Genomic DNA, 72089 nt, shown 5'->3' with positions numbered 1-72089 from the left:
TCAGAAGCTTGTATATGGGATTTATATGACCACAAAGAAGGTTGCTCACTACTTCTCTGATCATTCCATTACAGTCGTCAGCGACGCTCCATTGTCAGAGATCCTGCATAACAGAGATGCAACTGGTCGAGTGGCAAAATGGGCGATTGAACTCCTTCCTCTAGATATCAAGTTTCAGTCAAAGAAAGCTATCAAGTCCCAAGCAATAGCAGATTTCGTCGCCGAGTGGATTGAACAGCAACTGCCGACTCAGGTTCACTCGGAGCATTGGACCATGTTCTTCGACGTTTCCAAAATGCTCAATGGTTCCGGTGCCGGGGTGGTATTGGTCTCCCCCCGAGGAGACAAGCTCAGATATGTTCTTCAAATCCACTTTGATTCCTCCAATAACGAGGCAGAATATGAAGCACTTTTATATGGGTTGCGCATGGCCATTTCACTCGGCGTCCGTCGCCTCATGGTCTATGGCGACTCAGATTTGGTGGTTAATCAGGTGATGAAGGAGTGGGACATCAGAAGTCCAGCCATGACTGGTTATTGCAATGTAGTGAGAAAGCTGGAGAAGAAATTCAAGGGGTTAGAACTTCATCACATACCCCGACTGAAAAATCAAGCAGCTGATGATTTGGCAAAAATAGGTTCCAAAAGAGAAGCCATTCCCAGCAATGTGTTTTTGGAACACATCCACACACCATCAGTTCAGGAGGATCCCTTCACTGAAGAGGCCCCGTAGCCAAAAAGTGCCATGGATCCGACTGAAGTTGAAGTTCCAGCTGTGGTCGACCTGATCATGGAAGTCTTGGTCATCACTCCTGACTAGACCATACCGTACATCACGTACATCCTAAGGAAAGAACTCCCAGAGGAAGAAGAAGAGGCTCGACAGATCGTCCGTCGATCCAAGGCCTTTACAGTCATAAAAGGACAGTTGTATAGAGAAAGCGCGACTGGAGTCAGAAAGAAGTGTATAACACCAGAAGAAGGTCAGATGATCCTTGATGATATCCACTCGGGGACCTGTGGTCATCATGCGTCCTCTCGGACCATTGTGGCTAAAGCATACCAAGCGGGATTCTACTGGCCAAGAGCGAATGAAATGGCGAAAGAGATAGTCAACAAGTGTGAAGGATGTCAGTTTTACTCCAATATGTCGCACAAGCCCGCGTCAGCCCTGAAAACCATTCCACTCGTCTAGCCCTTCGCCGTTTGGGGACTGGACATGGTTGGACCGCGGAGAACGGGCAGGAGCGGCTTCACTCATGTGCTAGTAGCAGTCGACAAGTTCACCAAATGGATTGAAGCTAAGCCTATCAAGAATCTTGATGCTTGCACTTCTATCAGTTTCATCAGAGATTTGATATTCAGATATGGAGTTCCGCACAGCATCATCACTGACAATGGGTCAAACTTCGACTCCGACAAATTCAGATCCTTTTGCGCCTCTCAGGGCACACGAGTCGACTACGCTTCGGTCGCTGACCCCCAGTCGAATGGACAAGCGGAAAGAGCAAACGGCTTAATTCTCAAAGGACTGAAACCTCGATTGATGCGCGATCTCAAGCACGCAACAGGTGCATGGGTCGACGAGCTTCCATCAGTTCTTTGGGGATTGAGGACAACCCCGAACCGATCGACCGGAAGAACCCCATTCTTTCTGGTCTACGGGGCCGAAGCAGTTTTGTCGAGTGACCTGCTTCACAACGCTCCTCGAGTCGAGCTCTACTCTGAAGATGAAGCAGAACAAGCCCGGCAGGACGCAGTCGACCTCCTGGAAGAAGAAAGAGAAATGGCCATGATCCGATCGACCATATATCAGCAAGACTTGCGTCGATTCCATGCCAGAAATGTGAAGAGTCGAGCCTTCCAAGAAGGAGACTTGGTCCTCCGAGTGGATCAACAGAAACCACACAAACTCGCTCCTACTTGGGAAGGTCCCTTCATAGTCACCAGAGTCCTCCACAATGGAGCGTACCACCTTTATAATGTCGATCGCCAGATTGATGAGCCTCGAGCCTGGAATGCGGAGCTGCTCCGCCCCTTTTATACTTGAATTCTCACTCGGATGAGATGTAATAAGAAAAACTTCTGTAGTTTATTTATCAAAGACAAGAGCGTTATAAGTTTCCCAGTGATTGTTATTGTTTTTGTTTGTGTGGGAAATCCCCCAGCGGGTGGCTTAGCTACGAATCCGTTTCGCCTAAGTTTGTAAAAATAATTTCCTACCGAGTGGTGAGCTAGCCTTCCACTCGGGGGCTTAGCTGCGAACCCGTTTCGCCTAAGTATTCGAAAATCCTACCGAGTGGTGAGCTAGCCTCCCACTCGGGGGCTTAGCTGCAGTCCAGTACTCGCCTAAGTATTTGAAAATCCTACCGAGTGGTGAGCGACCCTCCCACTCGGGGGCTTAGCTGCAGTCCAGTACTCGCCTAAGTATTTGAAAATCCTACCGAGTGGTGAGCGACCCTCCCACTCGGGGGCTTAGCTGCAGTCCAGTACTCGCCTAAGTATTTGAAAATCCTACCGAGTGGTGAGCCAGCCTCCCACTCGGGGGCTTAGCTACAGTCCAGCACTCGCCTAAGTATTTGAAAAATCCTACCGAGTAGTGAGCGACCCTCCCACTCGGGGGCTTAGCTGAAGTCCAGCACTCGCCTAAGTATTTGAAAAATCCTACCGAGTGGTGAGCGACCCTCCCACTCGGGGGCTGAGCTGCAGTCCAGTACTCGCGTAAGTATTTGAAAATCCTACCGAGTGGTGAGCGACCCTCCCACTGGGGGGCTTAGCTGCAGTCCAGTACTCGCCTAAGTATTTGAAAAATCCTACCGAGTGGTGAGCGACCCTCCCACTCGGGGGCTTAGCTGCAGTCCAGCACTCGCCTAAGTATTTGAAAATCCTACCGAGTGGTGAGCCAGCCTCCCACTCGGGGGCTTAGCTGCAGTCCAGTACTCACCTAAGTATTTCAAAAATCCTACCGAGTGGTGAGCGACCCTCCCACTCGGGGGCTTAGCTGCAGTCCAGCACTCGCCTAAGTATTTGAAAATCCTACCGAGTGGTGAGCGACCCTCCCACTCGGGGGCTTAGCTGCAGTCCAGTACTCGCCTAAGTATTCGAAAATCCTACCGAGTAGTGAGCCAGCCTCCCACTCGGGGGCTTAGCTGCAGTCCAGTACTCGCCTAAGTATTTGAAAATCCTACCGAGTGGTGAGCGACCCTCCCACTCGGGGGCTTAGCTGCAGTCCAGTACTCGCCTAAGTATTTGAAAATCCTACCGAGTGCTGAGCCAGCCTCCCACTCGGGGGCTTAGCTACAGTCCAGTACTCGCCTAAGTACGAAACACATCTCAATCCTCAAGGACGACGAGGTGCAGGTCAACTACCACCTTCTCCTTGGGAGCTTCGCCACAAATACAATGTTTGCTCCATCCCACTCTGCAAGGACGACGAGGTGCAGGTCGACTGCCACCTTCTCCTTGGGGGCTTCGCCACAAATACAACGTGCGCTCCATCCCACTCTGCAAGGACGACGAGGTGCAGGTCGACTGCCACCTTCTCCTTGGGAGCTTCGCCACAAATACAACATGCGCTCCATCCCACTCTGCAAGGACGACGAGGTGTAGGTCGACTGCCACCTTCTCCTTGGGAGCTTCGCCACAAATACAACATGCGCTCCATCCCACTCTGCAAGGACGACGAGGTGCAGGTCGACTGCCACCTTCTCCTTGGGAGCGTCGCCACAAATACAACGTGCGCTCCATCGCCGACCCGCAAGGACGACGAGGTGCAGATCGACTGCCACCTTCTCCTTCGGAGCTGTGCCACAAATACAAAAGTTGTCTCGAGTGAAGAACGAGTTCCACTCGACGGAGGATTCATGAAGATATTCAACGATAAACCAAGTTCAGATAAATCCTAAAGGTTCCGGACCACAGATCGAAGTGCTCGGGCATTCAGCCCAAAAGAGTTTAACGGTTACAAAAACCACTCGGCATTCCGAGGCAAATTTAAGGTGGGGCATAAAAGTTTGTTCACTCCGCAGGAGGAGGACTGGCAGGCTCGACGAACTTGTCCAGGTCGACGCCGTCGGTGATCCGAGTGGCTACAACGATGAAAGTCTCCATAAAAGATCGGAAGTCATGCTTCTGGGTGTTGGTGACCTTGATTGCTGCCAGCTTATCTTGTCGCACCTCCTTGCAGTGGACACGAACCAAAGACAGAGCCACGTCAGCACCGCACCGGGCAGAAGATTTCTTCCACTCCTGCACTCGATCAGGGATCTCGTTAAGTCGAGTCATCAGGGACTCAAGATCATTCTGGAGCGTGGCCTCTGGCCAAAGTGCCGGGTCGATCTGTGACGTGGCGACCTTCAGTCGAGCCAAGTAGTCCACAATACCGTCAATGCGGGATTCCAGTCAGAGCAGATTCATCTTTCACGGGAGAATTGATTGGGTCCAAACCTAGCTCAATCCGCCCAGTCTCCTCCTCGAAGTTCTGGCAAAGCTCTGCATTCACGGTCCAGGGATAAGTCAATTTTCGTACGCTGAGTCGACAAAAACATCAGTCGGAACAAAATGTGTACCTTCAAGCTTGATGAACAACTTCTTGGCAAGGCTCCTCAGAAAGCTCTCCAGATCGTCCCTCCTGCGAGCGATGCCTTCCATCTTCTCGTACAGGTTGAGATTGTCCTTCTTCAAGGCATGCACTCCTTGTTGGCTTCATTCAGAGCAAATTTCATCTTGGTGTTCTCTTCTTCCAACTGGCCGACCGAAGCCAGTTTCTGTTCAGCCAGAGCGGTTCTGTCGTCAGCTTCCTTTTGAGCAGCAGCCAAATCCTGATCCTTCTTTGCCAAAGCTTCTCTCAGTTTTTCTGCAAGGAAATGGTGCTTGATTCAGAAAGAGCAGAAGGGTACTCAAGCCTAAGACAAACCAGTCGACAAGCTCGTCTTACCATTGGCGTCGTCCTTGGCCTTTTGCAGCTCTGTCTTGGCCAATTCCAAGTCAAGGTTCAGCTGGATCTGCTGTTTCTCCAAGTCAGCAAAGCAAGCTCCAAGATCACAAGATTTCTGCAATCAGGATGGAGAAGTTATTTTACAGCGAAAAACAACAAAGACAATAAATACTAAGACTACGGTCGACTGCCCACAGTCCACCATAGTCTCGAGGACTACACCCAGTGGGTGCACTTTTGCGTGCCCCCACCGGTTATGATCCCACTCGACCGGCCCGCCGGAGTCGAGTGTAGGGAGTAAAAAAAGGGAGAGAAAGAAGAACTCAGACCATAGAACTCATACCACAGTCGACTGCCAGCAGTCGACCGCGGTCTCGGGGACTACACCCAGTGGGTGCACTTGGCGTGCCCCCACCGGTTCTGATCCCACTCGCCCAGACCGAGCAGAAGAGACTAACTACCAGTTCGGTTTACACTCAACGCGGCCAAACTACATCGAGCGAAAGAATCAAAATACAAAGACTACAGTCGACTGCCAGCAGTCCACCGTAGTCTCGGGGACTACACCCAGTGGGTGCACTCAGCGTGCCCCCACTAGTTCAAAAATTCAATCGACGCACCCAGTGGGTGTACAGAGGCAAAGATTTTCGGAAAGAGAGTCTTCAGATAGCATATCCTAACAGAACAAGCGGCGACCAACTAACCTGAACGTTGCTTTGGAGAGCCGAGCTGGCGTCATAGGCGGCCTGACTGGCGTCCCGCACCGTCTTCATCTTCTCCATCATAATACCCGCCTGGCGTATGGCTTCCTTAGCAGCATTCACTTCGTCCTCTAGGACATGATGGGTCGCAAAAACTGAAGGTGGGTCGACAGGGGCCTGAGCAGTCGACGAAGAAGGCAAGGCACTCGACAATGGCACGGCGAAGGTAACAGAAACCCGATTGGCATCACCAGCATCCTGAACGACTGGTTCCGCCCTCGGCGTCGACTGTGGCACCTTGCTTGCAGGAGCTTGCCTATTTTTCCTCGTCAAAGGCCTCTCGGGCTCTTCATCATCATCATCGGGGAGGTCGATAATGTTGGGAGCTGTTCAAAGTTCAGTCGCCAAAATCACATCACCCAATGGTGCACATTGCAGTTGAGTCGACCAAATAAAGACAGAATGGCAGAAATCATACCTAGATTGGAAGCGACTGCATCCTCCATTACCTCATCCTCGTCCCTGTAAGCTGAGGTCCCGGAAGTAGCAGCGCTGCCAGTTCCAAAGTTCATCTGGTTAAATCAAGAAAAAACAAATAGCACGGGGCGTCGAGTGAATATAAAGGGAGACACTCACGCAGAAGCGACGGGGATGTCAATCTTAATCTTCGGCAACGCCTTCCGAGGCTTCGGCTCTGCAACTTTGGGATGCTTTGACGCTTTTTCGGTCGGGGCTGGTGAAGAGGTCCGAGGACGCTTTGAAGACTGACCAGCCTGAGCAGTCGCCTTTTCACGGGTGCTCGGTCGTTCTTGGTCAAGCTTGGATCGCCTCTCCCTGCGAGGAGGCGACTCGACTTCTTCTTCGTCACTTGAGTCATCGCTTTCTTCGTCCCCTTCACCGTCAGAAGTCCATTCACCACCGTCGCCGCCGCTCGCCTCTCCTTCCAGATCTTGCTCTTGCTCTCCGTTGGGCATTGAATACATTTCGATAAGGGCCTGAAAGAAAGCAGGAAGAATAAAGTCAGTCGACGCAGTATAGACAGCTGCGCAAGTGAATTCAGATTACAAGCAAAGCTCAGAATCGGACCTTCTCTGGTAAATGGGACTGGTCGAATGAAGGAACTCTCCTGGCTCCCCTGGGGTTGTCCTTGTTTCCGGTCATGCCCGACAGCCACTTCTCCAGTGTGTCGTCATCAACCTCCTTTGGGTGAATGGAGTCGTCAAGACCCGAATACATCCACATCGGATGGTCTCGGGCTTGAAGAGGCTGGATGCGCCGCTGAAGGAAAACCTCCAAGAGATCCATACCGGTGACCCCGTCACGGATAAACTGGACCACTCGTTCGACCAGCACCCTAACCTGCGCCTTCTCCTCTGGGAGCACCTTCAAAGAGGAGGGTTTTCTCACTCGGTCCATGGTAAAAGGACGGAGGCCAGTTGACTGTCCTGGCGTCGACTGGTCTTTGCAGTAAAACCAGGTCGACTGCCATCCGTGAACCGAGTCAGGAAGAATCATGGCTGGAAAGGAACTTTTCCCTCTCATCTGAACACCAAGACCCCCACACATCTGAATCACTTGTGTTCTCTCGTCACTCGGATTGGCCTTTTTCACTGTCTGAGAACGATAGGTGAAAATGTGCTTGAAAAGACCCCAGTGAGGCCGACAACCCAGGAAATTCTCACACAAAGACACGAAAGCAGCGAGATACATGATTGTGTTGGGAGTGAAGCGGTGGAGTTGTGCCCCAAAGAAATTCAGAAATCCCCGAAAGAAAGGGTGAGGAGGCAAGGAAAATCCACGGTCGACGTGGGTGGCAAGGAGAACGCGCTCACCCTCCCAAGGTTGCAGCTCGGATTCCTTCCCCGGAAGGCGCGCCGATCCATGGGGGATCAGCCCTCCTTCGGCTAGGTCGTCGAGGTCTTCTTGGGTGATCGTCGAGCAGATCCAGTCGCCCTGGATCCAGCCCTTCGGCAGGCCGGCTCGTGAGGAATATCCACCCCGACTGGTCGCCTTCCCCTTCGCCTTTGTCGTCGCCTTCTTCGCCCGCTCCAGAGCCGTCGTCTTCTCCTTCCCCATCGTCGACGGCGAGACGCGTACGGAGCGGTGGCGCTGGGGCGAGAGCGAGCGTGACGAAGAAGCCTGGAGAGGAGAAGAGAGAATGGGAACGCACTGTTCAAGAGACCCCGGTCCGACGCCTTATATGAGGTCGCTTCCGAGTGGCTGACTGGTAGGCCCGGGCGGTCCTGTCAAATCCCGTAGCAATCCCGCGCGCGATACGTGGAGAAAAAGGTGGCGCGGGGATCGAGGCTACTCCGCCCTATCCCATCCGATTACTGCGGCCTCCCCCGTCCCGCGCGCTTCCCAAAATTCGGATCCCGCAAAATCTGCGGGCAGCAGAACAACTTTTCAGACCGAAGATCTCCTCCACGCCGTCACTCGGAGCCTTTCAAGTAAAGAAACTCACTCGACAGAAAACTAAGAATGGATCAAGGCGACTGAAAAGGAAGTTGCTGTCATCACTCAGGTTCATTGATCCGAAACAAGATATGCTCATGGCATGAAAAATGAGTCGGAGAAGTTCTCAACTCCTTCCCCACTCAAACCTCGATCCATTTGGGGGCTAATGATGAAGCTATGTACCTAGGGTAGGGTCATGGACCTGTCCCAGCTGCCCTACCCAAGGACATCTCAAGAAGAAATCACCTTTCAATCGACTTGGAGGTGTTCCACTTGACAGACTCGAAGACACTCGACCAAGAAGCAATCACTCGACCAAGATCCAACCACTCGACGGCCAGGAGACCTAAAGGCACTCCGCACGCTAACGGTCGGTTATTAAGTAGCTTTTATGGTCATCATAGCACTTTATTAAAGGCGTTACCAGTAACGCCTGACCTTACAACGCGTTTGGTTCGGGACCGGTAACGTATTGATTTTATCATATCGGGAAGCTTCGTTTCTGATTACTTGTATGGAATGCGCACTTCGTTTGGTTGATGGAGATGAGTTTCATTTTCCCAATCAGCTCCGATATGGGTGTTTTCAGTTTCGTGAAGTCCTGTATCAGAAACTACGGCTACCAAAGACAGTGCGGGCGTACCAAACACGACGGTATGGTTTCAGGAAGCATTGAAATCAGAAACCGTTGTTTTTCAGCGAACCAAATGCGTCATTAATGTATTAAAAACCCTGCACAACTGAAGGCCGGAGGGGCCCGGCGAACTCTATATAAGCCACCCCCTCCTCAGTGTAAAGGGTTTGCACCCCTGTAATTCGTACACGCATAATCCAGTCGACCGCCTCCGGGCTCCGAGACGTAGGGCTATTACTTCGTCTGAGAAGGGCCTGAACTCGTAAACCTCGTGTGCTTAAAACTTCTCCATAGCTAAGATCTTGCCTCTCCATACCTACCCCCCTACATTACTGTCAGACTTAGAACCACGACAGACGGCGAGGAGCAGACTAGTAGCGTTTTTTTCTTTTTTGTAAAATATTTTAAATATGAACGAACTCGCCGAAGTTTAGTTTAATTTGCGCCGTGTTCGTGAGTTTTCAAAAAAAACGTGGGCGCCGCGACTGGGGGCATCACGCCCCCAGCACACAGTTTAACGCCGGTGCGCCCCCAGGGGGCGATTTTAGACGCCTTCTGGGGGGCCAACGGCTGGAGATGCTCTTAGTTTGTAGTCCATGCTAGAACATCTCGGTTCACTGTTAAATGTCAGGAATTGAAGAATACAATTTCTCACCTTAGTATATGATACCAAGTATATATGATACAATTTCTCTAGATGCATAAAATTTTAGCAGACCAAAAAAGGTATCGACTTTTAATTTTACTCCACACGTCTTACCATAGATATGGCCACTGCACCATCATCCCTCCGTTGAAATCAACCTGTTGAAACCTCAACCCGAGAAGAAGCTATTCTCCTGACTTCACTCCTAAAAACTGCACGTGCATGAACGACTATTAAGCCATGAGACACTCCTGCGATCACAAAGTTAAACAATCCGAGGATACATTTTAAGGGCCATGAATGAGAAGTACTGCATGCACAGGGCACCCAAGAAGGAAACAAAAATAGCTGAAGGAATCAGGAATTGGACACATATGTCGCCGTGCCCCGCCACGCAACCTGCAAGTCGTGGCAAACGCCGTTGAGGGCGCTGACGTTGTGGATAGCCTTCGTGCCTTGGGCAACAAAAATGGGAAAAATTAGGAATGACGAACCATTTTTTGCACGAACAATAAAACCGTTTCTTGCCCTGTAATCGACACAAGAAAGGTTTCTGACAGCAAAAGAAGAAATACTGCCATCCAATTTTGGCTTCTTGCCCTGTAGTACTACACTACTACGCCATCCAATCCAATCCCAGCGATCAAGAACTCACAACTAAACCTTGACAATGACGCAATCTTGGCTATTGAAATCCAACACTGAAATCCACACAAAGGTCTTGGTACATGGAAGCGAGCGGGGCGCACACATGAACTCACGAACCTGGTACATGGACTTCGGCAAGTTGTTGGACCTGGAACATGAATCGTTGTTGCCGCAGATGACCTCGACGGTCGGGATTTCGGCCACCGAGTGGGCCAGCCCTAACAGGATGGCGCGCGACGCCTCCGTGCCCGCGACGGCCGCTGGCTGCCACGACTTGAAGAAGCGCCACGTTGGGATCGTCTCGTCGGTGGAGAGCATGCCGTGGCGAACGCCGTTGAGGGATTCAACGTCGTTGTCGTAGGAGACGTCCTTCTCGATCTGGGACTAGAGAAATAAAGGGGAGGTACGATTCGGGTGGAACTGATCCACAAATCACGGTGTCGCAGGCGGGACCGCGGGGATCAAAGGATGCGAAGCGCTGGGAGGATTGACAGACCACAATGTCTGCCGGCAGAACATTTGATCTAATGTGTTGATCTAGGTGATAGAATATTGACGTAATATGGACAGTAAGATGTGTTTAAGTTGATTCGATCCAAAGGTTCTAGTTATTCCTTGTATAGTTTGTTGTGTGGTTTTAAAAGAATTTATATTCGTTCTTTTAATAGTAATATAGACTATCTGAAAATAGAATAAGAATGAAGTTTGTGGAGCCTACGTGCAAACTACTCCGAGAAGCCAGCTTCGCAGAGCAAACTACTCTCACAGTAAAAAAACGAGAAGCTAGTCGAACCTTGCTCCAAAAATCGAAGGAAGTATAGTTGGGCATTATTACCCAATATGCCACCGCCAAGGGGCCTCGGGGTACCGTAGTACCCCGAGTGTCTCAAACAAAAAAAACTACGCAGAAACAAATCGATGGAACCACTACGCTACCCCGAGTGTCTCAAAAAAAAAAAACTACGCTACTCCCCGATATGTTCTCTCTCCCATACTGTTCCACCTAAAACCTGGCCTGCATTTCTTTCAAACGGGCCTAAAGTAAGGTTGTTGGGCTATCAGCCCAATTAACCAATTGGATACCTCCCGTGCGGTTTTCCCCGGATCCGTATTTTTGCCGCAGATGACCTCCGAAGCCTGTGGTTAACTGGGCCAACTGGCACGTGAAGCCCATTTCCAAGGAAGTGCCAGATCGCTAGCCTGCCCAAAAGAAAAGCGCTCCCCTTTGCTCTCCGCATGGCTGAGCTTTATCCAGGAAATTCATACGGACATGATTGTGAAAACTGTCGAGGTTTTCTTATTCGAGCAAATATTTCACAATTTTCTTTTCTAACAAAATTAGAAATTTTGTTTTGTGAAAAATCTAACTCTCAACTCACGTTAGTGGCGAGCACATACTGACTGCTTGGCAATGCCGTTTCCACCCTCTCGGGCCAATTTGGAAGAGGTTACATGAGGCGGGTGTGACAAGTGGCAGGTCCAAACCATACCCGACACTAATTTGAGCCCATCTATAAGCCTTTTCACTTTAGTGATAAGAGGGAGTACCTTTCAAAATTGATGCCCGTTCATTCATACGTTCCTATATGAAGTTATGAACAATTTCAAATCCTTTCATACTTTCATATCTACTACCCCTATAAAAGCAAGAGAAGGCGGAGAACCAGATCATCCTATCCATCGAAACCTGCAATCCGATGGTCTACATCACTCCAGCATACTAAACGTGTTTTATGCTTTAATTACCCACCATGTCGTTGCCTTAATTATTTACCCACCATGCCATTGAATTAACATCGTCCCGAACACGTCGCTGCCCTCTCGCGACCACGCCGTCGGGGCAGTTTGGCCACCGCCCCACACCTTGCCCCACCTCTTCCCTACAACCTCCGCACCAGCCACGCCTCGACCGCCGCCGGACAACCTCCACATGTGCCTGTATACAAGCGCCGCTGGACAGCCGCTCCGTCCACGCGCCACGTGCTGCCGCGCCGTCCGCACTCGCGCTGCCCGGACCATCGCGCCGTCCAGCGCCCGCACCACCCACGCGCCGACCGAGCCGCCACGTCCACTCCAAGGATCAGTGTTGAGGACGCCGCCCGCGTCGCCATCTCCCCCTTCGAGGACTCCGTCGACGGCATCAGCGGCAACCTGTTCGACGCCTACGTCAAGCGTAAGTAACCGTCGTCAGTCGATTCTTGAGCTGTTGATTGATTCTTGGTCTGTTCTTGCGTCTTCTTGATCTGTTCATGCGTCTTCTTGAGCTGTTGATTGATTTGTTTTGGCGTGGATGCAGCCTACTTCATGGAGCCGTCGCGGGACGTGAGCTCCTCGGCTGTGACGTCGCCGGGCGACGTGCTGCTTGTCACCTCGATGTCCGCCAGGACGGTGTCGGTCTTGCGGTTGATATCCGCCGGCGGCGGTCCTTAGCCCACACCTTGAACGTGTCTCGCGGCAATGGCGATGCCTCCGCCCTGATGCACACCACGGACGCGGTCGCGCGGGGGCCGAGCACATTGCCGACCAGGCGGAATGCGCGGTCATCCTCCTCCCTGAGTAGCAGCCGCCAGATGGGGCAATGGAGCACGCTTACGTATCTTGACGAAGATCTCCCTCCGCGAACTGCCCTTCGCCACCGTTGCGCCCCTTCTCCGGCCGATTGATGCGCGACGATCTCTTCCTTCGCTAGGGCATGGAGGAGCGACTCAGCAGCCAGCCTCGGCTTATTGGTGCTCTGCTGGTCGAACCTCTCCATCGCCGCCTGTGAGTCCTCCGAACCAGCTGCAACCTGCATCCTCCCCTTCACCTCTGTCTTTCTCCAGTGTCTCTGCTGAGCTGTAACTGATTCCAGCATTTAGGAAATGGCTTTGTAATCTCCATAGAATGTATACCTTCTTACTTCTATCATGAAGTCTCAACTAAGTATGGGCTGATTTTTTACTAGCGTAGGAGCAAGACCACTGACTAGCGGTGTTCTGGATAATTTACTAGCCACTGAAGTCCAACATCTAGACGACATAAGAAGAAAGGTAATAAGTAAGTCTTCTGCTAAATGAAGGGCTTGGGAATGTCACTAATCAGGATTGGCAAGCTCAAAACAAGGAGGTTTTATTTTCATTACGAAAATGGAGTCACAGCATACGAATCAAGTTTCATACAAACTTAACTTCTTTCGATGCCTAACATATGCATCATGAAAAAAAAAACTACTCCTACATCTTGAGGCACTTCATCTGCACCTACAGAATGCTACAACATCTTGAAGCTCATCAACATCTTGGAGCTCATCAACATCTTGAGGTTAGGATGTGATTGCTTAGAAGTTCATATATGTTCTGTTTCAAGTCAGCATTAGTGATTACCAACTTAACAAGAGAATGTGCAGGTTATCAATGGCAAACCACTAGATTCAAATTTCAGGATTACAAATAACAAATGCGCTTGGACACCTTCAGGTTACAATCAGAAACTCTTGTATTTAGGATCATGCGCATATTGAATGTAAAGTAATGTTTTTAATCACCCATGTGTTCATGTTTCAGATTAGAAAGAAAAAAAGATGACCTGAAGAGCTCCATGAAGTCAGCTGTGATGTTGCAATATAAAATAATCAATGACAGAGGTTTCGCTGGTAAGCCATCTGAGCAAGACAAATTGATGCAATCCTAATATGTCATTTTTCTTTAATTTGCTTATGCATGTCCTTATACTGATTTGTTCTGAATGTTTGCAGCAGAATGACTTCTGCAATGAAGCTTCTAACCTTTATGGGGATGAAGCTGCATGTCTCCATTCCAACTGTGCAACACATTTATCGTTTATAAGACAATAAAAAACATAATTCTTCATTGGTGTACATGTGCTTGACTTATCAAAGCTCATATTCAAGTGCTTAATATTCATAACTGTTATATATTTTGGAGGTAAGCAGTCAGGGAACAAACAGACATGTCGTTTAAATAATTCTATTTCACAATGAAATGATCTAATTATCTCGAAAAAATAACTATGCATCTGGCTAAGTTGTTCTTGTGAAGTGTTATTTTTTTTATTAGAACAGGGTAATGAGTTTTGACTGTTACTGCCAGGCGTTTATCATTTCGTGTGCCATATATGTAATTAAGTTTGATTAGAAAACCATTCGGATATGTAGCACATTGACCGACATCCAATATTTTTTTTCTCATATTCAGATATGTCATTAAAGTTACTAAGTAGTACTACTTCATCAATATGTATAGGACACATGAAGCAGCTGTGAACATGAGGCATCAAGTTAGGAGGGTAAGTTCGAAGCCAGTAGTTTCTGTTGTTCGCACTGAGGTTTAACCTCTTGTTTTTTCTTCCTAGTGAGACACTTCTAGGAAACCTTGAAGGGTTCTTCTTAGATCCTGGATGCCAGAGAAAACTATGCAAATCAAGTGACCAGCAATTATGCTCGCAAAAAAAGGGCGGCGGAGATTGCTGCAAAAGGTTTGCATTTTTCATTTGGCCCAAACCATGTTAACTTTCGGCTGGAAAGTATGTTACCATGTCATATGAATTGTTACCTTGGCTGTTTTTCATTGTTGTCATTTTCTTACACCGCCATTAAGAACTATAACTACAGACAAAGTGTTTTGATTGAAAATAGATGTTGTATCTTAACAAAGAGCATTAGTCAAGCCGTGCGTTGCACGTGCAAACTTAGTGGAAGGAAACGCAGCTAATTACCAATCTATACTAGTACACTAATTTTGGCAGGTGGATCATTTCGAAATACTTTCCCCCAAAAAAGAGAGTCTTTTTGAAATGCACGCGCTGTCCATCCACCTTCAAAAGGACCTATTGCCTCCGCCGGTTCGCACCCACTCTGCCTGCGCCGCCGCCCTTTCGTTTCGTCTCCCCACCCCCCCCCCCCCCCCCCCCCCCCCCCCCCAGCACCACCACCCGAGGCGCTCCTGCCCGTGCCCCCGCCGCCTCGGCTCCCTCGGCCATCGCCAGCGTCGCCGCCCGTCGCCGTCGAAGCCAGTCAAGATGGTGGTCGCCGTGGCGAATGTGGCGGCCGCCGCCGCCCCCACCGTCATCACGGCCGCCGCCACCGACGCCGATTCCCCTGTATCGGACGAGGTTATTTCTTCTTCGAAAACTTCCGTCTTTCAATTCCTAGGCCGACTCCATTTCCTTCGGTTGGGCGCGATGTTTGAATTTCGTCCGATTAGGTTTTCGAGCGATTTCGGCCCCTTTTTGTTCCACGAAAAGAAAATTCGATCCTTTACCCTGACACGGTTATTCTTGCGCGAGATCAGAAAATGCCCGAGGCCAAGGACGAGGGAAACGCCGGCGATTCGAAGCGCGAGGCCACTGAAGATCAGTTACTGAACTCCGTCAGAGAGGGGGAGTCTGATGAGTTCCAGGACGGCGTCGCTGGTTTGGTTACGGAGGTGATGGCCAAGGAGGAAGATGAGCTGTGCCAGGCCCGGCTCAAGGCAGAGGAAGAGGAGGAGGCCAGGAAGAGAGAAGCTCGGAAGGCTTTTGATCCGAATGAGCGGTTCAGCAAACTGGACGAACTGCTGACAAAGACACAGCTGTTTTCTGAATTCCTGCTTGAGAGGATGGAGCAGATCACAGATGTATGCTGGCTATATCTCTCACTGTTCGGTTTCTTGATCACTACTACCTGATAGTTATTTTAATTCCTCTTCTTCTTTTGTTGACATTTGTGGTGTTGCAGAAAGCTGTCGAAGTTAAAGACGAAGATGAACCTGTGGAAGAGCAGAAGAAAGGTCGCGGCAGAAAGAGGAAAGCAAAGGCTAAGCCAAAGTACAATGACGTGAGTTCTGATTTCATACATTGTCTTCCTGGATTCGTGAATATGTTACTATATCTGTCTTCCAGATTATGCAAATGTTTGGTTGTCATATACTGTCGATGCGCTGCAGTTCGTCTGTATTACCAGCTCAGAGGATTTTGCTTGAATAATTCTGGGGAGGCCACTTGATCTGTTATTGTACACTAGTAGCATCCTTCTAGTGTATGTGTACTACACACGTCTTAGTTAAAGGTGTTGTTTGACAGTTTGAGTTTTGTTGGAGTATAGCTACTGCTGTCTACACACTAGAATAAGATCAGCGTTACTTTGATTTGTCTGGACTTGTTGATGTCAATGGGATCTAATAGTTCTATAATTGTGAATGTCTTGTTAATTTTTTCCTCAAGATGGATCATTGGTCATTTTCTATGGTCAGACATTACGTTAACCTTCTGTTGCTTCTCACTATGGTATATAAATATTGTTCAGAAGAAGGCTAAGACAGCAGTCACAGCCATGCTTACAAGATCGCGTGAAGACCGTACTGCTGATGATAGTACTCTCACTGAAGAAGAAAGGTGGGAAAAAGAGCAAGCCAATCTTGTTCCATTATTGACTGGAGGAAAGCTGAAATCTTACCAGATAAAGGGTATTAAGTGGTTAATATCGCTGTGGCAAAACGGCCTAAATGGAATTCTAGCTGATCAAATGGGCCTCGGGAAAACAATCCAGACAATTGGATTTCTTGCCCATCTCAAAGGAAATGGTATGGACGGTCCGTACATGGTTATTGCTCCCCTTTCCACTCTGTCAAACTGGTTAAATGAGTTATCAAGGTAAATTATCCATGGTTGTCTTTCACTTTATATGTTCTTAGTTTGCTGTCTTATGTTGAGTTCTTGATTTCAGGTTTGCTCCATCTCTGATTGGTCTGATTTATCATGGAGATAAAGTGGCTCGGGCAGAGCTAAGGAGGAAATTCATGCCCAAAAAAGTTGGCCCTAATTTTCCGATAATAATCACTTCATTTGAGATGGCCATGTTTGATGCAAAACTTCTTGCTAATTACCAGTGGAAGTATGTTGTTGTCGATGAGGTGATGAAATTTCATCTGCTCCGTATTTTTGTCCTTGTATGTTTCTCCCCCATCCCTATGTATTTACATGTCAGTTTGATATTTCTTTTTGCAGGGGCATCGGTTGAAAAATACGAATTGTAAATTATTGAGGGAGCTAAGGCGCATTCCGATGGAGAATAAGCTCCTTTTGACTGGGACACCTCTTCAGAATAACCTAGCAGAGCTGTGGTCGCTACTGAACTTCATTTTGCCTGATATATTCTCATCCCATCAGGAATTTGAGTCATGGTATGATCTGCTGAACTAACACCTGCACTGCTGTCTGCCCCTTTACTTTATGTAGTTTCTGTGCATGCCATTTTTCTCCATAGTCTTCGTATCCTGGGAGCAATTCTTGTGCTTGCCGCCAATCTTGTGGCCTTTTTTATTGGCTTATATTGATTATAATTAGATAAGCTACCTGAATCATCCAATGTAACATTTTTCTAGCATTCAGATAGTTTGCTCTGTCATTGGCTAGATGTTGTATAGATAGTCAAATGATGTATGAATCTAATTGCGGAGATATGTCTGTCTGTTCTAGTCAGGAGTTATGTCATTTGTCAGGATCCGTAAAGTTATAATGCTTGGTCCTTAAGAGTGCATATTGTGGTCAACCAATGCAAACAAATCTGTTGAATTTAATTAAGTGAGTTATCAATTCCCCAGCATATAAACAAATATATGGTGTAATCCTAGTAATTTATTATTCATACAACTCTTGAAACATTTTGGTTTTTGAGTAACCTGGCAGGGGCAGTACCCATTTATTAGAAAGAATTTAGAAATGGTTAACTATAAAGTTGGCAACGCAGCCCTGTTCCAAATGTTACAGGCCAGAAAAATTGCACTCCACATGGGTAACTCCCCAAAAATGAGGGATTACCATTGGCCACAGTGGGCACTGCCAGGGTTCTCTGGCTGATATTATTATGTGCGTGAGCTGCCATCTCACTGTGTATTTGCCACTTGTGGGTATATAGCTCCATGTGCAGATGTTCTTAATTGTAAATTTGGGACATGTAGACTTTAAGAACACCAGTAATAGAAAACAGTTGTTATGACAATTCTTCCTGATTTATGTTGTGTACCAGACACTGATATGCCATGCCTATCAATTTGTCTATTATTCAGATTTATGTTATCTTATTTAGGTTACCTGTTGATATGTTATGTTTGCTTAGTTGTATACCGATGAATTATGAAATATGGACATACTACTTGAACTATTCGGATGGATTTGATACCCTAACATGTTTTTTTTAACTTTTTTGTCGTAAAGATGGTGAAGTTATTGTTGAATATTTCATGGAAATCTGTATCATTTTGCCTCTGTTGATCTGATGGTATTCTTATTCTTACAGGTTTGATTTTTCTGGTAAGGGAGATGGGGAACAACAGGAAGAAACTGATGAGAACAAAAGAGTCCTTGTTGTCTCAAAGCTTCATGCCATTTTGCGTCCATTCCTTCTAAGGCGGATGAAGGAGGATGTAGAACACATGCTTCCACGAAAGAAAGAGATAATCATTTATGCTAACATGACTGAACATCAGAAACAAATCCAGAATCACTTGGTTGAGAGGACATTCGACAACTACTTGCATGAGAACACAGATATTGGTATGTGTGTGTACGCTCATCTCATGCATGTCTTCATGCGTACTTATTGTCCAATCTGCCCATAAGTAAATAACATATGAATGTGACAAGTTTTTGCTATCTTATAGTTTTGCGGAGACCTGGCATCAAGACGAAGCTAAATAATCTACTCATTCAGCTCAGGAAAAATTGTGGCCACCCTGATCTTTTGGATGCTGCATTCGACACAAGCTGTGTGTATCATTGCTCATTGGACATATGCTAGTTTCATTGTTCTGTTTGATTTATTTTCTTTTATCCACATTGTTACTTTTCTGTTTGCAGACTTCTATCCACCTGTTGAAAAGCTTCTCGAACAATGTGGCAAATTTCAGCTGTTGGATAGGTTACTGGATGCTCTACTCAAACGAAATCACAAGGTTGGGCACGTGCAAGCACATGTTCATTATTGTAATTTTCGGACCTGACATATAGTTCCATTGATATGTTTGTAGGTCCTTATATTTTCTCAGTGGACAAAAGTTTTGGACATCCTTGACTATTATTTGGATACAAAAGGTCTGAAGGTTTGCCGAATTGATGGTAATGTTAAGCTGGAAGATAGGAGGAAGCAGGTAATGTGGTAGTCTGCCAATTTATTACTAGTTTACTGGACATCATCGATCGTACATATGCTTGTAGATACTGAGATAACTACCACTAACTATGCTAAGAAAGAAGGCTAAGCTAGCTTAGATTGATTCTTGGCATGGCTATAATAGGCGTGGCAGCCCTGTTTATATAGTTTGGAAACACACCTAACAACAGAGAAACTAAACAATCATATTCTTGTTTCTACAATCCATAGTATGATCCTTGTCCATATATGAAGGATATCCGTATTCCGCAGCCTTATGCTATGAATGCAAGTAACAATCAAGATCTTGAAGAATTGCACGATGCTCGTTTATATTTATGCATTGCTTATGCGCGCACCTTTCCTATTTGCACACATGAGCTGTTTTGGACACGTATGTGGTATCCTATGGGCTTGTGAATTTAACATCCACATTGGGCACATGTGCGGTAGCATAAACATGAGTTTAGGACACAAACCCCTGAATTGGTTCCCAGGTACTGGTATTAATTTGCATGGTTGTTCCTAAATTTATTTAGAAAACTGTAATTAGGGAAAAATTAGCTACAACCATACATACTGCGTTAGAAACCTGTGTTAGGTATCTCATCGGAAGGAAGAAAACTCGGAGTAATTTGGCAGCTTGTCCGTATCACACTGGATGGTGTTTCATTACCCGCATTCTAAAGCGGTTTAGCAAATATGTGTTAGTTAAAAGAATAAAAATAATTAAAAACATATTTGGACATAGCTACTTTAAAACTTGGATTAGATATCTTGTTGAAAGGAAAAATACTTAATTTGCAGCTACTAGGTGTCAAAGCTGGATGGAGTTTAACATCCCTCCCAAACCAGCCAGAACGCAAACTTGTGGGGGAAGATACTGCAGATTCAATGGTTTTATGAACCCTTGTGTTAAATGGGCCTGGCTGGTTATTGTGGAACCAGTGCTCTAAACAATAAGATGTTCCTTTATATTCCTTTTCTGTTACATGCTAATCCTTTTCCCTTAGATAATTGAAGGCTGTCTATAGATGTTGCCATCTCACTATTTGTTTCCCTGCGGCAGATAGCGGAGTTTAATGACTTGAACAGTGGTCTGAACGTCTTCATTCTAAGCACGCGTGCTGGTGGGCTTGGTATCAACCTTACTTCTGCTGATACTTGCATCCTGTATGACAGTGACTGGGTAATTTTCTGTCTATCTGGAGTGTTTGTAGGTGTCGTTGGTACAATGCTTGCCTTCAGTTTAGCTTTCATAGCTGTGGCATGTTGAATTTTTTGCTCTGTTTTGCAGAACCCTCAGATGGATTTACAGGCTATGGATCGATGCCACCGCATTGGTCAAACAAAACCGGTCCATGTTTATCGGCTGGCAACATCGAATTCTGTTGAGGTATGTCTAGGGGATGATCTTCAGACTCTTGCTTGGCTAAGTTTTGTGGCATCAGGGCTCATCTCCTCATTGTCACAGGGTCGGATTATCAAGAGAGCTTTTGGAAAGCTGAAGCTAGAGCATGTGGTGATTGGGAAGGGACAGTTTCAACAAGATGCCGCCAAGCCTAACGCCTTAGATGTAAAAAAATTCTGTCGAATATAGAAGATTGTGTCCGGTGTACCGTGTAAATTGTCTCTTCAGGGATCATCAATTGCTTGCATGATTGCTGATGTGTTCCTTCTTTTTGTCGAGAACTGCAGGAGGCGGAGCTGCTGGCGCTGCTGAGGGACGAGCAGGGCGAGGAAGACAGGATGATCCAGATGGATATCAGCGACGAGGACCTTCTGAAGGTGATGGACCGGAGCGACCTGACCGGCCCTGCTGCGGCTGCCAGTGCCGCCCCTCTTGTCCCCCTGAAAGGGCCTGGCTGGGAGGTGGTGCTGGCCTCGAAGAGTGGTGGCGGCATGCTCTCGGCGCTCACCAGCTGAGCCATCCTAGCAACGGTGACTCGGCGCTGTTTTGATGCGGCTTGTTGGCCGCCTAATGGTCGACAGCGGTTCAAGCTGATGTTTTGGTGGGCTGTTTTCCAAACTTATGCTCGTGCCTTCTTCCAAGATAGTTAGGCAACCTAAGGTAGACTGTCATTGTTCTGCTCCGCAATGCTAGATCGTTCAGGTTTTGGTGTAGGACTGCCGATCTTTATTGGTACATGCAGAAACATGCAGAGATCGTGCGTGATGGTGATGAAATGCAGTTGCTCCCGCTGTGTTGTGCACTTGTGCTTTGTTGCAAGAATCTGGAGAATATGCAGGGAAACTATTTTAATCGTTTTGTATTTATTTTTTCAGTCTTGCCTAATCACTACTCCCTCCATGTCAAAGTATACTGCAGATTAGTTTGCAGTCAAAGTTTATGAACTTTGATGAAGTTTATTGATAAATTATCATTTAATTACCATTTGGTTCGTCATGAAACATACTTTCATATCAAATGGGGATGCAGTTTGGTAAGAGTTGTTGTGACCTGTGATGTAAATACATCACTGAAAGAACCCTATCAATAGGTGATGGTTAATCACACAAACTACAAATTCTAGATGTGTTTTCCATGAGTCAAACATAGATTCTTTTGTAGGGGTCCTTCCTAGTCAGTGGCGACAATGCTATATTTTGTAAAGATCCCTGGCTTTGAGACACGCATCAGTCAGCAATACCCTTCGCTGTACAAAATTGTGCGTCACACATGTTCGGTAGGGTGGCACAAGTGTTACTGTTACCCCATTGAACGTCGCCTTCTGACGGATGGTTAAATCTGGTTCAGAGACTGGTGGAGATTAACATGCCTTAAGAATTAGATGTATTCATATGGAATCTACATATCCATGGTTGTTTTCCGTAAATATCCATGTATGTCGGCATGGTGAACCATAACCGCTCCTTCAGGAGAAATTCATTTGGAACATCGGAGTCCCCTAAGAATAGAAATATTCTTTTGTCACCTCTCTAGAGGAGTTATTTTAGCCATGACAATCAGACCAAACACAACTGGAATGGTAGTAAAATTGTTGTTTCTACGACAAAGGCCCTGTTTGGTTCGGCTGTGGATTTCTAAAAGCAGTTGTGAAAAATCTGCTGTGGAAAAACAGCTGTGGAAAATCTGATATGAAAAAGATGTAGGTCATTTGGCAAACCAGCTGATACAGCTTTTTTAGATTTTGGCCCGCAGCGGAATTAGATTTTGGAAAGCACATCCTGGGCTGCTTCCGCTTTTGGTTCAGATTTTGGCAGCGGATTTCTGAAATCAGATTCTGCTGCGCGGCAGCGGAATCTGTCAATAAAAGCTGAACCAAACAGGGCCAAAGACTATGTGATCCATCATTTGTTTTCGTGATGTGCCTTTTCGTGGATCTGTTATGATGAACAACTATGTGGCTTTTAACCTTCCTCCGCTAACTAGTACTGCAAATATGTTTAGAAACTCATTTGGTGGGGCGAATAGGCAACTTAAGTCTCAAATCCGATCGGGAGTATGTCTCTTATGTTGGAAAATTAGGTACTCTCATGATTATATTGTTTCCAAAGTGATGAAAGTTCTCTAATTTTGTGCAGGTTATCCACATGGCCCCGCACTAGACCTGTATGTGGTACTTCAGTGTGCGAAAGCATATGAGCTTTTAGACTCTTGGTGTAATAAGGTGTAATAATTTGGATGATAGTCTAGCTATAGGGTGAGTAATGCATAAGTGCGTTTAGTTTTAAATATCAATGGAATGTTTTATTACCCTCGGTTCTGCGTCACAGATGCATGCATCCAAACTTATTACAGAGTTTATTACATCATCAAGAAAAATGATCTCGACTAAGAAGGAAGAGGCCAGAACATCCAGAACAAACACAACCAAAAAATATCAGCTTGACAAGAAAGACTACTATGTAAACTAAGAAGTCTATCGCTAGCATGCCGAGATAATCGGGACATAAATTCACTGCTAAAGTGTTAATCTATTTGAGCCGCTTGGCGCCAAGTTTTATCTGTGCCTTATGCTACTCCTTTTGTACAACGCCCGAGACAGCAGCTAACTGGTATATATGCTGAGACCCAAAAATTTGATGAATACTTCGAGTTGATGTGACATTAGAGGCTAAATATATAACAATGCCACACAACAGGAGTAAAAGTACACAAAAAAGATGTTAGATTGTATCACTCTTTCATACAATGTCCAGGCAAAGTTCCGACACATGGTCCGACCAGAAAAATGACCTCATGCACATCAATATGACGAACAAGAGGCCATACTAAGACTAGCATTGCACAATAATGGGTAAGGAGAAGATGGGGGACAACAACGAGCACTCAACAAGTTCCCTGTGTCTCTCAATCCCACGGAATGCTATTGGGCTCCCATCCAAATACCGGATCGGAAACATGGTGATCAACCTGCTTTGTCTCTATTACCTCCTCTCGTCAACTTTGCCACAACTGTAGGTTGCATTGTCATGTTTGCTCTATGCTACTACATCTACCTTTTATAACACGGTTTGGTTAGGTCCACATGTAGGCTCTTTAGACTTTCTTTTGTCCCTCTGGCACTATAATAATGTTCTAATAAATAACGGCTACATATGATTTATTGCATCTGTGAGGGAGCTTGTGGTACTTATCAGCGGCGGAGGACAGAGAAAAGTTAATGTGGGGCAAAGTTAAATAAAGTATCAAAATGAAAGAGTGATACAATTTCAAAATAATCTATACACACTATATTTCTATATGATGCTAAACCGAATCACCAATTTCAATAGGAATATATACATGTTGAGATTGAACTTTTAATAGCAATTTCTCAGATTTTTAATTAAATCCTGCTTAAATTTACTCATCAAGAATTTCACCCACGCAATGGTGATTTACCCTTCCTTTGGCCACCGGCAGCCCGGAAACATCGCCACGCTGCTATGCTCCCAGTGCTCACACAATGCATGCGCGTGTGCGCCATGCGGTCTTGACCCCGCGCGCTGTGTCGTCACATTTTTAGCCTTTGACCGTCGGCCTACCGGCCGCGCTGCTCCATGGGTAATTCATCAGCCGCGCTGCTCCATAGGTAATTCATCAGCCGGCAAACGCTCCGTCACCTCCGACGCGGCGAGCAAGCGCGCGGCCAAGCGCTACACCAAGTATGGGATGCCGGTGCCAGGGTCCCTCCTCCGCCGCGAGATGGAGGAGTACGACCTCCACCATGCGAGGCGCTCCTCCGGCGTGGGGAGCTCTTCCGGCACAGGGAGCACTTCTGGCGCGGGGCCACTGCCGGTGAAGAAGGAGAAGGAGTCCGGCGACCTCCCCGCCGTCAATGTCGAGCCGAGGGAGGAGCGCCCGCGTGACCACGACATCATCAGGCCGGAGGACTACCTCCTTAGGCCCGACACGGGCGCCTTCGAGGCGGCGCTCACCGAGCGCACTGCGCGCGAGCAGCAGGAGGAAGACGCCCATCGCCGGCGGGGGGACGAGCTCAGCGACCTCCTCTTTGAGCAGGCGCTCGCCGCCGACCGCGACCTCCACGAGAAACTGGCCGCATGGCACATGGCGCCTCCGCCATACCCGGAGAGCTCAGGTAAGCTCAAATTTTGCTTAGTTTAGGGTACGGCAGTGTGGCATTGTAGTATAATGCAGTGTTAATCGATCTATGTACCCATGATCAAACTATGAATATGCTATGTGTTCTTCAATTTGGTCCGCCAATGATTTGTTTTGATATTTATAGTTCCAAATACAGTGTCTGTTCGGCCGCAACAGAAATGGCCCCTTAAACCCTTACTTTCACGGTCCTTATACCGCGTTTACAGTTCGCGAGTATACTGGGTCTGCTAAAGTTGCTCTTACCCTTCCTCTGGCCACCAGCAGCCCAGAAACGTCGCCGCGCTACGGTGCACCGTGCGGTCTTGATCCCGCATTTTAGCCTCCGACCCACCGTCTGCCTACCGGCCGCGCTGCTGCATGTTTAATCCATCGACAGTGCCGTTTTTTAGTAGTAGAGTCCATCGTTCATGCGTATGCCATTGATATCATTCTGGTCGCTCGATTGGTTTCGCAGAGAACTGACCAGCGCCTAGCGAGAATGCTTTGGTCCAGTCCTACGCGGGGGCCCAAATAACACGACCCACATGCACTACAACACCAGGCGGCTACCGGCTAGGTCTGTCCTATCTCGTTTTATTCTGCCATACGCTGAACTTCTTATGGCATTTCCTATACGACGCTTAAGGCGCCGCTTAAAGGCCATCCAGCACAGGGCGCATCCCCTCTATTCTAGGTCTTTTTTTTGCGGGTGTTCTATTCTAGGTCTTTTAGCGGGCTGGCCCATTTATTTTCTGTTCGTTTTTTACCGTCGTCCACCTGGGTTCCTATGTTTTTATGGCGTGTTTCTTTTCTCCTTTCTTAAATGTGTGAACCTTTTTCAAATTGATGACTGTTTTTTTCCAAATTGATTATTTTTCTAAAACCATGATTTTTAAAATAAACCAATGAAATTTTTTTCAAACTTTGTTAACATTTTTTTCAAAATATGTTTGCAAATTTGATGAACTTTTTTTCCAAATTCATGATTTTTCCAAAATCAACGAATGTTTTGAATTCAATAACTTATTTGAGTTTTTTGAACTTTTTTAAATACTTGAAATCTTTCCAAATTGATGATTTTTTTTGTCAAATTCATGAACTATTTTCAAATTCGATGAACATTGTTTAAAAATCGTTGATTTTTTTATTCAAATTGGTGATGATTTTTTCGATATTTTTGAACTTTTAAATTCGGTGAATTTTTTAAAAAGCAATGACCTTTTTTCAATTTGGATTATTTTTTTCAAAATCGGTGATTTTTTTCACTTCGCTAACTCTTTTTGATATTCTGCATTTTTTCATTTTTCTTATTTTTTTGCTTATGTTTGTAAAAGTCAATAGTTGAACGATGAACCGCGACAGGTCAAAATGCGATCCAGCGACCAGAAGAGAAACCAGTTAAATCCGACCTAGCAGCATACTTTCTACATGGGCTGGCCCACGGGCGGGCGGGCGCGCGCATGAGCGCCAGTTTCTCCAAATGTCGCTTACATCATCTCCAACAGATGGTATAGAATACATCACCAAAAAATGTTAGATGTAAAATTTACATCATCAAAAATTGATTTTTACATCACCAGAAAACACCCAACGCTAACAGATGAGGTAAAATGCATCAGCCGCGCGGCAGTGCTCCAATAGGTGATGTAAAAACTGTTCTTTCTACACTTAACTTTTAAAACTGAATTTTAATTCGGAATGTGCAAAACAGAAACTAAATTGAACTATATCGAAACGGCTAGTACTCAATCGAAGCCACTTAAACTAAATTAAATCGGAGTGGCCAAAACTGTTTTTACATGCTAGAATTAGAAATATTGTGCAATACTAAATAAGACTAGTAGAATGCCCGTGCGTTGCCACGAGCTCTTGGAATATTTCACACATACAAACAATATAACACAAACACAATTATTTAATAACGGAAGTCCATTATTGCAATGTAATTGGATAACATAAAAGAAAAAATAACGAGATGTCCATGTAACAACTGAGTGATGTTCCAACTGAACATCTATTATAAAACTATTAATATCTAGATGATGCGCTTAAGAAATTCTTTCACAATATCAGGAAAGTTTCCTCTAGCTTCATTCCCACGATGTTTTAGTAAGTATAATAAAAAATGCTTCCTCAATTCATTCCCATCCTATAGAAACAAGACATGTAGTTAGTATGACAATTTCACGCCGAAGGTATTAAAACATGTAACGCACAATACTCACCGCGCAAATCGGCTTCACCAATTCTTTACCCTTCCACCAGAGCATAAAATGAAAAATAAAATAGCCAGACACATTCCTGAAAAAAATTAATTTAATAATATAAAAAATATAGTGATAACAAAAGTAAATACTCTTGTTATGAATTCATTACCCGTCTACACTCGTTGGAACACCAAACGGAAATAAACGTTGCCATTTAGATATATCATAATTCCAACCAGGCATCTTTATTTCGAGTGCTTCTTTGAAATCCCTTGCATAACTTTTTAATTTCAGTGAATGCCTCAAGTTTTTATCCTCTGACGATTGTGATGTTTGAATAGGATCCATAATATATAGACGACGTGCCTCTTTGTCGATGACGCACAATATGTATCGGCCAATGGATGCATAGGGAAGATAAATCTACAAGTGGAGTTATTAGAAACAACAACAAACCATCATAACGATGGACAAAATATTTTATTTACCTTATTGCAAGATGAGATGTCGTTCTCCATTCCAGGCCAGCTATCAAATAATGTTGCCAATGTCTGGATAGTTTCCTTCTCACAAAACTTCTGACCTCGTGTTGACTCTAGCATCATGGACTAAGTAAAAAAAGAAATATTGTTTAAACATGTTGATACTAATGGCACATAGAATGAAGAGTTACGATAACTTACACAAAATCGTAGATCCATGTAGTGTATAGGAGGGTCTGTGAACAATACTCCCTCATCACATGCCAGCATACGCACGACAGTGTTGAAGCAATCATTGTCCATAGGCTGCTCCATCTTAAGTATGCACTGAAGTTTTTTAAGACTTAAGCTCATTGGATCGGGTGTGCAGCTCCGGACCCATACCTTCCTGTAATTTGGATGGTAAGAAGAACAATAATATACATTCGCACATTAAATATTGATACATGATGCTTACTCCAAACACCCGGCATCACCGATCGACATGATGTACTTGCAGAGGTCGGCAAGTATTTGACGTTGGTCCGTGGGAATAATAGTGACTGGGGCAGGACATTTTTGTTCGACTATGTCAGGAGGATTATCCAGGATCTCGAAATCAGAATTAGCTAAATTTTCTTCGCTGACAGGTTTATGGTATATGGGACATCCTTTTAGCAAATTAAGCTGTGAATCAAGCAAAATGACTGCTAATGTTTGACGAAAATGTTTCATATCCTCCTAAAAAAATTTATACAAAAAAGTTATATAATATTTTCAGATAAAATAATGAAATAATGTATAAAAATGAAATACCTGGGTGAACTGGTCTGACAGTCCATGTGATGTCCAATATTCCATGTAATTTAGCATAAACAACCCACATGATACGCTATAATATTTGGTAAGTGTGCTTTAGAATATCACACAGATGAATCAAATAAACAAACATTTTAACAATTGCTTACCCATCGGTTTGTATTGCCTCCTGAATTTGCTCTTCAACCGTCCATTCTGTAACATTGAGATCGGGCCACTTATCACCTCTGATAAACTCCGGACTCTGCTCTGCAAGTTTCAGCCATTTCTCGAGCCCCCGTAACTATCATATGAGAAATGTTAGGGATGAAGTCAAACAAAACATATGTTAAGATGAGTAAAAAAATAGATAGTTACCGTAGTAGCAAGGTCATTGCATTTGACATTCTCACCAAGTGAGTCCAATACTTGGATCTCTCGTTTTTTGGCATTAGGGACTGCTAGATACCAATGGTAGCACAACATGTTTATCGGAATGAATAACTGATGTAAATATCATACAAATCACAATCACAATTAGACATAATTATTAATAAATCATTAGACATAAGAACTAAATAAAAAATCCATAAATATATGCATGGATATGAAGACAACAACTAACCATATCTTGCTGTAGATAATTATTAACATGACGCACAATGCGATGATATTTTGATGGGTCGATGTCTCTTTCACCGTCTTCTTTTATCTGGCCAGATACAAACGTGCTAATAATGTGTACCTTTTCACCCGCTCTGTCTTGTAGATGGTCGTGAGCAAGGATGCAATATATGTAAGCATTTATCACCTATAAACAACATTTAGGATATATTTATATTTTATGATATTATATATTGTTCATATTATTGATTACAAAGTTTGTGCAATTGGTTTTACACCGTCATGTAAGAACATATCATTTTTTATAAGGCATTTCAAATCGTCGGTTGCTAACAAGGCATCTCCAATGTCCACGAACTGGGTATCCTTGCGGGCACACTTTATTGATTCGATGACTGTAATATCTCTAGGGGTACAAACGTAGTATGTCAAATTCATAAAAAGTGAGACAACTTAGTTAAAAAAATGAGCCAAATTAGTTGAATACAAAAGGCAATATCACAAAAATAAGATCGATACTAATATAAACATATACCTAGTGGGATAACACGCAAATTAGCATCCTTTTTTGGTTTGTTATGAGATATAACCTCTTCGACGTTATTATGTTGTGAATATCCGGCCCCTTCTTTCGATGTTGCATCTGAAACCTCCATGTATTCTTTCTGTGCATCTCCAATGTCCATATCCATGTCTCCTATATTCTGATTAAACAAGAATATAAATAGACCATTCATATTATCATCTATAATATACATACAGAGTAAGGTTAGCTATATGCACCTCTTCTCGTGGTGTTTCAGTGTGGACTGTCACCGTTACATCAGTGCGTATGTCGGAACCCATCACTTTATATCTATGCTGACATATAAATAGGATTTTTGTATGCATCATATAATAAAAAACAAAACAATCTAAATAAAGAATAAAAAGTTTAGGAAAAAATATAAATAGAAAAAAAATCAGAGATAAAGGAAAAGAAAATAAACAAAAAACTCATCAATTATATATTTGTGTAATATAAGTTGAACAATTTTTAATATATAATTAAATTTTTTTGTTTTATACAATTAACAAATTTAAAAAACACAGTGTTTATATATTCACTTAACATTTTACAATAAATGTTGAACAATTTTGTAATGGATGATGAACTTTTCGAAAAAACATGAACATTTCCTTAATACCGTTGAACACTTTTGTGACATGCATTGAACTCTGTATATTATAATAAAAACCAAACATTATAAATAAAGAATAAAAGAGTATAAGGAAAAAATTTAAACATAACAAAAATAAAAAAAGAGATAAAGGAAAATAAAATAAACATAAAACGCAATGATTATATATTTTTGTAATATAAGTTGAACAAATTTTTAATACATATTTCGAATTTTTGTAATATATAGTTACCAAATTTAAAAAACACAATGATTATATATTCATTGAACATTTTATAATAACAATTTTGTAATGGATGATGAACTGTTTTAAAAAACCATGAACATTTCATTAATACTATTGAACACTTTTGTGACATGCAACGAACGCTGTATATTATAATTAAAACAAATTAATGTAACTAAAAAATAAAAAAGAATAGGAAATAAAATATAAACAGAAGCCCAAAAAAGTAAAGAGAAAAAGGAAAAGAAAACAGCAAAAAAACCGCCATGCCCGCCACGACGGGCCTGTTGCGCGGCCCGCCAGCACGGCCCACCTGGCACGCAGGCCTCTAGGGCGGCAGCAGAACTAAAACGACGCGCCGTCGCCCGTTCCCCTCCCCCCGCCACATTCTACCTAACATACCTTATCCTCTCGTCTCGCTCACTCTCTCATCTCCTCTCGTCTCACTCACACAAACCCTCTCGCCCTTTCCCCTCCCCCCGCCGCATCGCCGCCCGCGTCGACGAGCAGGAAGACCCACTCTCCCACCCGCCGGCCACCGCATCGGTCTCCTGCATCCACTGACCTTGGGGCTGCCTGCTGTGGACTGCGCGACCGAGCGCGACGGAAGGGGCGCGCATCCTGGAGCACCTGCGGGTGATGGATGCGGTCCCGTTCCGGTCGGATCCGCGGCGGCGCTACTCTCCAGCGATGTCGCAGCTGGATCCGCAGCGACGCGTCACTATCTGCAACGACACAACTCCAGTAAGCTACTACCCATGCCTCACAAATCCATTCAACGCGGGCTGCTCAGATCCGCCCCCTCCTCGTCTTCTTAGCCACTGAACTCATTCTCTGTTCTCTCTGTGCCGCGGCGCCATGAGCAAACCTCACATGCACGGCGAGGATGACGACTGCTTACTGACGCCGCCGCCCTCGGCAAGGAGGGATGTCATGCACATGCACTCAGCACGGATCCACGGCGGCGCTCCTCTCCGGCGATGTCGCAGGTGGATCCGAGGAGTTGAGTCCAGATCTGCAACGCCACAGCTCCGGTACGACACTGCCCATGGCAGATCCGCCCCCTCCTAGTCTTCTTCGAATGTTTCTAGCGTGCTGATGTGGTTCTCTATTCTATCTGTGGTGCGGGGCGGTGACCAAACCTCGCATGCACGGCGAGGACGACGACTGCTTGCCGGCGCCGCCGCCCTCGGCAAGGAGGGATGACATGCACAAGCACTCAGCACGCTGTGTGCTGACCGACGCGCCGCGGGGACACAACCACCTCAACCAACGGCGCATCTGACCACCCTCCACATCCCCACCGCTCCAGCCAGCCGGCCACAGGACATCACTCTGTGCCCGCCTCATGCTGCTGCACCCCTCGGCAGTAACTCCCTCTCAGCAACAGCTAGCTCGCACGGATCCCGCTTATCTGATGGTAAGCAAATTAATCCTTAATCTATGGCAGCATCTCTGCAACCTTAGATCTATTTTATAGGTTTTGTGCAGATGTTGAACTGAATATTGAGCATTTTAGTTTCCATATGTTTGTGTAGATGCTTGCTAGATGTTAGCTAGGGTTTCTGCTGATGTTTGCTAGATGTTTGCTAGGGTTTTTGGAGATGTTTGCTAGAACCTTGAGCATTATTATAGGGTTTGTGCAGATGTTTGCTACAACTTTGAGCATTTTTTTTCAATATGTTGCAGACCGTCTTGCTGTGCATGACGGATAACAGAAGACATTGACCTTTTATAGAATGGGTACAGCCGTGCGCCTTTCTTGGTCAGTTTCTTATCATCGGTAATGCTTTCGGATTAAAATAAGAAGCGCATAGCTCTTGCACATTATCTAAAAACTATGTTATCAAATACCCTAAGATGTTCAGAAAACAAGTCATGAACCAATGGAGGTTAAACTATCTTAGATTGTGGTGTGGCATATAATTAGCTTATGCAGAATCAATTGATTTGGTTTGAATTTATGCAAATTTACCAAATTATCACAAAAGTACACTCCCAAGAAAAGTTATCACCCGAGCAGGCATTATTTGGCATGCATATCTCAAAGTAACATGTTTAATGATTTCCTATTATTAGCCACTGCTATTATGAACCAGACCCACTTGTGAAGGCCACATTAACATTTGCAGGAGCAGCACTGGCACCTATTGCCCTGCTGTACTGATGCGGGCCAGAGCGAACCGGGATGCATGTGGCGATGAGAGGATGTATATGTCAGCTCCCTCACCTTCAACATGACGATTATATGTGAGGGCTTCTTCTTATTTTTCCTTCTCCAATTTTAATTTTTATTATCCATGTGGAAAAAGATTTTAGGTTGTGTCCTCTCTTTTCATTTAATGCTCAGCCATGTCCTCTTGCAATTCAAAGTTATCCATATTGACAGCTCCTATTATTAATGTGGGTGCTTTACTCTTCATATTTTGATGCCTATGCATTTTACTGGAAATGTAGTATGGAGGACAATAATTCTTCATGGGAAAGTAACCGTAGTAGAACTAAGCTTAGGATAACCTATTTTTATGTGTGCTTTATTTTTAATTTCTAGCAGTGTATAATTGTTGTTTGTGAATTTTATGATTGAATTAAACTAAACCCAAATAGATTAGCCCCTGATTTTAATTTTCTAGCAGCGTATAATTGAGGGACTGTTATCTTTCAATGCAAGCTTGCCTGTCATTTTATTAGCAATTATTATGTATGTGTTTTTGTTTTTGATGATGTCACTTTTAGTTAGTAGCATATCATGCAGTTACCATAGCATGGTTAGCAAACTTAAACGGGCGTTTGACTACTTCGTTTACTATTATACAGGCCTTCACAAATAAATACGAGCTCTTAACTATTCCACTCAATCATGTAGTGACTTAGCACAAACATGAACTGCTATGAGGTGTGCTAAGTTTGATACTTCTTAAAACAGTGGTTGTCACTGGATGTTTGGCCGATTAATTGTAGATGGAACTATTGTGGGATCTGGATCATGTTTTTTAATTGTTTTAGCTAAGTCACTACTATTTTAATGAAGGTAGTTATGGATAATTAGTTCACACATATTAAATTGATATGATCCATCCCATGCCGCGACAGATATTGGGGCGGCCTCACCGGTCCTCTCCACCCCCACTAGCAGCTCGGCCATCTCCACTCCCCCTGCCGCATGGTCGCGTGCGTCGACCGTGTGACTCCGCCCACAGACGACCTACCTGTGCGGCCAGGGGATCCGACGAGCTGTGTGCAGCGCGACCAACGGGTAACGTCCGCAGCGAGCTCAATGAAACGGGATCGGGTGCTCGGTCCGGTCCAGTTCCCGTCGCATCCGCGGCGGTGTTCGTCTCCTCGATCTGCATCGCCAGCAGCTCCAGTACGTCGCCCCCCTTCTTGATCCCGCCCCTCTCATCCTCTTCTTCTTCCTTTATATAATGGTTTGATGTGGTTCCTCTTTCCTAATGAGCCGAGGCGCCATGACCCGGCCTCACAGCCACAGGAAGGAGCGACGACTCCCTAACTCTGTGGCATGGTGTGGTTGGCCAGTTCGTCACCAAGTCCCCAACGCTGTCACCAGCCGGACCTACTACGGTGCTAAGATGAGTCTTCCTCTATAAAAGCTTCTGTTCAAATTATAATGGATCTATTATTCTAATCAGCAAGCAATTTAAGTAGCAAGTTCGTTTCTCGATTGTTAGTTGTATCATTGTCTGCCAACACTGACACTAATTGACAGACAACCATGACCATCAATTAATATTTTTTTAGTTTCCAACTATTTTTCCAGCCAAGGCTCAATATATACTCTGCTATGAAACTTACCTACGACCATGACTTGACTCTTGGTTGTGAATTATAAATGGAGAACATGCAGCCAATCATTTTGAATGAATTTGCTCATGATTTGTCTGGTTATTGTTCACTATGGGTGCATGGCTATTTTTGGGTTTGAGCCTTAGGCATGCAACAATGCCTAATATTTGTATTGTCTTGTTGACTACATAATCCGAAATCATTCATCAATTTTGATCCTAAATCTTATCACAATACTTTTGATACAACAAAAATTATTTCAACTTGCCATGTGGAAAATCAAGTAAGAGCATATCCATGTGTATGTTTCCTATGAATGGTACGGGATTTGCAAACTTATAAGGTATTAGATGTTTGACAAATATTTTTAACCAAAATTGTTTGAATTATTTGTTCTGATATGGTTGTTTGACTGATTGCAATGTTGTTTGTTTGTAGTTTTTTTCAAGTGTGTAAGCATAGATTTACATTTTGTACACCGGTGCAACGCACAGGGCTTTTATTACATGAAAGGACTTATTATTATGACTGTCATAATATTAAGATTTTCATAAGTGTTTGTTTATTTGTTTGTTCTCTACCATGTTAAGAATTGCATGCATGCTTTTTTGCTATATAATGTGCTTCAGAAAATCACGTGTTCAGAATTGCATGCATAATTTTGTAGGTGAACATACAGAAAATGCAAGATAAATCATACTTTTGATAGTATATCTCAACCAAACATGATCCTAGTATAACAACTATTACACTTTTAGAGAATATAAAGATCCAGAATTGTTTGTACCTAGAGGAACTCGCCTTAAAGATGCTCCTTGCTTACACAAGGTACTCCTTGGGAAATTTTCGTCCAGGTCAGCTGTTGTGATGGCCGAAGGAAGAGCAAGGAGGGGGAGGAGGGATGGCAAAGAAGGTTAACATATATAGGTAGGACATCCAGAGAATAACTGGGTAGCAGATCATGGCTGAATATAGTTCTACCATATATAACAATGTTTTCTACCATATATACCATTGTTGATGGTGCAGATCTCTTTCCTTTTTCCATCAAATGCACACCTGTTAATAAATAAGCAAATAACTAAATAATCATAACTGTCTAAAGAATTAAATTATTGTATTAATTAAATAAAAAGATTTTCATTGCTTGCATGCCAAATTTAGCTACAGCAAACAAAAATCACAGCATGCACACTAATCATCTTCATGCTTAGCTATTTTTGTATGATTTAACAGTTTGTACTAATACTTCATTCAATAATTTGGTAGTAATGTACAGTCTCATTATACTTGTTGCAGTTGTAATATCTGAGAGACCACACAAGTTCGATGAATGCTGTCAATTCCAGATTATCCATGGTTTCCCAATGCCAAAGGTAACCAATACTAATTGTGGATTTATGGAATCAACTTTTTATTTTAGCGTTGATGTTGATCAGTACGAATTGACGTTATATTTACCTATAGTTATTTTTGCCAAATATAATTCATGACTTTATGGATCTTTTGACATATCGTGGATGGACTTTACTATTTAGGGCTGCTCGTGTGTTAATGTGGGAGTTGTAGGATTTATACAAGTATATTAAGCTATAAATCTGCTACGTACTATACATGGAATAAAACTTACATTCACTGCTATGATTCAGCATTTCGTGTGAGCCTAGGACCACATACAACAACTGAATATTGCAGCAAGTTGAGAAATCTTGGCCTACCTAGAAACCTAGAAATATTTGCAACAAAAAGGCACCAAATGTCTATCTTCTGCCACCTAGAGATCCCCAAGACCACCTGAACTTTCAATCAAATGGATGATTAATCACTACAAATCGACATTAGCCCCCCAAAAAAGTACAAACCAAACTGTGACTTGAGAGGGAGATAAACAGATCGAGTTTAGTCATGGTCCCACATGTTCCAAGTTTTCCTTGCTATTGTTATTTCGATCTGTGCACACAAATAGTCAGGAAATAACTGTCATAGACAGAGGAATTAGCAGGGAGGAAGACATAGAGGAATAGTACAGGCTACATAGTATATTCTCTGAACCACAAGATAGAGCACAACGAGCTTCCTCTTCCCAGCGCCAAAGCTACCAACCCCTCTGCATCCTCCGTGAGCAGAGCAGAGCACAGCCGGCAGCACGACAACACGCATGCTTCATGCCCTTACACGAAACCCATCTCCATGCCCGGGCGCAGTCGTGCCACTGCACACCAAGGCACCAACTGCGTACAGCAGGCCGGCCGCGCGCTCCTGCCATATGCTCTCTGACCGCGCCACCGACAGAGCAAAGCCTGTCCGAGGAAATGGCTGAATTTATCTTCACCTGCACCATGAAGCGTGGCTAAGACCTACTCTCGACCCGGATGCTCTACCCAATACCTCGGCTTCTTGCTCGTTCTCTTCTTCCTTATAGTATTCTTGCACATCTCAAATTCCTAGCGTGGCAGAGGTAAAACAAAGGGCGAGGGAGAGGCGCATGGTACCGGCAAGCGAGTGGAATATGATAATGGAGGAAGAAGGATAACTCCTGATGCGCCACCCCCGCCCCATCAACGACCGCTCGTCGACTTCCAAGACAATAATGATCCATATCTAACCCACGTCCGCCTCCACATCCTTCTTCGGTTTGCCGTAAGCGACTTGAGCGGTGGGGGCGAGAGTTAGTTGTGGTTGGAGGCGCTGGAAACCAGTGCGGGTTTTTAGGGAAAGAGCAGCGATCGGGAGAGGGGCACGGGGATCTAATCGGGAAGATCGGCAATGGGAGTGATCCTCGGAAGAATTTTTCGTGAATTGATCTTCTAACGGCGGGGGAATATGACATCCGCTTTGTACATCTTCGAGGAAAATGACAGTAGGTGCAGAAACAGTTGGAGGCACAATGCTGCCGCCGAAGGATGTAAATATCCTATGAACACACATGCATTTGCCTAGTATGTGAAAAACATTAAACTCTGGCTGCTCATCTCATCTAGCGTCAAGCCCTATTACCCCTGTCCAGCTTCCCAAATGGAGCTAAATGATCATTCATGGCAGACAACCGAATGATTCGTTCATGAGGTTGCAACAAAATCAATTAATAATCCAACAATATGGTAATAAAACCAAACTTCAATAATACCAAAACACCATAAAGTTTGAATAGGTTGATAATACCAAAACATCCTAATCTTTTTGAACATACGTCTATAGAGGACCCCACAAACTTATTATCTAATTATTCATATCAATTTTTTTATCAAAACGATCCATAACAAATCTGAAGTATAGGAAAACATTCTTGGCATATCTGCATGCATCAGTCCATCTTCAGTTGCTTAAAACCCTCAGGGCCGCTCTAATCTCTGGCGGGATGTTTGCAGCAGCTTCATTGTCTTTGAACAGTAACATGTGGACCATAGCTTGGTGTCTGAGCTGTATAGGATCCTAGGAAAGGTGCAAAAACTCAAATCATTTAATAAACTGGTTGGATATTAATTAGCACACATCAACTAATCATTTATGTACTTACGGTAGTGTTCATCCAGCCCATGCTACGCAAACGACCAATCTGGTGGGCCATCTCCTGTAGCACAAAGAAGCCGGAGTGTTTGCTGCGACAAAATAAATAAATATTAAACATTATAATGGTCTACATCTTATGTATGCGATCAATTTAGTATATTACCGACGAGCAGCACAGGACATGGTATCTTGTTCCCAATCCATGATTTGGTTATTCCAACCAGCGATCCTAGTCTGCAACATAGTGTTGAATTCTTCCTTCAGCAGTGTGATTTCCTTCCTCATCAATATGTTATGAGTGCTATCTTCAGGATCAAACGTGTTGAAGGATGGATCCATCACGACAACCCTCCTCCTCAACCGGTTGACTACAAGTAACCCGTACGACGAATCCGAAAGTTTCAACGGTAGTAGATACTGTGGCAAGTCGACACATGTCAACTGCTATTATAATAAATAAAACTAACTTTAAGAATGAGCGTCTCTTACAATTATAGAGTTGAACACATCATATTTAGGAAGAGGCTGGACCACAACATAGTTAATCAGCGTCGTGATGCGCTCTCCTTGAGTCATCCAGGAGTACCTCAAGGCCTGTGACTGAGCATGAAACTGCAAGTCGAAATAATGTTTGCTCCCAACCCAGTTAGTGCCTGCGGTCCTCTCTAATTCAGCGCTCGCAAGCTTACGTACAACAAGGTTGAAGCATTCGGGATGAAGTTTTTTTTTTATGAAAAAAGGGTGTCCTGGATCATTCGGAGGCTGATGTCGATCTGGTACGGCCGGGAGCTTCTTATCCATGTTAAGCTGAAAAAAATGCCCAACAAAAGACATCAATGGTCATCTTCTAGTTTAACTTTGTCTATACTAACCTATAAACCGAATTCATGTTTAGATTGCATGACATTGCACGAGGTCAGATTGTCCTCACCTAGATGTACCTACACGTATCAAATCTAGAACCTTAATTCATGGGCTTTGCATGTCATTGTTCATGTAGCGTCGGATTCAACTAAAAAACTTATACATGTACCTATGAATGTTTTAAGATTGCCCATCTAGCTATCTTTCCTTGCTGTGTAAAAGAGTTTTCCAACATTATTTGTATATAGTAAAAGAATGTATAATAAGACAACTTACTTTAATGTATCTTGGTCTCGAATGCCCATGATAAAGTGAAATATGTATTGGAGTGCATCTTCCACGGCATGCATTGGTGGGGGCAAAACATCCATGGGTGCAGGCACATCCTCCTAGGGACCGGGAACATCCTCCTGGGCCACAGACGCACCCTCTTCGGGTGCGTGTGCAGCGTTCCCAATGATCGTCTCCATTGGATAGAAAATTAGTTCTTTAGTTCTCGATCGGACATTGCTGATGGGATATATGTGAACTTGGGTGGGTGGTTAAATAGTAGGCAGATGGAGTTTATCATTTTGTTACCGTGACATCTAATAAATTGGAGAGTTGATATTGCCTTCCAAATGATCAACGTCGTTTAATTAAAGCAGTTATTCATTTCCATGTATAACATATTATAACTTGTGGACGGATCTGATCTTTCTCCCAGTATCAGATAATATATTCCCGATTACATTATTTCAGCCCACTTTGTCTGTGAATACAACAGAAAAGGAAATAAAAGAAACTTCCTTTTCCTCCTCCCCGTGGTCGTCTGTATGTACAAGCATTATATCTTTATTAGGGTAATCATATCTCTAGATTTAATACAATCTTATTTTTCTATCACAGACAAATGAAATATTTAATTTATTAACTCATATTGATCTATACACCGAAGGATTGCAACGGAGTACGTCTGCTAATAAATCAGAGAAGATGTAAAAGATCCAAACATGCTTAAAACAATTTTGTTTCTTTAGTATTTCTTTAAGTTACAAAATAGTTTTTACTATGTATACAATTTTCGCATATAAAAAATGCAATAGATACAATCTGTGATTTGTCTATTAAAATATTAAAGTTGTAAAAGTGAAATTATAATGTTTTTTTGTTCACTTATTTTCTCACTGAAAAATAATGCTTTGGCCTTTTTATGTCACTTGTTTGGTTGACTGTATATAAACTCATTGTAGTTATCTTTTGATGTTTTGATCTGGCAGCTTTTATTATACATCCCGTTCGACTGTATATGAACTCACTTTACAAGACATTCGACATGAAGCTATTATAATACATCCCGTTAGACTGGTATGACATTTTTTCTTCTTTCTGGAACTCGTCGTGCTGATGGTAACATGGGAATTCCTTGATACTAATGTATCGTATTACATATTTCTGTTTTCAGTGTAAATGTGTTCATTTACCAACCTAACCTTGGTGAATCTACAATCAGGGGCAGCCATGCCTTCTCATGTAAGAGTAAGATCCACAACATTTTAATAACTTGAGTCCATTACAAATCTACAATCAGTGGCAACCTTGATACCTATTGAGATGCATATGCATATTTTTTTGTCCTCTTATTCAGTCATTAGTGCCTCCTTTATTTTATTGTTATTTAATGTGATAGGTAGGTATATATGGCTATTATGTTTAGAGAAAGTTCATCCATACAACACAGATGTTTTATTCTACCACCCAACACCAACCCCCCCCCCCCCCCCCCCCCCCAACAAATTTGAAAATGTTGGTAATGTATACTGTTTGTCGAAAAATGCTGTCACCGTCTTGTACTTTATATAGTCAATAAGAAAACACTTTGGAAGGGGCTTATGTTGGTTACTCTAATCAGGAACACATACAATTTAATCAGCTGGTTATCAGAGACATCATGAGCATGACAGAGATATGTGGATCATGTGCGAACTTGAAGATCAAAGGCAACTGAAGGTACGTCCATTATATCCTGCATGTTTTTAAATTGGCTATTCCATAAATTGCATGTGAGGATGGCCGCCAATGTAAACCTCGTATCGTATAGCAGTGCATGTATGGATGGAGTTATACGATACGAGTTAGTATATGATGTGAGGCATGACTATAAACCTCGCATGCCGGCTGAACCTGCCATGGTCCATTACAAAATGCCACCGGTTCACCTGGAGCAACAAACCTGCTCCTGTGGCCACGAGTGTTATAGTACAAAATATACATAGAAGTCAAAATTAATAGATAGAACCAAAACAAGCAGACAACATTGAAGCGAAAAGGAAGCTAGAGGGATCCATCAAGTCCTTTATTCACTGTAATCCAATACATTATTCATATTGCCAAAAACATAAATCTCAATTTGATCCCTACCAAAGTTCTATTAGCTTATTATATTTGCGACATATGAGTATGCATCAGTCCGGAGTCATTCATCCAAAAACCTCAAGGACACTGTAATTTCAGCTGGGATGTTTCCAGCTGCTTCATTGCCTTTGATCATCAGCATCTGGACCAGCAAGTGCTTTCTGAGCTGTATTGAATCCTAGAAAACATAAAAAAAATTTAATAACTCATTGAAAAAATAATTGCACAACAGACATACATGATAGGAAGAACATAAAATTATAATTAACATAGCTATGGGAGACATAAACTTGTTAGATATGCACGTACCGAAGTCCTGGACATGTTATGCCCGCGAGTATCATCTTGGTGAGCCATCTCCTGTAGGACTTACAATCCAGAATCTAGGCTGTGACCAAAAGTCTACATATATTAGAACCTATAGCTGTGTGGCTATAATATGCATGACCAATTTAAAAAATTACCGCGGGGCTGTAATAAATGTATGATCTTGTGGCCAATCCACGAGATGGGGATTCAAACCAGGCCTCCCCTGTTGCAACACACTGCCGAATTCTTGCAAAACTATACGGGCTTCCTTCTTAAGTTCCTTGTCATGAAAGTCCTCTGAGCCTAAGAATGACTCATTGGAATGATCAATCAGGAGAGTCCTCCTATTTTCAATATTAACTGCAAGGAGGCCGTAGGAGGAATCCACCAAATACAATGGCAATAGGTACTGCAATAGGTATACAAAGTTAATGGTGAACAGATAGTATACAAACCAATTGTTAAGAATGTAAATCCTTACAATGGACGGGGTCATGAGCACGTCGTATTTCGGCAAAGGCCGTACAATGACATTGTTAATCAACAAGTTGGTGCGTTTAGCTTGGCCTAAGCCAGTCTGAATCAGCACCCGTGCTAGGCGATGGAATCGCAAATCAAACATATGCGTGGAGCCAACAAAGTCTGTTCCTACATTTCTCTGTATCGCGTCGCTAGTAAGCTTACGCACTGCAGGATCGAAGCAGTTCGGATTGACCCATGTATCACCTCGCATGGTGTCTTGGATAGTCCGTAGGCTTAACTCGATAACGAATGGGCGAGGGCTCCTTATCCATATTGTGCTGCAAACAAGACAACATGATAGCAAATCTGTTAGAAAAATAAGGGTATCAAAATAATGTAATACTTCAATGTGTGGGCAAATAATAGTACATTTTTTCCAAACTTTAGTAAGGTCTGAAATGTATGTATATTCTAATTGGAATCATAGTGTCAATTCAGGATAGGAGTACTATTTATTGAGATAACCAAATATATTCTGACATGTTCGGATGCAATGTATTGCTATAGTATTATAGTTATGAACTAATGTGTAGATGGCACATGTATCATGCAACAGTACGCGTTGCAATGTACTACCGTTCATAAAAATATTGTACTTTAAAATAACGTGGGGTGGATGGTCCTATAATGGGGTAATGTAAAAGGATAATATTACAACATGGCCATTTATTTGCAACCACTACGTTAGATCTTAAGAACCTTATGTATTTAGAAAGGATAGCATGAACTTTCAGTAAATGCATGCAACAAATTATAATGGTAGTGATCTGCAGCTAACAATTGCAATTAAAGTATAGATGAAGTTTAGGGCTGCCAGAACAAACTCTAATTCCTCCTCGTCTGAGGAATCCATGACGTAGTTGTAGATGTACTCGACTGCGTCATCCACTCCATCAAAAATCGGCATTGCAGCCATTATCGCGGGCAGAAAGTCGTCTTAGCACCAGGATGAGCGAGCGAGGGGGCATTAGACAATGGTGGACTCACAGTCGGGCCATATATATGATAGTCGGAGGGGACTTGTCCTTCTAAAAGGTCGGTGAGGCATTAGCATTGGATTGGAAGGTGCCGATATCATTCCATCCGTGCATGTATCCATTATAAAACCTTGCATCTAAATGGAAAATCATTTATTCTTATTCCATACTACAATGGGCAAATAAATAAACGCCGATTATAATTCTATTATATACGTCTCCCTTTCCAGATTGGAACAAGCAGGATTTAACTTTCCTTATAAGCAAATCCGACTAAGGGAAAATTAATGGCCAAAATGGGAAACCCATTGAACGTATGGTAGGCCACACCATTAGATTGGATACTACATTGTATTGGAAACTTTAAGTAATCGTTGTCATGTACTCGGAAGGTGGCCCATATCCTTCCATAATTACAAGTTGCCATAACAAAAACTGTAGACATGATGATATGATCCATAGGCGCCTGTGTGTTGCAACGGGGTACATATAACATAATATAACCTATACCATGTGGAATAATCTATATCTTTACCCTTAATTGAATTATGATACTACAGCCCACTTCGTTTACATGTATTGATCCATATTCTTAACGCACGGGTATATCTCCATGGAGAGAAAATTTTGAGTTATAAAACCTCGTTTTTGCCGATGCAGGTCTAGATGTGTTTTAAGTAGTATATATTGCACATCTAAATCACATGTAATTGGTGTGGGTAGCGTTTTCATTTGGTTTTATGTTTGAGTGCCTCGTATGAACGTGGAATAACTAAGACACATCTAGTTAAGCCCTACAGATACACATAGGAAGCCTTCTACAAAGAAATATTCCCGCAAATTATGTCTATAGTTTAATTGATCAATAAAATACAGCTGTAGTGAGTCTAGTCACAATATGATAGTGCATGAAACACCGCACATTGGCCTTTTATTCCCGCAAGTCTTTGAAGATCAAGTAAGAGTTTATAATGATCATAGTCATGAGAAACGTAAAAGTCGTAAAGGTAAAAATGAAGCAACTATTGTTTGGTATATATTCCAACTTCAACATAATCCTTATATGCGCGCCGTTCGCGAACCATCGTGTTAGGATCGATAAGGCATAAATGGAGGAGGGATAAGAGAGGGAGAACATGGACCAGAGGACTCGGGCGGATGGGGCCAAACATGCGTCGGCGGAGGCGTGGGTGCGCGTGTTGTTATCCCAGGATCATGCCTGTGTTGGGATCGCACGAGGGGAAGAGGACTTAGTCAGTTGTTCCAATAAAAAAACTGATGCGTGCGTCTGCTGTTTCCTTTCCTGGCTTGTGTGAAAAAAGGAATGGTGGGGGAGAGACGGACAAAGGACGACGGCGTAAGACAAAATACTGAACACTGCGTATTATGAAGGTATATATATGTATAATACATTAATCATAATGCCAAAATGATAATTCTCAATTCAATCCATAACAAAACTGTAGAAGCCATTTATTTGCGACATTTGAATATGCATCAGTACATAGTCAGTCGTCCAAAACCCTCAAGGATGCTCTAATTTCGGCTGTGATAGTTCTAACGTCCATTGTTCCTACCTTGAACAACACGATTGACGTAAGCACGTGTTTCATCAAGTGTCCTCAGGCTGGCTTCATGGATATCTACGATAACAATCAGTGTTATATAGTAGTGAAATAGTATTACAGAAAAAAAATATTGAAAACAATTTTAAAATAGAACGCAGCCCCTACCTTGTAGATAATGATGATCATCATTAATATTGGGAGAGAAGAAGAATGTGCTCTCCCTCATAGTTTGCAAGCAACGCTGCCTCTGATTTACCTGTATGTAAGTTACAGCAAACTTCTCGAACAGGTTGTCAGTGCATTGCAAATGCCAGAAGTTAGGCACAACGTGCTTTTCACGTACACGTAAGAAAATTATCTGCCGTCTACAAACAAATACATATGTGAGTAACATTGCAACAATAGAATTACAAAAAGAAGCATATGATGATCTCATATTATAATTAGCGCTTACTGAAAGTTCATGAGGCCAATCTCGAGGGAAGGGATGCGGCGCCTGTATATTGAATCCCACATAAATTCTATCTGACCAACATAGGCAAGGATAGCAACCACATCTGCATATTTGAAATCACAATGAGACTCTAAGTTGTACGGAGTAATATGCAAAAACAACTAATTAATGATGCACCCGTGATGGTTTTGTCCCGTAGCTCAAAGATTTCTCCAAACTGTGGGAAGCACGGTGGGCAAATTGTCGACGTTATTTGTTGCACCGACATCGTAACCTCGGTCGTAGAACTTAGTGTGGTCACAAAGTCCATGGCTAGGTACCAGAAATGTCCATCAGGCATTTCTGTGGGGTTGAACCCGACGCGATTGAAATCATAGGTCCTACCGGTTTCTAGCACGCTGTTGAAACGGATTGCCTGGCTGTTGTATGCAATGGCTTCCATCTTTGTTCCCTAATAAATTTTCATGAAACATAACAACAATGAGCAAATAAACATGTTTATCAAAATTGTATTTAAAAAATATGGGCTATAAAGTATTCTTACATGCCGATCGAGTAGTATGCACTGAAGGTACAAGTTTCCCATTCCATTCTCTTTGATGTGAGCCTTCCACATGACCCTAGCTTGAATAATCCAGCAATTATGATATATGTGTTCCATTTGGACGCGATGAAAATTCATATTCCTGTGCGTATAAAAAACAAAAGGATCAGGTAAAATTATTTTCCAAGGGGAGCAAAAAATTTAGCAGACAAGCAGCATAACATTCTAGTGGCCCAACACTAATCATGCCAAATTGATACATATTATTCATGTTCTGCTTATTAGTTTTCTTTTTGCAATCAGAACTATTGCATATGGGATAAATATGGATTTGAAAACATGCAGTAACCACTGGTTATAAGAAACAACCCCAATGAGATTACAGCCAGACCATCAATATAGAACTTAAAAAACTATATAAATGAATGCTAATCAAATACTAATATACTCAGGTGATTGTGTTAGTGCTTGCTACATTTGGTTTGTACACGATGAAAAAAAAATTATATGTAATTCAGACTCACTGTCCATCTGGTTTTAAATAATATACAAGATGAAAACAAGCCGACAATAGATGATTTGATCGCCAAGCCTATTACTATGTTCTAGTGTATTCCATGTGCTCCATCTTTTTAGATAAAAGAACAAGTGGAAAAACAATGGTGATTATTTGAAGAAAAAAACCCGTTATATAGTGATGGCAAATAGACGTACTAAAAGATTATTCTATCTTGCCTGTTCATCGGAGGGGAGATGAGTTGACTGGTGACAGGAGCTGGCGGCGGCGCCACCACCCTCTTAGATGTGATCGATCTGTATGAGATCACCATGGTCGTCGTGGAGGAGATGACTTTTCCTGTACATAAAATTTGTGGGCAGCGGGGATTATTTATATAAGCATAGTGGGCGGCGGGAAAATGAAAATTTGATTTTGGCTGGCTAGGCCTCCGTGGGTGACATATCTATATTCAGATATGTAATATTCGGCAACCTATTAAATATTGATTATTAAACAAGGAAACATACATAACAAAATCGGTCCATGATCTTCGGTTTGATTAACATTATGATCACTTGCCTATGAAAACGCATATGATTTATCACTTGCCTTTGAAAAACAAACTTTCTTTTTATGGATACTTATTAACCTTTCTTATATTCACATTAATATATTAATTAATTACAATATATTTTAATTTTCCATTAACTTGATGATATATAAAATTATGATATAGGTCTCTGCCCGTTTCCTGCCCGTGCGTAGCTATGGGACAAATAATATATCATGCCTAACACATAACTGTACGATCATCATCTATATCAAATAATATAATTGCCACTACGTGAGAATATTGTGTATTGTTTTTCATCACGACTGTCTTAATGACACACATAGGTACAAAAGAGAAACAATAGTAGAGCACGTCTCGTAATAGTAGTACAAGTACACGGTCGAATAGCTACCAAATGTTATAATGTTGTCTATTTGTGCGTATGCATTAGCAACAACCTCATTAGGCAAATGCTCTCTGTTTATGCATCCGCAGAAGCAACATATGAGCAGGATCATTCAGTACTTAAAAATTATAGCTCATCTCTCTTTCTCTCTCAACGCGGGAGGCCTGGCTGCTGCTGCTCGTCGGCATCAAAATTACACAGAAGGATAGAGCTATCGTCGTGTAGAATTAGTTTAAGAAATTAGAGCGTAGTTAGGGAATTAAATAAGAAATAAGGGAAAATCGGATTGTCATTGAGCATAGTTAGGACACACGTAGCATGCATAAATGAACTGAAAATCAAACTTTATTATTGTTCAAGTCCGAACGGTTACACAGAATGATAAAAGAAACAAACTATCATGTCAACATTACTGTAAATTTGCTTATGCTTCGTCCTTATCAGCTGGTGGTGGCTTCTTGTCACATGCTTCAATAAGCTTCTCGACCACCTTCGTCAAATGATTTATGTGCTCAATCAAAACCTGCACCAACATGCTAGTATGCTTCTGTGCCTGTAGAATCTCATAGTTGTTGGATCCCCAAACGTCTTTCCTCGCTGCACTTGACCCCGTGTTATGCTGGATATCCCAGCCTGAGGGGAGATGTGCATGAGGGATGTGATGCACCTCACGACGTCGGATTAGGTTATCAAAATGGTTCAACGAAAGCATGGATGGGAATTGTACAGTCAGGATATGCTCATGCTTCTTTAGTTTCTTACATCTCGGTGCAGATCCCTCACCAACATTCCCATCTCTGCTCGGTTCTTCCTCAACTTGTTCCAGCTGACCAATATCATCAGGGTGCAGCTCCCTCGTTTCTTCTTGTTCTTCTTGATTATCATCAGCGCCATCGATGCTGTTGGATGATGACATGTCAAAGTTAGCTGTAGTGGCAAGGGTGCTAGAGCGGTATGGTTTGGGTTTGGCTGTTTAAAGGGTGAAGCATTTTATAGATGTTTATAAGGAAACAATATTTACAAAATCGAAAAATGAATCAACTCATATGATTACAATTACTATATATTCACCGGAATCATGCTTCTGATTCTGCGTGATCAACCAAGTATTACATTACAATGAAAAATATTAAACATGCCATTTTGTAAACATCGGATATGATCACATGCCGTAATTAATACTAAGTATGCCGATAATATATTATTTGTTTCCGGATATTATATCTGGACATCGGCATCTTAAATTCTCGATATATATTAATAAGTCTGCCTCTTGTAAAATTAAATTATTTATAATTTTGGTTTGAGGTTATGTTTAAAACAGGCCATTAAAAAATAACCTGCATGCTAAATAACAGGTCACAAAGTATTAGCAACATAAAAAATCCATCAAAAAGTCCTCCAATCTTATCTTTTAGGCTTTAAATAAATAAATATAGTAATTTCCTTCAAAGATTCATGTTGCCGCGGTTTAATTATTTAGCATGGACTTGGAGCTCTATATAAATCTAGTGCATGCCCTCATCAAAAGCTAAAAAGAGATTCCTAGTATTACATGGCAGCTAGAAAAGGATACACATTTCGATGAACATTTAATTATTTGATGCCAACACAGCAAATAGTCTTGGCATGGTCAACTATAAGTCGACCACCCTCAGACCAACCAGCCATCTTCGTGGAATCCTTGCTGTTCCACTAAGGCTTCACATCACACGATGCTCGATATCAGCCTAACACAAGTTCTCATGGACCAGAAAACCATGAAACGATGCTTGCTCCCTGAACCAATCCTCGCCAGGTCCAAGATTAATGCAGCCAAGTATAGCTGGGAGAAAGTACAAGTAATATAACTTGAATGGAAAAGAATAATATGTAACTTGAATTGAACTGTTAGATAATTAGTATAGCTGGGTGAAAGTACAAGTAATATAACTTTTGACGAAAATTGCACACTTCAGCAAACAGACATTTGCATTTCCACAAACTACAGAGTCGAACGGGTATTTAAACTTATTAGAAAATGGCATTACACGCACTTTATTAATTATTAAAAGTACATATGCAAAATATAATTTCAAAAGTTGGACAAACTTCCCTTATTTGTGTGTTGGTCTTATAATTCAGACCATTCTGAATCTTTTAGTTGTGACATATCAGAATAATATATAGATAATAAGGACGCCAGAATAATAGATAGATAATAAGGACGCCAATAAATTTACAGTCAAGCATAGTATCAAATAACCAAAATAAATAAGAACGGGTATCATAACTTGCCTTAATGCAAAAAGTTCATTGCATGTCCAATGAATTTAGCAGGCCAATCATTAGATCTGGATTACAGCTAACACACTAAATAGTACGCTGTGTGACATGTACACTGACATAAAAAACAACAATAGTAGAAAAAACAAAACAGCGATCAAAATAACAAATTAAAAGATACATGTAGAAAAACGAATTACAGCATGTCTAGACAATCGCATGAGTAATTGCTCTGTCATTACAAAACCTGCCTTGATAATAACGGGTCTTCAACCTGTAAGGACTTCCTTGTAGACGATGTTCTTCATCGAGGTCAGTAAGGACATGCTCATTCTTTTACACTTTTTTGGATTGTCCTTATGCTTGTTGGTCTTCTCCTTCGGCTTCTCCTTCTGAATGAGTATCTTTATGTTTCTCTTCGCGGTGGCTTGAGACAAAGCAACATAGAGCTGACCATGTGAGAACACGGGATTGGGTAGGTAGACACCAACAATCGGGATGGTCTGCCCTTGAGCTTTGTTAACGGTCATAGCAAAGCTAAGCCTTATAGGAAATTGTTTTCTCTTAAACTTGAACGGAAACATATCATTTTCAGATGGGCAGAGAGGTATTAGAGGAAGGAAGACCCTCCTGCCAGCATGTTGTCCAATCACGATTTCTACATCAATGCTGTTCCTCTCAAAACCTCTAACAACAAGCCTAGTGCCATTACACATCCCATTAGCTGGATCAATGTTCCTTAGAAGTATCACAGGGCAGTTCAACTTTAGTTTGAGAGCATGCGGAGGAAGACCGTTAGGAGTCAATCCATTCAGAAACTCCTGAGCATAGTAGCCATATGGGTCATCCTCCGCACTGTCAAAGCTATGGTAGATTACTTCATCTCCGTGAAAATGCTCTATCATGCGAATGTTTATTTTGTCTACATTGTCGTTTGTTGTGGAAAGGATTGCTCGAGATGTCATGTAATTTGAATCAGCCATGTTGTCGTCTAGACTCGGAAATACGTGCTCAATAAGCTTCTCCAGGTCGTCAACCTCGCCTGTAGACGGCAGACAAATATCTTCAGGGAGTACTATGTTGCCTTGATCGTCAACATCCTCAGTGCCATTGCCGACCCTTAGCAAGTAATCGGCAAACCACGTGTCATTATGAGCCCTCATGTTGGTGATGAGCCGAAGCTGCCGCATGCCCTTCCATAGATGAGAGCTTCGGAGGGTTGCATCAATTATCTGGCCCCGCGACCCCCTTCTGACGACCGGAAGAACCTGCCTAAAGTCCCCGCCAAAAACAACAGTCTTTCCTCCAAAGGGTCGGTCTCGTATTCCCATTATGTCGCGCATGCTATTATCCAATGCCTCAACCGCTTGTCGCTTTGTCATGCTGGCCTCGTCCCATATGATCAAGGAGGACATCCGTAGCATCTTGGCGGTCCCACTCTGCTTGGTGAAGCTACACGAGGCTCCATCATCGCAACTCAATGGGATCTTGAACCTCGAGTGGGCAGTCCTGCCGCCAGGCATGATAGAAGCGGCGACGCCGGACGTCGCGGTAGGGATACCAATCTTGCCCTGGCTCCTCACCTTGGCAAGCATCGCCCTATATAGGAAGGTCTTACCTGTACCTCCAGGGCCATCAACAAAGAAAACACCCCCATCACCGCATTCAACAGCCCCTAGTATCTCATCGTATGCGGCCCTCTGCTCCATGTTGGGTGAAGATGCCAATTTTGTGTCATCCATGTCAAACTCAACGGTTGATTCCTCAATAACCTCTCTTGCCTCGCCCTCTGTAGGGTCAAACGCATCATCTATGCTTGGAAGAGCGAAATCAACAATGTCTTTACCCATTGACTGCAACATTCCCCTAATGTCAAGCAACACCATCTGCTCCACCTCGTCAGTGGACGTGCGTGATCGACGATAGTCATCTGACATAGGCTCGAAGTGCCGATCCCATAATCCACGCACATCGCCTGGCTCGCAGTGTACCAAGATGGTTGCGAAGAGCCTCCTAAATGAACATGGCATCGCCCATTGCTCAGCCTCATTAAGACAGTCGTCGAGCGTGTTGTCTGCCTCGATGAGTCCCAACCTTTCAGCAGCCTCTCTAAAGCTCCCACATAGCATGCCGTCCACGGTGAGCAAGTCGTCGAAGGATGTTTTGCCCGTAACATGGTTAAGCAACACACGCAGGTAGTATCGCTCCCCCTCGGCAGGATTGGCAGACACTATGCGCCCAATTTGAAAACGCTCGACCCGCGGCTTCCAATACTTCTTTTTCTTCTGCCACGTAAAGCTTCCGGGAAAATCCTTGTACAATATATGCCTAGCCCGAGGGTGTTCCAAGTTAGCCTTGAAATACTCCGTTAACATGGATTTTGAAGCATTTTCGGAGGCTACAACATTCTTCAAGTCAGCCTGCGCATTGAACGCAACCCTGTGCATATTAGGGAGATGAAGGGGCAACTGCAAGACAGGCGGGTAATTGGCGCAAAGTGGGAAGCCAAATATCCTCCACATAGCCTCCGGAGGTGTGACCCACCTAGCGTCAACGTATCTCTTGATCTCATCAATGTTACCATCAGCGTCAGGCTGATCGATGCTGAAAAAGTCTTATCATGGCCCTTGTAAATGTACTTGTAAAGATATTTCACGGCCTTTATGCTAGAGCAGACCTCAACATTGATGTGGCAATTGAACATCCGCAGTAGGTATGGGTTATAAGGCACAACCCATCTATTGTCCAGCATCTTCCCTCTGACCTTAGCACGTCTTCCATCGTCTCTCCGTCGATACACTGGGTATGAGTCCTTCCCCTGTGCTGTGTTCTCATTGAACGGCCATGGATATCTGCACTTGCAACCGTTTTCTTGCATGCAAAAATTCTTCGGGTTGAGAGCACCGCATGGTCCATGCATCATATGCTTTACCACCATTGCATACAATTCCGGATACTTGTGCTTGTCTGGGAGCTCCGCGGAAATGAGTCGGTCATACTGTTCTGGGACGATAAGCTTATATGTTGAGTCCATGATCAACAAAAAATGTGCATGGGGGAGGCCCCTTTTTTGGAACTCGACTACGTATACGTAAGCAACTACAACACCCAGGATCTGCTTCTTGAACAACATGTACTTCATGTGCTCTAGTTTGCCATAGAACACACAAGCCATAATATCAGGTCGGTCTTGCGCCGTCTGACCAGGCAGCAACTCGTTTGTTATCTCTTCCCATTTAGGATTGCAAGTCATCGTGAGGAAGATGTCTGGCTTCCCGTATGTATGGACAATTGCCATGGCATCCATATGTCTCTTCTTCATGTCGCGGTCGCCACCAGGGTATGTTCCAGGGAGCACCATTCTAACCCCAACAGCGCTTGCCCGCGTCTCCCCCGAAGTGATGTCATCAACCACTCCTTTATACAAGTCGGCACGAATCCGCGTCTGGTTCTTCCTGTACCACCTCAACCGACAGCTTTCAATCTTAACGTACATGTCAACAGCCCATTGCTGCAGCAGTCGTGCTCCACAGAGTATGGGATTGAAGATTGCAGGCCGTGTCTGCAGCATATAACAGTAGTAGTCTCTGACGGAGACGGACAACCTGCTATTTCCCTCTGCACACGATAGTATAGGATCAAAACCATGACGTATGTGAAAAATAATTTTTTGATTGAAACAAAAAGGTACACAGATGTCATACCTGCATCCTCATCATCATCATGGACAAGTTGAGGATGTAGTACAGCCTCCTCCGGAACATTACGTTTAGGTAATTTCGGATGCCAACCTAGTTCGCCCCTTGGATAGAATAGGGGATAAGACAACGGGTCATATGCTCCGGATGACACGCGTATACTATGCCTTTCATTGTTGTTACCATAAAGTGTTATCCTACGGTCAAACCTTTTTGCCAGGTCGCTGCCCTCAACCCAAATTGCAGCAACCTCAGATGACAAAGGTCTATTATATTTTCTTTGGTCGAGCCTCTTATCGGTGTTTAGGTCTATCCTATAATCATCAAGGTTGTCCTTGTGTGCACCCAAACTCCTAAATTGCTGGGAGTACGGGTTCTCTTTAAGTATGTCTACTAACTTCTTCACAACATCTTGATCTAATTGCTTTGTGGCCGCCTTACGATGGTTTATGGTTGGGTCGTCATCATAGAAGTACAACTGCAGATGTTCTGGACGTGAGCTAGGCCCGAACGAATGCACATTGTGATAGATGGTTCCGTGTACCCGGAATGTGTATACCCCAGACTTCATGTTTGTGTAGTTCTCATCAAGGCTGACGCCAAGGGTTGTGAAGGAGAAATGCCCATTGAAAAACCGTATGTTCTCACGAAAATGTCTGGAATCTGCATCCATGCTGGACCATAGCCTCATAAGCTCTGGGATTGGTTCCGGTTGTTTAAGCTCAATCTGTCCATTGCGACAGCAGAATCCGTCAGTCTCAGAAACAAACTTTCTGGACTTGCAGTGTTTGCAATTTGCGTCGAGCTTCAGGATGTGGGTGTTGTCTGGTATGTTTGTGTACACACAGTCAAATGGATCAACCTCGCCAGGTATAAAAGACGTCATGCTAGCTTCCTCGTCATCCTCGAATGCGTCATTATGGATACTACAGGCATTCGTTGAAACATGATCATGAAAATAATATTCACATAGTACTACAACTACAATGAAGATCCTAGCCTTCCAAAATCCGACTTGACCATACCTTGGTCGCGATACATGTAGTACTCCTCATCCATCATTTCGGCTGGTGTCGGCTCATCGCCCATGATGGGCTCTGGGAACACATCGATGTCGTCTGCATTATAGTTGTAGAGTCAGGGACAAAGACCGCATTATGTCAGTACAAGGTTGCTGAGAAGTTGCAACAGAAGCAAAGAAAATCGATTACATACCATTGGTGCAAACACCGTAATTCGGCATGACCGTGGGAGGGCCGCCATCCGATGAATCATCGTCGGCAGCCCAAGAGAGGGGGATTGCGAGACTATCAGTTGTTGAGTTAGTAATGTCTGGACGCGGGAGTGCGAGAGATTCTTTGCACGGGGTGTTTTTCCTTTTAGCATAACAGGCCTTCCTTTGATCACTTGACTGCCCCTTCTCAATCTCCGACCTGCTTTTGCGGTGCTGCACGCGCTTCCATCGTATCTTTTTATTCAAATCATCTCTATCATCAACCGTTAGTTCCTCATTTTTCTTCTGATAACATGCTCGGCTATGAGAGTTTCTCTGTATCCTCTTAGATCCCTCGTTGTCATGGGTAACACCGGAGGCGTCTAATGATGGAGGGGGTAATGTTGCATCACCGTGGAATGAGTCTGTATAGTTAGGGCTATCAGCGGTGGCTTTTAAAAAAGAAGGTGTGCAAGCATCATTAGTGAGGGGGTAATGTTGTCACTGGAAAATATTGTTTTAGTGAGAAATGAATATCAGAACATTCTTCTCGGACCCAACAATGATTAATTTGCATTAAGATCAAGCATATGACGCTAGGGTTTTTGCATCAATTACATTAAGTTGTGTCTACGGCAATTATTATTTACCTGAATTAATAACATCAATATTTACCTGAATTAGATAGTGTCCGTAGATTTTCATCAGCTATTAACTTATCCTTTCTCCTCCGATAAGCTGCCCTCCTAAGTGCATTTATATGATCTCTCTTGCGATCTTCCTCGGTTATATGACATGTTTCTTCAAGTATATTCTCGTCAATGTCTGCTGTCATTGAGGACATAGTTTAAATGTAGTAATAAAAACTTAATATTCCCACATTGATGAATCCATTATTAACAAGTCGATTACCATTTCGATCATTGTCATTAACCAGACCATATGTCTCCGTAGATGTAGCAGTAAATGCTGAATCAGGATGCGATAATGTTGTATAGGCGGAGCTAGTTGCATTGTCTGGTTAAACATGGTTAATAAATTATACACAAAAATTAATTGGTAAGAAATGACTTGTAGATAATAATGATAATGGTTAGAACACTTGATTCTTACCAGATAAATTAATGGCGCGGAGTTTATCTTCTTCGAGAGAAAGTTCTTTTTTCCTACGATAAGAACCTCTCCTCAGGGCGTTTCTATGAGCTCTTTTGCGATCTTCTTCCGTTAGTGCAGCATTATCTTTTGTGACATTCAAGTCATCTGATTCATAACGATAGGTCAGTATTATATTATGATATACCAATGGGACGCCACGCATGGAAATTGATAAACAATGACTAACTGATTTACCGGAGATCACAAGTCTAGGTTGACGAACATTCGTGATATCACCTAGGGCACGACGTTGAACGATGTGGCCATCGACTTGTTGTATTTTCAAACCCTGTTTTTTGCTAATGCGATAAGATTCCCGCCTCAAGGCGTTGTTAAGTTCCTTCTGGTCTACAATGCATATTAAACATACGGTAGTTAGTGAATAAAAACAGCCATTGCACCTAGCAAAATATAAGAAAACAGTTCCACAAGTTAAATGCCTTAACAATTATTCATCAACATGCAGTTAAACAAATTACCAGATTTCGACAAGCAGGGCTGTTGAACCTCTATTTGTAACACAATGTCTTGGATTTTTTTCATATCCTTAGCTGAAAGCATTTCTGTGTTGTCAGGTTCCTTTGATATATGACTTAGATCCATGGAACTGATTTCGTCTGCAGCATGTCAAAAATATAAAATTACAAGACCATAATGCTTTCTCACACCATCTGGTCATAATCGATGTTAGACAAGCATCCGTGGGAATACCTGTTAGATTTGTCCCACCATTGATATCTTCGTTTGGAGGTTCACCCTCTGTAGACCACCAATATATCAGAATAGGCACATGTTGTAAATGAAAGTGACCTCCATTAAGTGAACTATTGGAATTTTAAATAGGTATGAGTTGGTACCAATAGTATTTTTGCCAGCTACATTCGTGCCTAAATCAAGACTTTGATGGTTGGAACCCAACAACGAACCATCATGAAGGTCTTTAATCCGTTGCGAACTTGTTCCATCTGTATAGTTGTACCCATTAAAAAAAGAAAAACAATGAAATATACACTCCGAACATATGGTTATAACAATCTTGGCATTTGTAATGAGGCTGAGGGAGTACCATATTCATTTAAACTAAAATCCAAATCCTTGATATTCGGAGCTGTGAATGAAGCCTCTTTATGCTCTCCATCCGAAATCGACAATGATACATCTGTAGGGTGACAACCAAGATGAATATAAGGACAATGATATAAACATCGTATCTACATGGCAACATTCCCAACAATATTCACATCTATTTTGCCTATACCTGGAACCGTAGCTGAATTTTCCACACCACTTTGAGCTATGGATAAGATGCTTGCATTGTTATCTTCAACTATTGTAGATCTTCTAAGGACTGGAAAGCATTATGCATTAATTATATGAATACGAGAAGTGCACAGAACTCATGCGTACCAGATTATGATAGGTTAAAGCATGCCTGTAGAATTAACTTCAGCAGTTATCACGCTTTTAAGGGCTGCATACCATGATAATAAAAGCTTGCGAATGTTCGTTAACCCATGTGTAGTACTTTCTCATAAAATGCAGCATACCTGTAGAAACGTCGTCTTCTGGTTGCTGATCAACAGCCTTGCTTCTTGAATTACCCATGTGTACCTAAGCAATTAGACACAACTGACAATTAAAGACATCTGCCGTCTGTGAAGTAAGGATGAGGACTCATTTAACTGCTCGTGCGTTGACAATATAGTAGCGATCCTAGATATAAATTTTTTGGATTGTAGATGCTCTACATCAGTTAACTGCTGTATTGGCAATGACAATATCTTAATTTTATATGGTGTGCTGGCATGAGTCTATATAAGCTGCGTGTTCTCAACCTATCAAATACTATAGAAGCAGTTCGGTGTAATTGGCACCAGAGCATTGTAATTAATCAACAGGTTGTGTGCATTGACTTAAGAGTGGGAGGTCAAGTGGCTTCCAGAACAATCCATTTGGTAGCACACTCGATATAAATAAAGGGTGTTTTTACTGGTAGTCCAAAAAGGCATGTGAATTCTAATGGGAAATAAATGTTAGCAATGCAAAAACAATTATGGTTTCCCATCAATGTAAGATGAATTTATGCTACGAGGAAAAAAATGGTTGGTTACGGCGTCGTATATAATGCTCCAGGTGGTTCATCTGGGAGGATCAAGTTTTTTTACCTTATTATTTTCTATGTTCAGACCCTTGACTATTTCCTGATGGCATATAAACCTTGACTGTTTAATATTGCATGGAACCTATTAGATTCAAGTGTCATAACTACCTTATGTTTGTGTCACTTTTTGCATGTGATGCTGTTTCGGGGCTGGAAAATGGAGATCCTATGAAGTTGTGAGCTGCAAACTCGATGCGCTTGCCGGATGCTGCTGCTGATGACACCGTTCCCAAGGGCCGTCACTGAGATACTTGCAAAATTGATGCCTGTTGCCACTTGATGACTACACTTAAACCAGCAATGAGATGATTCACCACCTGCAATCATTTGGGGCTGTCAAATAGAGTAAAACAGCTATGCCCTTGGCAAACATTCATGAATGATTTTATTTCCCATTCAAAACGGTGTTTCATCTGGGAGGATGACATTATTCTTTTATAGGTCCAGACTGTAGTTGGACTCAATCATTTTCAACCATCTGATGCTCACCTAGGCATAGAAACATTGAGTATTTCCTGTTGGCATAGAAACATTAACTATTGCATGTCACCTAACCTCCAGATGCTACTGCTGATGACACCGTCCCCGACGGCCGGCGCCAGCCCCAAACTCCTGTCAGTTATGTGCACGAAAACTGAGTTCCTTGCAATACTGAAACCGGCAATCAGATGATTCACGACCTGCACGATTTTCGGGCTGATAAAATGAGAGCAAGAGGTATGGCCTCGGCATATAATCCAGTTAGCTGTAATTCTACAATTCTGCATAGAATGGTGACGGAATATGTATTTTTTTAATTACAGGTTCTCAAATCTTACACAGTATGACTACGGTACCGATCCGATATCACAATGTCAGATTTTGTGCACTATGACCACGGTACCGATCAGAGACGAAGATTTGTAAGAGTAGTATTTGTAAAGGTTATAATACATAAACGCCCAACCTGATTTTGCAATCGCCACTACGGCGGCGACTGGATCACACGCAGATCCGCTGAACAGCGACGGATCGGCGCCGGAAGATCTTTCGTCCCACCTCTCGGACGGCGGCGTCGCCGGGATAAAACTTCACCCTGTGAAGGAGACCTACGGTATGAGCGCTTGTGGCGGCGGACAAGGGTTTCAGGGTTTGTGACGGCGGTCAAGGGTTTGAGGGGCGTGGACGAATGACCGCGACTCGCAATGGCATCGAGGGCACGACGATTTTCTGGTCCTAGGGGTCCTGTTTCAGATCGATCAGCTGTCATTTCGTAGGTTAACCGTGTTAGATCGTTTTAGGTCTTTTTTCTATCTGTGAACCGGCGCAGTTCAGTATGGGCGTAGTTGTATTTTGATGTTTTTTTTACCGGTTGGGCGGTAAGTTGCGGGGAGACAGTGGAAAGTGGGAGGTGGGACGAAGTACCCAAAAAACCAGGGGAGGTGGGACAAAATTTGACTGGCGGAGACTACCAACTGCTTCATTAAGAGTAGAGATGTGTCCGCATGACATTTGCGCTAGTAGCAGAGAAGCAGCAATAGCTCGTGCAGCAGAAGTCGTCGGGCATGACCGAGCTCAGGCCATAGCACCATGGCGGCCAGCCTCGAGCAACAGCGTCACCTCGTCCTCCGTCAGTGCTGGATGTTGAGCAGAATAAGCGCGGGCATGGCCAAGCTCGGGCCATGGCGGCCAGCCTCAAGCAGCAGCAACGTCCCGACGGCTGGATGTGAAGTGGAGCCCGCTGAGCTTCATCTCCTCCACATCCAACTCGAGCGGGCGCACCTCGAGGATTGCCGGCGGCGCCACCACGGGAGGGCGAGCATGGGAGCGGTGTGGCAGAAGACGGCCATCACGGCCTACCGGATCTAACCGATTCTAGCCCGGGACGGTGGCGGAAGCAAGGGGATTGAGCAGTCGCGAGGCAACGGGAACCCTCTTGATGGCAGTTGGGCTTCGCGGAGTGTGACTGCGTTTTATATCTAGTGATGTATATCTGCGTCCATGTGACGTATATTTGCATCACTTGGTAATGCATTTTACATCAGATGTAGAAAATTCGCATCTAGATCATCTGTTGGAGTGATGTTTTTAGGCCTTGGTGGTGTATATTTTAATTATTTTTACATCTACATCGTCTATTGGAGATACTTTTAAAGCGCCACATAGGCGCTTCCACTTCTTATTTTTGGCAGAATCCTCAGATGTATTTACATGGTATGGTTAGGGAATGGTCTTCAGATTCTTGCTTGGCTAATGTTTGTGGCGTCAGGGCTCATCTCCTCGTTGTCACAGGGTCGGTTTATCAAGAGAGCTTTTGGAGAGCTGAAACCAGAGCACGTGGTGATCGGAAAGGGACAATTTCAACAAGATTCAGCCAAGCCTAATGCCTTAGATGTAAAAATTTATGTCCAAAGGGAGCACTGGCGGAGATACATGTTAGGAAAATGGTTCACGGCCTGCCCAACCGATAGCAAACACACAGTGCATTATGTAGAGAAATCTCGGCCATGGAGAAAAATTGTAGGCCTTCCTTTGAATCGACACGCCCAGTTTTGATTGTGTAGGTCCGCCACTGTGAGGGAGTACTAAATTTTGTGGAGATCCCAGACTTCAACGAACGCTTCTCAGCAGCAATGCAATTTGCTGTACGAAATTGTGCTCACACACACACGTTGGATGGGGTGGCACCAGGGCCGGCCCTGGAGGGGGGCAGAGGGGGCGGCCGCCCCGGGCCCCTGAAGTCTAGGGGCCCCCACCTAGGTAGTATGCACGTAGGCAAGGCCCAGGGATGCACGACAGCGCATGCACACAAGGCATGTACGCGTCGTCCTCCGATGCAGGTAGCTAGCCCACGAAGCCGCTGATTTCTCGTCGATCGATTTGCTAGCCTTTTACTCAGATTTCCTTCTATCTAATCGTGACGATGTTCCCTATTCATCTATTCCTTGATCTATTTCTAAAAAAACTATTCCTCGATCTCGCATGCTCATGGCCCAATCCGAACCGAACAAACCAGAGGCAACCGCCGGTCCTTGTTTCCCTTCTTCTCACGGCAAGCCGGCGGTGGGGATGGATGAGGGAGCAACGTTGATGCTTGACTTCAAATGTGGTGGCCCGTGCAGTTCTATCTGACGACAGCCATGGTGGCAGCCGGAGAGCTGACGTTGTAGACGGGCAGGCCCGTCGATGAGTGGGAGCGGAATGAGCGACCGCACAGGGCCTCCAAAATCGAGGGGCCCCCATCGTAGAAAAAACCAGTATATAAAAGATCCATTTCATTGGCTCACTTGATCGCTAAAAAATCAGTACATACAGGTATAGGAAAAAACCAGTACGTACTGGCTCCCTGGAACGCTAGAGGCCCAAATTAGCCTACAGCCCATTACCCCGATGGCCAGAGCGGAAGCCCTGGAGGTTCAGGAATCAGAAAAAGATACAGATCGTTCAATTCGCGAGTCGCGATTGGCGATGCCCTAGCAATTGTGCCGGCGTAGTTCAGTTGGCTCCGATCTGATCCGGGCCATCCGGCGATCCCATCGTCCATCTGCTGAACGCTGATCATCTGCTCATCTGATTGTGCCGGCGCAGTTCAGTTGCCGTGAAGACTGAAGACGCAACAGTCAACAAGGACGCCCGCTGTGTTTTAATCTTCAAGACCAAGGTTATTTTTCCAACTTATTTTCTTCTATTCAAACGATCTACACATTTAGTCATCTAGTTACTATTTTAAACTAATTACATTCTGTTTGATCACTTGTAATTTTGTTAGGTTTTGTGCTTGGATCTTCATCATGTCTACTAGAATTAGGAAGCATGATTCTGGTGCTTCAAAGCGTAAGAAGAAACAAAGACTAGATCGTGAGGCTCGATCTCAAACAGGTTCCCTCGATGGATATGTCGTGAGAATACACCGACTTGATTCGGAAAATCAAACTATGGATGTTAATGTAGATGATGGTCATGATGACAATGACACAGAGGTTGAGGCTCGTGATGCAGAAATTCATGATGGTATTGCCGAAGAAGCAGGTGATGATAATGTTGCCGATGGGGGTGATCATGTTGATACTGCCAATGAAGGTGATAACGCTAATACCACCGGTGATGATAATATTGCTGATGACATCAAATATCCTTTTCCGTTTGATATATTTGATCCAAGAAATTGGGATGCACTTGATCCTAAAATGATAGATGTTTTGGTGCAAAAGGGTCCTAAAAGAGACTCATCTATTCAGCATGGTAAAAAGGACAAATTGTCTAGAAGGTTTTCTGCAGTATCATATACTAGAGTTCTCTCAAATGGGGAAAAGTGTGACAGAGAATGGCTTGTGTACAACAAAGATCTTGACAAGGTATTTTGTTTTTGCTGCAAATTATTAAGAAAAGGGCTCGTGCGAGGGCAGTTAGCAAATGAAGGTTTCAGTGACTGGGCTCATCTTGGTCATAGACTTAAAGAGCATGAAACTAGTAGAGAACATGTCACAAATATGACTACATGGTATGACTTGCGCCTTATGTTGGAGAAGAATCAAACAACTGACAAAGTTGCTCAGCGAGAACTTGAGAAGGAAAAGGAACATTGGAGAAAAGTTTTGCTTAGAATCCTCTTGATTGTTAAATTTCTTGCAGAACACAATATAGCATTCCGTGGTAGTAATACTAAGTTGTACCAAGACAGCAATGGAAATTTCTTAGGACTTGTTCAAATGTTGGCTGAATTTGACCCAGTTATAAAAGAGCATGTTGACCGCATCACGAATGATAAAATTCGTGATCATTATCTTGGCCCCTCCATACAGAATGAGTTAATCAATTTGCTCGCTGCCGCAATCAAGTTGAAAATCATTGAGAAGGTAAAAGAAGCAAAGTACTTCTCAGTTATACTTGACTGTACTCCTGATGCAAGCCACCAAGAACAAATGTCTTTGATAATTAGGTATGTTGATGCATCTCCAGATTCTTTTTGCATTGAAGAATCCTTCTTAGGTTTTTTGGATGTGAATGATACCACCGGGCAAGGATTGTTTGATGTTTTACAGAAGGAATTGAAGAGTCTTGACCTTGATGTGGACAATGTGAGAGGTCAGGGATATGATAATGGGTCGAATATGAAAGGAAAAAATAAAGGAGTACAAAACAAAGTATTGGAAATAAACCGAAGAGCCTTTTATTCAGCTTGTGGTTGCCATAGTCTGAATTTGGCACTATGTGATATGGCAAAGTCTTGTCGTAAAGCAACAGATTTTTTTGGAGTTATCCAGCGTATCTATACAATATTTGCTAATTCTACTAAGAGATGGCAAATTCTCAAAGATAACATACCAGGATTGACTCTCAAGTCATTATCATCTACTCGTTGGGAGAGTCGTGTTGATAGTGTTCAGGCTATAAGGTTTCAGCTACCGGAAATAAGGGAGGCCTTATTGCAAGTGGCTGAAAGTGATAAAGATTCTTCGACACAAAGTGAAGCTCAATCATTGGCGGAGAATGAACTTGGTGGCTTTGATTTTTTAGTATCAATCATCATCTGGTATGAAATATTATCCGCTGTTAATTTGATTAGCAAAGATTTACAGTCAAAGGATATGCTTATTGATATTGCAATTGAATCTGTAAAAGGCTTGCTTTCCTTTTTCAAAAAGTATAGAGAAACCGACTTTTCAAAAGCATTGGAAGTTGCCAAAAAAATTGCAGTGGAGATGGATATTCATCTAGAGTTCCGCACCAAGCGTAAAATCAAAAGGAAAAAACAATTTGATGAGGGTGAAGATGATGCATCTATCGACTCACAATCTGCAGAGGAGTCATTTAGGGTCAATTATTTTATACGTGTTGTTGATCAAGCTATAACTTCACTTACCATTAGATTTGAACAATATGAGGGGTATGAAAAGATATTTGGTTTCTTGTTTACTTCAGATAGGCTGCGATCACTAGATGACAAGAGTTTGATGGCTGCTTGTGTTAATCTTGAAGGTGCACTTAAGAGTGGAGAACATACAGATATTGATGGACTTGAATTGTGTTGTGAGCTAATTTTCATTCAGGATTTACTTCATAAATCAATGGGTCCTCTTGACATTCTGAATTATTTGAAGAAGCGCTCCACAATCTATCCTAATGCTGTTATTGCATACAGAATTTTGTTGACCATTCCTGTAACGGTTGCATCTGCTGAAAGGAGTTTTTCTAAACTCAAGTTGTTGAAGTCCTACTTGCGTTCTACTATGACACAAGAAAGACTTAATGGATTGGCGACAATAGCACTTGAAAATGATGTCTTGGAGAAGATAAAGTACGAAGATATGATTGAAGATTTTATTTCAAGAAATACCAGACTGATGCTTCTTTTTGGTAGAACATGAGGTTAATGGTTAGTTTATTGCTTTCCTATCCCTTTACCTTTCCAGCTTTAATATTTGATATATGCCTAAATAAGGTACAGATAAACTGATTTGAAATTATATTATAAAGTGAGAGTATGCTTTGTGAATGTTAGTTCTTTTGTTATGTGAATTGATCAAAATTTGGGCCACATTTTGGTTTTCGCCCGGGGCCCCGAATTTCTGGAGACGGGCCTGTAGACGGAGGTCACAAGTTGCGCGCCGGAACTACGCTGCTCTCCGGCATCCAGGTGATGGACGCATACATAGTGATGCAAATTGTCAAGCACCTCCCGTCTCATGTCAGTCTAAAACATCATGGCTATTGCCTGATCAGGTGATCAATGCTGATCCGATCAATCTGAGGTAACATCACACAACCTACTTCCAATGTCTATATTGCTAATTAAGTCATTTATTTATGTTCACATGCAGGATACATAGCTTCCAGTGTTCAAGCTTTGACGTAATTTAATTATTGTTTTTTAGCAGTGCGTATTATCACGTCTACTAGAATATATGCATTTGGTGAAAAGATAACAATGAAATAAGAACTATAAGAAGGATCTATCGGCCCCATCATAAGTGAATTTTATGAATGATTATTATAAATGGTTGAAAGGTAATATGTATATATTATTTGATAAGAATGTCTCTTTTGGGGGCATTTAAGCGATAATATATATATTCCTATAATGTTTATGTCAAGGGGCCCCGACTTTTGGTTTCGGCCCGGGCCCCTAAAATCTCAGGACCGGCCCTGGGTGGCACAAGTGTTATCCCATTGAACTGTTGGGGCTGGACAGCAACAATACGCTGCACAAATTCACCGACACGATAAATATGCACACTACGTAGCCTCTTCCACTTGTGATTAACTTTGAGGACAGCTTCAACCAACAAGTAAACAGCGAAATAACATAAACAACATGCACATGTGACACCGGATTTAACGTGGAAAAACCTTCTCAACTTGAGGAGTAAAAAACCATGGTTATGGACCGACCGGTCCACACAACTTCACTATAAAAATGATGAGTACAAAGTCTGCTCTAGAACCTCTAGAGAGATTTACATCACACTCTCTACCTTGCCAACCGGCAAAAGCAACAACAACCACAAGAAGTAAGATTTCAGCAAAGCAGAGTTTACACAGTTTCTGTACCCTTCAGTGTTTTGCAAATCTGACGCTTCACTGACCCAATCCTCAAAACAGCTAACCAGATCGAAGTACTCAAAGTAAGGAACGAGCTCACCAAGTTTGAGGCCGATCCAAGCACATTTGAGCCTCCAACCATCAGCTTGAACACTATCTAGTCAGATGCAGCAAATCTGGACAGAACCTCTGCTTCTTCTTCTTCCTCTCTCTCAGGTTGTGTTTTCTCTTGTGTGCTCTCACTCTCGCTCTCCTGAATGACAGCCACCACCAGCAGGGGTGGAGTGTCTAGGGTTTTCTCCTTGCTCCGTTCACCAGAAAATACTCACAACCGTTGGATGCAGAACAGATCAACGATTCATATGTGTTGGACTTGTGTGGGCTGATGTTGGGCTGCCAACACACCTCCATGTGGAGGGACTTAGCCCAACAAACTCCCCCTCCCGACATCATGGAGGGTCTCACCGCCTTCCAGCAGCCATGCCAGCGAGCTGGCGGTATACTTCAAGCTTCTTCCTTGTCACCAATTTAATCAGTATATCAGCCCCGTTGTCATCGGTGTGAACCTTTTCAAGTTGCATTTGCTTGGAATACAACACATCTCGAATCCAATGATAACGGACTTCTATATGCTTAGACCTTGAATGAAAACTTGCATTCTTACTCAAGTGGATAGCACTATGGTTGTCACAAAACAACACATACTTGTCTTGCTTAAAACCAAGCTCACAAGCCAACCGTTTCAGCCATAATAGTTCTTTGCTCGCCTCTGTTACAACAATGAATTCAACTTCAATTGTATTCAGTGCCACACACTTTTGCAATCTGCTTTGCCATGACACCGCTTCCCCTGCATAGGTAACCAAGTAACCTTAAGTAGACTTCCTTCTGTCAACATCTCCAGCCATGTCAGAATCTGAAAAAGCAATCATCTTGGCTTCACCACCACCAAAACAAAGTTTTAGATTTGTGCTGCCCCGGAGATATCACTACTATGAAAAGGGCTACCAATGGCGCACCAGTTTTTCCTACTAGTATTTCTTACTAATGGCGCACCACCGGTGCGCCATTAGTATCTGGTATACTAATGACGCACCACGCAGTGCGCCATTAGTATAGAACACCATGCGCCATTAGTATCTGGCATATTAATAGCGCACTGTTGGGCGATGCGCCATTAGTATGAATATTAGGTTTTTTTACTTTTCAGAATTTTGCACAGGTTACAAAATATATTATTGGACAGAATATAGACAGCACCCCACAGCAAGAGCAGATTCATCGAATACAATAGAAGATTAGTCTCTGAATACAATTCATCATATTAGTCTCCGAATTCAAAAGACCGAACAAAGATAGAACATTACAAGTCTTGAGACCGCGAGTAGTGAGTTTGTCGGAAGTAATACTAATCCTAACAAGTCCTACTAATCATCATCATCATACAACTTCTACTCGTTATTAATAACAAGTCATACGATCATCATCTTGATAGTCATCGAACCAACCCTACTTAATTATTCTTAGCACATGATCATCAGTATTAGGCAGGACCTAAATACCCTATTTAAGGTAAAATAGCATAAAACAATATAGACCTTGACTCTCCATTATGGAGAATGGAGAACATCTTGTCTCCAATTCTTGCGCTTCGCTTTCTTTTGCTTCCAAGAACCTCCTTACGATTGTCCATACATTTTTTCCATTCTTTGATTTTCATGTCTCCACTTCTTTTAGAAATCTCATATGGACAGTTGAGATTCGTAGGATGACCTGGCTGTATGTTCAAAACATTAAGACTACCTTTCTTATACATCAAATGAGGCACACAATTCTCTGGGATTATCTGTTGAAAAACATAGTAATAACTTCATAGTTAGCAATGATGTACTAGTTTTAGAAGTATGCAAAAGATGCACGGATGTCGTAATAGTAAAAATCTTACCAGGGTATCTCCATGGTAGTTACCGTAGTTGAACACATGCACTAGTGGCACGTATTTACCATAATGTTGAGGAGTTTGATTGTGGATATTGTAATTCTCAATGTCAGTACAAAATCCGACCAGATGATTTTTCTCATTGTAAGTTGTTAATTCGGAGCCATCAGTGTAGTGGGTTTTGTCTACCATCTCCCGCACATTCTTTGAACAATAAAAATAAGCTGTCAACTATTTTGAAATAAACAATATATAGCTAATAACTATGTTTGAGAAACTCACATAGCGGTAGAACTGGAGGCGTATCAACAAGGACCCAAATGTCCATATTGTCTTGGTCGATGTCAGGATTACCATGATCCATGGTGATAAGCATACCCTCATCAAAACCATACATCTTGCAAAATGCTTCCCAATTTTTGCAACCAAAATGGGTTACGCTCTCAAAATTATATAGATTTACTTCAAAGTCCACATCGTGATGACTCCTTAGGTGAATTTTCTTTGTTTCAGAAATTTCATGGTCTTCAAAATCCATCCTCTCCAAGACATAGCGTCTTGCATGGCATGGGATAAGCTATACTCGAATTGTAAAAGATGAAAATTACACGTTGAAATAATTGAAGTCATGCTTAATTATGAAAATAACACTTGTCGTCGTTGTGTACCGTTTCAACTTCGAAGGTCTCCTCGAGCTTAATGCTGAAGCGCCGATCATCGTCCAGGTGAGGCATGTCGCACAGACCTCGATCGTCGTGGCACCAGTAGCACTCCCTCGGGAGACTTTCGTCGTCCGATGATGATGACGACATATCCTACGTTCATAATTCAAAACTACATCATTTAGGGTTTGTCGACACCGAGGCATCCTAAAAGCTAAGCTTTTATCATTTAGGGTTTGTCGACGCTGAGGCACCCTAAAAGCCTAAGCTTTCATCATTTAGGTTCATATCGACACCAAGGCACCCTAAAAGCCAAGGTTTTATCATTTAGGGTTTGTCGACCTCGAGGCACCCTAAAAGCCTAAGCTTTCATCATTTAGGTTTTGTCGACGCCGAGGCACCCTAAAAGCCTAAGCGTACATCATTTAGGTTCTCATCAACACTGAGGCACCCTATAGAAGCCAAGTTAAGTTTTCATCATTTAGGGTTTATCGATGCCGAGGCACCCTAGGTTGGGCCTAATCCCTTGGCACTAATCACTTGGCTCTATTGCCACCTATGTTGGGTTTATCATCTAGGGTTTATCAATGCTAATGAGAATTCTAAGTTGGGCCTAATCACTTGGCTCTATTGCCACCTATGGTTTAATGTAGCAAGAATGGCGGGGCAGTTGATCCTACTTAACTAAGTACTAAGATACCCCAGCCCATGCATTAGTCGCAAGTACCCCATATGTCCTATTTTTAGCAAAGTCATGCTAAAATTCATGGAAAATTTCGGCATGACCTTTGCTAAAAATAGGACATATGGAGTACCCGAATTTGCCGGAACGGAAGTTAATCGACATTCCGGCAAACTCAAGGGTCTCTCGGGGTACAGCAGCAGCATCACAAGTTGACAAAATTCCCAAGTAGTACAGGAGCAACATCACAAGTAGTACCAATGAACATATAGTTCAGCAACTTGAAAAAGCTGAAGTTCTCAGCATGAAGTAAACAGGAGTATTCAGAATAGTTATTTGCTTGATCTCAAGTTTGACATATACGATAGTGATAGATGTAAGGAGCAGAACAATGCCAAAGCCACAACCTCCAATCAGGAACAAATAAAAACACAAACTACAAATTGATGCGATCTAAATATACTTTTCCCTTACAACAAAATAGCACTGTGATTTACAATGTAATACTCCAAGCTGAGCTGAATATTTTCAAAGGTAGGAATATTTAGTTCATGAAACATAACATAAAATTTTGTTTCCTCTTGTTCAGTAATAATTAGTTTTTTTTAATGAATAACAATGGCATTTGATTTCTGCTGGTTTATTTAGAAACAACAGATCCCCAAGTCAAAAAACCAGAATCCTGGAACACTTCAGGAGCACTTGAATTTCAAATTCTGCTAGTTTCTGTTGTTTATATTTAAATAAACAGCGCAACTTCAGTAACTTGGAACTAAGAGCAGAATAGTTATTTGGGGTACTAGCTAGCCAGACACCACCAATTATCAAACTTAGTTGTTAGCTGAATATTTCAAAGCAGACTTAGGTACAAATGTCACCCATACTACCTTGCTTGGAACAGTCAATGCAATCTACTAGGACAGTAATAAGGCATGCATTTACAAGTTTAAGAAAAGTCTATAGATCTTGCTTCAGTTAATCTGCAAGGAAGTCTATAGACCTTGCTCGAATGCAGTAGCAAACTGAAGAGGAAAAACTGAAGATTACTGTGAATAACAATGTACAATAGCAAACTCAAACTGAATCCAGTAACCATCTGAATTTATAGTAGATTTTCTACTCCAAGTTCAAGCCCAAACATCTGAATTACTTTAGCTAAGACTGTACATTTCTGAACTTGTTTCAATTGTTGAACATGTTTCAATTGGAAACCTCGACGGTGCACCAGGTGGAAGAGGAGAGCAGCAGGGGGAGAGGGGAAGCTCACCGGGTGGCACAAGGAGGCCGGCGAGAGCTTTTTAGCAGCAAGGGTGGCGGTGCCCGAGGGGGAAGACGAGGGCGATGCAGCGGAGACGAGCTCGAGGCCGGGGTCGGGGAGGACGAAGCGGAGCTCGTGGACTTGCCGCCGAGGTGCGGGGACGACGATGGCCGCGGCTAACACGACGACGAGGCTCGGGATCTGGCGGAGAAGGCGAGCGGGGGAGAGGGCGAGAGGGCGAGCACGGTGGCGCGGCTATGGCGTCGGCCGGGCGGCGGAAGGAGGGGGCGCGCGTGAGGGTGTGGCGAGGGGGGATCGAAGTGAATCTGGCGAGGGAGGGACGAAGGGATCGGTCGAATTAGCAATGGCGCACCCCAGAGCGGTGCGCCATAAGTAATCTTTTTTTTGATAGCAATGGCGAACCACCCAGAGGTGCGCCATAAGTAACTTTTTTTGCATAAGTAATTTATTATTATTATTATTATTTTGCATCTAATAATTTTTTAGAAAATGCATATGAATATGAAACAGTAATATTTTTTTTAATAAAAACAGTAATAATTTTTTAAAAATATCATCAAATTTGTTATTTGAAAATATAAACAAATTTGGTTTTTTTGGATTTTTAGTTGCATTCATTTGTGACGGTGGAGCGGGGGAGGGTGCCGGGGGTCGGCGACGACGGTGGAGCGGGGGAGGGTGCGGGGGGTCGTCGGCGGCGGTGGAGCGGGGGAGGGTGTGGTGGGTCGTCGTCGGCGGTGGAGCGGGGGAGGGTGCGGGGGGTGCTCGACGGCGGTGGAGCGGGCTGGGGAGGGTGCGGTGGGTCGGCGACGGCGGTGGAGCGGGGGAGGGTGCGGGGGGTGCTCGACGGCGGTGGAGCGGGTCGGGGAGGGTGCGGTGGGTCGTCGGCGGCGTGGAGCGAGGGAGGGTGCGGTGGGTCATCGGCGGGGTGGAGCTGGTCCCAGGTTACTAATGGCGCACCACACAGCCATGCGCCATTAGTAACCCAACATACTAATGGCGCACCTCCTGGCCGTGCGCCATTAGTAGTTTTGCAAAAAAGTATATATATATATATATATATATATATATATATATATATATATATATATATATATATATATACTAATGGCGTACGGTGGCATAGTGCGTCATTACTAGTTTAAACTAGTAATGACGCACTTTGCAACGGTGCGCCATTAGTAGTTTTACAAAAAAAAAATAAAAAAATACAGTAGTGGCGCACTCCATGGCTGGTGCGCCATTACTAGTTAGAACTACTAATGGCGCACTTTACCAGGATGCGCCATTAGTATGTTTGGAAAAATGAAAAAAAAATGTTACTTGTGGCGCACCTTGTGCCTGGTGCGCCATTAGTGTCTTCCACACTAATGGCGCATCACCACATGGTGCGCCATTAGTATATAGTAGTGGCGCACCACTTCTGTGGTGCGCCATTAGTGTCAATTTCATCTATAGCCCTTTTCCTAGTAGTGTATCTCCAAATTCACTTCACGCTTTCCAATGAGGTCTTCCTAGATTGGACATAAATCTGCTCACAGTACTAACCGCATGAGCAATGTCAGGCCTTGCACACACCATAGCATACATCAAACTCCCTACCGCTGAAGCATAAGGAACATGATGCATTTTCTTTTTCTTCTCATCAGTGGTAGGACATTGCTTTCTGCTCAACCTGAAATGGGCTGCTAGTGGACAACTCACAACTTTAGCATTTTCCATCCTGAACTTCTGAAGTACCTTCTCAATATATTTCTCTTGAGACAAGTACAACTTGTTACAATTTCTGTCTCGCTCAATTCTCATCCCAAGAATGTTCTTTGCTGGACCTAAGTCTTTCATAGCAAAACATTTGCTCAACTCCTTCTTCAACTTAGCAATCCTAAAGACATTCTTGCCAACAATCAGGATATCATCAACATAGAGAAATAATATGATGAAATCATCACCTGAGAACCTTTGGATAAACACACAATGGTCTGAGGTACACTTCTTGTAGCCTTGCTCCCCCATGATAGTTTCAAACTTCATGCACCATTGTCTTGGTGCTTGTTTCAGGCCATAGAGACTTTTCTTCAGCTTGCACACATAGTCTTCTTTGCCTTTCACAAGAAACCCCTCAGGTTGCTCCATGTATATTTCTTCCTCCAACTCACCATGAAGGAATGCAGTCTTCACATCTATTTGCTCAACCTCCAAGTCGAGACTTGTTGCCATGCCAAGGATTACTCTTATGGATGTCATCTTCACAACCGGAGAAAAGATCTCATCATAGTCAATGCCTTTTCTCTGGCCGAATCCTTTTACAACTAGCCTGGCCTTGTACCTTGGATGTAATGTGTGCTCTTCTTACTTGATTCTGTAGACCCACTTGTTCTTCAAAATTTTCTTGCCCTCGGGCAACTTCACCAACTCATAAGTATGATTCTTATGCAAGGAATCCATATCTTCTTGCATAGCATTTTTCCACTCCTTCTTGTGCTCATCTTCCATTGAGTCTGCAAAGCATTCAGGTTCTGAACCGTCAGATAATAACACCACGTATTGATCTGAGGGATACCTGCTGGAAGGAATTCGACCCCTGTTGGATCTTCTGAGTGGAGCAGCTGGTGGACTTTCTGGTGCTGGTGCTTCCTGCTGATCCGGATCATCAACTTTAGCATCGTACTCTTGTTGCTGCTGCTGGGGATCATCTTCTTCACGTGCACCACCATGTACATCATCTTGTACATCTTCTGCATCTGCTTCAACTTGCACGGGAGCTGGAGCTGCAGGAACTGGGTCAGAATCAATCATGTCTTGCTGCTGCTGAGGAGGAACCTGCCCCTTTGTCTTCACAATATCCTCAATTGTTTGGTCTTCAACAAACACAACATCACGGCTTCTCACAACTTTCCTTGCTTAGAGTCAAACAGC

At 43.2% G+C, this 72089-nt stretch overlaps 4 protein-coding genes across 6 annotated transcripts; 2 read left to right on the top strand and 2 right to left on the bottom strand.

Annotated features, from left to right (window-relative positions):
* Positions 1–14942: 14942 nt before the first annotated feature.
* LOC125521061 (chromatin remodeling protein DDM1-like) lies at positions 14943–21409 on the top strand. 3 transcript variants are annotated; one of them, XM_048686121.2, is made up of 14 exons: positions 14943–15131; positions 15311–15634; positions 15736–15834; positions 16303–16649; positions 16723–16909; positions 17004–17179; positions 18295–18551; positions 18659–18763; positions 18855–18949; positions 19025–19144; positions 20216–20335; positions 20444–20542; positions 20621–20722; positions 20845–21409. In XM_048686121.2, exons 1-14 carry the CDS (start codon positions 15039–15041, stop codon positions 21070–21072), a joined length of 2352 nt encoding a protein of 783 aa, XP_048542078.2. In that variant the 5' UTR covers positions 14943–15038; the 3' UTR covers positions 21073–21409. The 3 variants fall into 3 exon arrangements, with proteins under 3 accessions (XP_048542078.2, XP_087391869.1, XP_087391870.1); XM_087535743.1 differs by having other exon boundaries at positions 20444–20722; XM_087535744.1 differs by lacking the exons at positions 20216–20335; positions 20444–20542; positions 20621–20722; positions 20845–21409 and adding an exon at positions 19954–20166.
* Positions 21410–26732: 5323 nt separating this feature from the next.
* On the bottom strand, positions 26733–31544 carry LOC147957665 (uncharacterized). Its single transcript, XM_087531806.1, has 14 exons — positions 31337–31544; positions 30825–30919; positions 29321–29491; positions 29064–29210; positions 28789–28974; positions 28542–28667; positions 28334–28467; positions 28182–28257; positions 27844–28106; positions 27588–27774; positions 27393–27512; positions 27074–27327; positions 26923–26998; positions 26733–26846 (listed from the first exon to the last, which is right to left on the bottom strand). Exons 1-14 carry the CDS (start codon positions 31542–31544, stop codon positions 26733–26735), a joined length of 2157 nt encoding a protein of 718 aa, XP_087387932.1.
* A 5769-nt stretch (positions 31545–37313) lies between these two features.
* On the bottom strand, positions 37314–45970 carry LOC147957664 (uncharacterized). Its single transcript, XM_087531805.1, has 9 exons — positions 45876–45970; positions 45141–45282; positions 44774–45047; positions 44597–44699; positions 44399–44507; positions 41337–41484; positions 40893–40944; positions 37516–37597; positions 37314–37430 (listed from the first exon to the last, which is right to left on the bottom strand). The coding sequence occupies exons 1-9, from the start codon at positions 45968–45970 to the stop codon at positions 37314–37316; spliced, it is 1122 nt and encodes a 373-aa protein (XP_087387931.1).
* Positions 45971–61004: 15034 nt separating this feature from the next.
* On the top strand, positions 61005–63437 carry LOC147957663 (uncharacterized). Its single transcript, XM_087531804.1, has 2 exons — positions 61005–61383; positions 61510–63437. The coding sequence occupies exons 1-2, from the start codon at positions 61005–61007 to the stop codon at positions 63435–63437; spliced, it is 2307 nt and encodes a 768-aa protein (XP_087387930.1).
* The last annotated feature ends 8652 nt before the right edge of the window (positions 63438–72089 follow it).

Source organism: Triticum urartu, chromosome 7A, assembly GCF_056163025.1.
Source record: "Triticum urartu cultivar PI428250 chromosome 7A, HENAU_Tu73, whole genome shotgun sequence".
Taxonomy (NCBI): domain Eukaryota; kingdom Viridiplantae; phylum Streptophyta; class Magnoliopsida; order Poales; family Poaceae; genus Triticum; species Triticum urartu.
This window is presented reverse-complemented; position numbering and strand designations above follow the sequence as displayed.

Excerpts from the sequence above, each read along its gene's own strand:
- LOC147957663 (XM_087531804.1), top strand. The coding sequence starts at position 61,005 with ATGGATGTTAATGTAGATGATGGTCATGATGACAATGACACAGAGGTT. Across the intron at positions 61,384-61,509 it reads TCTCTCAAATGGGGAAAAGT|TTGGTCATAGACTTAAAGAG; the intron begins GTGACAGAGAAT and ends ACTGGGCTCATC.
- LOC147957664 (XM_087531805.1), bottom strand. The coding sequence starts at position 45,970 with ATGGTGATCTCATACAGATCGATCACATCTAAGAGGGTGGTGGCGCCG. Across the intron at positions 45,283-45,875 it reads ATCTCCCCTCCGATGAACAG|GAATATGAATTTTCATCGCG; the intron begins GCAAGATAGAAT and ends TTATACGCACAG. Across the intron at positions 44,700-44,773 it reads ACGGGACAAAACCATCACGG|ATGTGGTTGCTATCCTTGCC; the intron begins GTGCATCATTAA and ends TCAAATATGCAG.
- LOC147957665 (XM_087531806.1), bottom strand. The coding sequence starts at position 31,544 with ATGAGGCGGGCACAGAGTGATGTCCTGTGGCCGGCTGGCTGGAGCGGT. Across the intron at positions 30,920-31,336 it reads GTCCTCGCCGTGCATGCGAG|ATAGTGACGCGTCGCTGCGG; the intron begins GTTTGGTCACCG and ends GTGTCGTTGCAG. Across the intron at positions 29,211-29,320 it reads TGCGTGTTATCCCACTAGGT|TACGTTTGTACCCCTAGAGA; the intron begins ATATGTTTATAT and ends AATTTGACATAC.
- LOC125521061 (XM_087535743.1), top strand. The coding sequence starts at position 15,039 with ATGGTGGTCGCCGTGGCGAATGTGGCGGCCGCCGCCGCCCCCACCGTC. Across the intron at positions 18,950-19,024 it reads TACTCAAACGAAATCACAAG|GTCCTTATATTTTCTCAGTG; the intron begins GTTGGGCACGTG and ends ATATGTTTGTAG. Across the intron at positions 19,145-20,215 it reads TGGAAGATAGGAGGAAGCAG|ATAGCGGAGTTTAATGACTT; the intron begins GTAATGTGGTAG and ends TCCCTGCGGCAG.